The sequence below is a fragment of the Diospyros lotus genome, chromosome 7, assembly GCF_014633365.1.
Source record: "Diospyros lotus cultivar Yz01 chromosome 7, ASM1463336v1, whole genome shotgun sequence".
NCBI classification, from domain to species: Eukaryota; Viridiplantae; Streptophyta; class Magnoliopsida; order Ericales; family Ebenaceae; genus Diospyros; species Diospyros lotus.
Window position 1 is genome coordinate 24460151 of NC_068344.1, and position 72089 is coordinate 24532239.

At 36.2% G+C, this 72089-nt stretch overlaps 2 protein-coding genes across 8 annotated transcripts; one reads left to right on the forward strand and one right to left on the reverse strand.

The window, feature by feature from the left end:
• Positions 1 to 4327: 4327 nt before the first annotated feature.
• On the forward strand, positions 4328 to 6899 carry LOC127805731 (UDP-glycosyltransferase 74F2-like). The gene is made up of 2 exons (XM_052342485.1): positions 4328 to 5096; positions 6013 to 6899. The coding sequence occupies exons 1-2, from the start codon at positions 4398 to 4400 to the stop codon at positions 6733 to 6735; spliced, it is 1422 nt and encodes a 473-aa protein (XP_052198445.1). The 5' UTR covers positions 4328 to 4397; the 3' UTR covers positions 6736 to 6899.
• An 11593-nt stretch (positions 6900 to 18492) lies between these two features.
• Positions 18493 to 50489, reverse strand: LOC127806974 (uncharacterized). 7 transcript variants are annotated; one of them, XR_008024552.1, is made up of 4 exons: positions 45224 to 50163; positions 42899 to 42964; positions 23330 to 23475; positions 18493 to 19007 (listed from the first exon to the last, which is right to left on the reverse strand). XR_008024552.1 is itself a non-coding variant. In XM_052344614.1 (3 exons), the coding sequence occupies exon 2, from the start codon at positions 50135 to 50137 to the stop codon at positions 45248 to 45250; it is 4890 nt and encodes a 1629-aa protein (XP_052200574.1). In that variant the 5' UTR covers positions 50138 to 50148; positions 50357 to 50489; the 3' UTR covers positions 42651 to 42964; positions 45224 to 45247. The 7 variants fall into 7 exon arrangements, 3 of the variants coding, with proteins under 3 accessions (XP_052200574.1, XP_052200575.1, XP_052200577.1); XR_008024551.1 differs by lacking the exon at positions 23330 to 23475 and having other exon boundaries at positions 18495 to 19007; XR_008024553.1 differs by lacking the exons at positions 18493 to 19007; positions 23330 to 23475 and adding an exon at positions 27653 to 28518.
• Positions 50490 to 72089: the final 21600 nt, after the last annotated feature.

Here is a 72089-nt window from a genome sequence, read left to right on the forward strand (position 1 = left end):
TCCTACCACTAATATACCTCACTTGGATCATAAAAGGTAGCCACATTTGTCTCTTCATGATCTTTCTCCTTTTCGTTTTGTTTGCCCTTCTCGGCATAACAATCCTTAATAAAGTGTTCGGTTTTCCCACAACCGTAACACTTCTTACCCTTCCCTCGAGTCTTGGATTTTAACCTACCTTTCCCTTTCTTGCTACCTTCCTCCTGATTCTTAAATTCAGTTCTACCCCTCATCGTATGGACCTCACCATATTTTCTCTCACTCCTTAATTCCAATTCCTTACTCCTAAGAGAATCTATGACAATTTCAAGTGTTAACGTGCGCCTACCATACTTAATGACATTTTTAACTTCTTTATAAGTATCAGGAATGGCATTTAACAAAATAATTGCCTTATATTCCTCCGACACTGTTTCACCACAATTTATGATATCTTGAACTAACTTGTTAAAGACATCTAAGTTATCATCTAGGTCCCTAGAGGGGTCAATCTTAAAACTAAAGAAACTTTCAAGCAAATAAAGCTTATTAGGGGTAGATTTCTTAACGTATAATTTCTCCAATTTTTCTCAAAGTTCTTTAGTAGTGTCAAGTTTTCCTACTTTCCTTAAAAACTGAATCAGAGAGATACAAGATTATAAAAGTATAGGCAAGTTCATCTATTTCTAATTTTCATTCAGCTGATGTGTTTTCAGGATATTTTCCATCTATGACTTTTGATACTTTTTGTTGGACTAAAATCCCTTTCATTTTCTATTACCAAATAGAAAAACCACCCTTCCCATTGAAAACCCCCATTTCAAGATGTGTAGCCATGTTCACAAAGAATATGCTCAACACACACAAAAAATTCCAACCTATAAGATCACAAAAAACTAGGGTTTCACAATGGGTATTCACAAATCAGCTAGGGCATATTCCTAACACGGTTTTACCAGGCACAGATTTTTAAGCACTAAGCAAAAAATAGCCACAAATAAATCTCAAAAATATTTCTCAATATGGCAGCAGCAAAATAAACACATATGCGATGCTACCTAAGTGGACTTACAGAAACACAAAGTTTCAATTTAAAACCTAGGCAGCAGATTCACTTAGAATCAATTCCAACAAAAAACAGAACCAAAATAACATAGGTTTACTCAGCAATATCTAAAAGGCACTAAGCAGTTTAGACAACAGTAAATCAAAAAACAAACACTAGAACCCACAAAGGATCAGATTTGAGAGAATTTATTAGGCTATATAATGAAGCACTAGGCAATCAAAACAGCCACAAGTAAATGCAGATTTCACTGATATCACAAAGATATCACAAATTTACTTAACAATAATTAAAGGCATCAAGCAATTAAATAATCACAAGTAAATCACAGATAATCCTAGTTCTGGCAACAAGCAATGGTTACCACCACAGGGTAACCCCCAAACCTAATGGTCACCCCCACACGATGACTTGCTAGTTGCTGGAAATGAAAAATCACAGAATTTAAACCACAGAAGTTTTCAATACAAATCTCAGGATTGAGATCTGTGAATGATGCAAGATCAAATCTAGAACAGAAGAAGGGCACCCCGGCCTTTACGCTCCACCGTCTGCAAGTCCACGAGCCACTAGTCGGAAAACGAGTGACCAGCCACGTGCTGCTCGGGAAGATGACCCGCGACTTGCTGGATCTGGATCTGGGGTCCTTTCTACCTAACTCACAACCTTCAAAAAGTAATCGAACCAAAATTAGATCTGATATGGAAACCATTTACCAAGAAATCGGATCTAAAAACGATGGGGCCTTTCAAATCTAGTTCGAAATAAGGCACTACCTAGGAGCCTAACAAGGCTCTGATACCAATTGTTGGGGCAAAAGCGCTGCAAATGAAGGTTAGTGCATAATAACGATTGCACTAGAAAACTAAAAACAATACACAAAATACCGATAACAGCAACAAGAAGATGAACACGAAGTAAAACTCTCTATTTCGACAACAATGGTAGTCACTAAGACTGTATCAAGGCTCAGATCTGGGCTCATCCAATCACCACTTAGGCAACAACCAAGAATAGGGACACCAAGCCACATAGGAGCCCAAACCCACCCAAGAACCGACGCCCACAAACCCCTCAAGTCTCTCAACCGATCGACACCCCTCACCCAAACCACATAAGCTTCCACACATAATAGGATCCACCAAGGAACAGAGAGTAATTACAAAGATATGGGTTCAACAATGGCCAAGAACACTTACTTAAAAGAAAACAGCAACTCGGACTAAATAGGCATCGCAAATGCCATTAACGGACAGCCATAACGCATAAGGAAGGTGCGACATCCAACAAGGAAAGGAGCATGGACCAAGAAGGAAAAAAACTCGAGAAAGATCAGCCATACAAGGAATGAGCAATTGGCCACAACAAATGGCGCCCAATGAAGAAAATCGGCCATCGCACACCTAGGGCACAAAAATGGATGAAGGGAAAGAATTATCCCTTTAATATTGAGGGCCTAGGGCACAAGAGAAATGGGCTAATAGGCTTCATGGACTTGGGTTTCATGGGCTTCCTCCCTCTCTTGAGCAAATGGGCCAAGGCCCATTTCTTCTCCAAAGAGAAGGTTAAGGGCTTATGGCCCGACTTCTAATTTTGGGCTACCAATAAGGGTGTTGAACCGTCACTTCAATTCCGACCCGAAGCCTATGAAGCTAACCCAAACCATCGTTATCGTCTTGGCACTACAAAAAAATTGATTTTTCGCCGCGATTTTTTTGCGACGATTTCTTTAACATTTAGCGGCGATTTTTCAAAATTGCTGCAAAATTCATTAAAAAATTAATTTTACGACAGTTTTCAAAAAATCGCTGCTAAATTTAAAAAATAAATAATTAATTAAAAATAAAATTAAATTTTGCGGTGATTTTTGAAAAATCGTCGCTAAATTTAAATAAAATTAAATAATTAAATAAAATTTAATTAATATTTGCGACGATTTTTCAAAATCGTCACAAATATTTAAAAAATATTAAATAATTAAATAATTTAAAAATATTAAATAATTATATAAAAATTAATTTTCTTATTTAAAAAATAAAAATAATTAAATAAAATTTAATTAATATTTGCGACGGTTTTGAAAACAATATTTAAAAAATATTAAATAATTAAATAATTTAAAAATATTAAATAAATAAATAACAATTAAATTTTTTATTTAAAAAATAATTAAATAATTAAATAAAAATAATTAAAAAATTTAATTTAAAAAATAAAAAAACATGCAGCAAAATTTTAAAAAATATATATAATCTTTATTTTATTTTTTAATCAATTAATTTATTTAATTTAATCTAATTAATTTATTTAAAATTTATTCTGTTATCCCTTTAAAAAATAATCCATCAATTTATGTTTTTCAATTTATTTTAAAAAAATATAGAATATAATTTTAAAAAATGGGATTGATTTAGTATATAAATTATATGTACAAATAATAACTAAGGAGATTTCACTGATCAGCTGGTCTCGCGCGCGCGCGTACAGGAGGTTGAGGGTTTGAATCAAGGGAAATGAGAGGCTGAAAATTAAATTTCCAGTATGGCCACGTGGCGCACGCAGTGGGGGCCAGGCGCAGGCTCGAGCCTGCACTCGCGAGTGGGGCCCGTGCAAGCGAGCTGCCGGGCACCCAGCCTTGCTTTACCGCACTGGTGCGGTAAATAACGGCGGTTTTAAAACCGCCGCTAGAATTCAAATATTTTGAATTTTTTTAAAAATTCAATTTTTTGCAATTTTTTTGCGGCGGTTTCGAAACCGCCGCTAAATACTTAGTTTGCGGCGGTTTAAAAATCGTCGCAAAAAATAACATTTAGCAGCGGTTATTCCAGCGGTTGCTGAAAACTACCGCTAAATGCTTTATGACGCTTGATTTAGCGACGGTTTTCGCTAAATTACGTGAACCGCTGCAAAATACAAAAAACTGTGGTAAAATACAAAAACAATCGCCGCTAAATGCTAATTTTTTTGTAGTGTGGACTTCATTAGGAAATACAAAACAACAACTATCACTTTGTAAGTCTCCAACAAAGTACTAAAAAAAATTAAAGTATATAAGAGGTGAAATCACTGTAAAATGGGGGACTTAGCTTGTCCTTTAATACTCTTTCAGTTACATCAAAACAATAACGTAGACGAATCAAACCCCTTTAGCATTACAACTATGATGACTATTGAGTTTTTGTACTCTTCTGATAATTATGTGGTTCAGTGAAGAATGGACCACATAATTACATGTTATGTTGAAAAATGGGCAACAAATGATGCTACTTTTTTGTTATCCACATGTTTCGGTTGGACTTTCCTTGTTTCTTCCTTTTCTTTGTTTTACATAAGTTGTCGAATCTAGCCAAGCATGCCCATAGAAACAAATTCCGAGTTCATCTCTAATATTGGGATCAAATTTTTGGCAGAGATGGAGATGGAGAAGAGAAGCCATGTTTTGGCGGTTCCATATCCAACCCAAGGCCACATCAACCCCATGCTCCAATTCTGCAAACGCCTCTTCTCCAAAGGCCTCAAATCCACCTTCGCCATCACCGCCTTCATCTCCACCTCCTTCAAACCCCACTCCCACTTCCTCCACTTCGACACCTTCTCCGACGGCTTCGACGCCGGCGGCTTCACCGAGGCAGGCGACGTCCAGGTCTACCTCACCCGCTTGGAGCTTGTCGGATCCAAAACCCTCGCCGACCTGATTCGACGCCACCAAGCCTCCACTCACCCCATCACCTGCGTCGTCTATGATTCCTTCATGCCGTGGGCTTTGGATGTGGCCAAGCAATTCGGCTTGGCCGGCGCCCCCTTCTTCACGCAACCCTGCGCTGTCAATTACATCTACTATTGCGCTCATCATGGGTTGCTGCAGCTGCCCGTGAGGTCGCTGCCGGTTTCGATTCCGGGGCTGCCATTGTTGGAGCTCGCGGACATGCCGTCATTCATTTACATCCATGGATCATATCCGGCTTACTTTCATCTGGTTTTGCAGCAATTCTCCAATGTGGAGAAAGCAGATTACATTCTCGTCAACACATTCTACAAGCTGGAGGATAAGGTCAGTATCGCGCGCGCGCGTGTGTGTGTATAAGAAATGTAAAACCTTAAAGAATTTACTCCTCTATGCAACCAATTTATGTCAGTTACAAAGCATCAGTTGCACTAGGAATTAACACTTCCAATAGAAAAATAAAAAATAAAAATAGAAAACCTAGGGTGTGTAGTTATTCCGGGTTCTATATAAAATGGAATGTAACTCAATTTTTTTTCCTCTCAAATTTAATTTAATTCTGATCAGTTTATAATTTTAGATTTAGAATTAACTCAATATAAGACAAATTTAAATCAAACTCAGTTAAATGTGGGTGTTATAGTCACTAAAAATATGCCAATTTGGGTTTCTGTAGGGGTTGGGTCTTTTGGGTTCGTGTTTGGGTGTGTTGGTGCATCTGTCCCATGCGGGTTTGTGTTGCCTTTTAGGCTCAAATTTCCAGTAATAATAATAATAACAGTAACAATAAAACTAACAAAGCTATGCAACACATTTAGTTGTTTACAATTAAGCAATTAACAAACAAGTTACACTAAACAGCAATCCTTTTCGCTAAAAAAAAGAGGGGGGGGGGGGGGAATTTGAGAAATTTTTGTATTAGTTAAACATATATAGGATAAAGGGTCCGAAACTCACACTGAATTAAATAAAAAACAATGTTCATTTTGTTTTTAGAGAAAAGGCCAAATTGGGCGGTTAACTTTTAATTCTTCAAAATAGTTTACTTTGCCTGAAATGTTAGTTATAGTTCAGTTTGGCCTTGTAATTTCAAGTCTTTATTTTTGACCAATTTATCTCTCAATTAAATAATTCGAGAAAAGTTTAAAGACTGAATTTGGAAAGCTTTTTTTTTTTCTCATATAAAGGCCAGACGACCGACATATAGATTCAATTATTAAAGTTTACTGATGATACATACTAGGCATTGGATACAATGGGGAAGACCAGTCGATTAATGACAATCGGGCCTACAATCCCATCTTTCTTCTTGGACAAGCGTGTTCCAGATGACACTGATTATGGCCTCAACCTCTTCCATTCAAACCCGTCCTTTTGCTTAGAGTGGCTAAGCCACAAGCCGCCAAAATCCGTGGTTTACGTAACATTCGGCAGCTTGTCCAGTCTAACCCAGCACCAAATGGAAGAACTGGCCTGGGGCTTCATCAAAACCAACTTCTTCTTCCTCTGGGTAGTTAGAGCTTCTGAGAAAGCCAAGTTATCGCAAGATTTGGTGCTTGAAATTCAATCCCACAAAGGCTTGTTAGTCGACTGGAGTCCACAGCTGCAGGTGCTCGCGAGCGAGGCTGTCGGCTGCTTCTTCTCGCACTGTGGTTGGAACTCCACCATTGAAGGTCTGAGCTTGGGGGTGCCGATGGTGGTGATGCCGCAGTGGACCGATCAGACGACGAATGCCAAGCTTGTGCAGGACGTTTGGAAGGTGGGAATTAGGGTTAAGGTTGATGAGAATGGCATGGTTGGGAGAGAAGAGGTTGAAAGTTGTGTTAGGGAGGTGATGGAAGGAGAGGGTGGGAAGGAGATGAAAAAGAGGGTCATGGAATGGAGGGATTTGGCCAAGGAGGCAGTGACCGAAGGTGGTACTACTGATAAGAGCATTGATGAGTTTGTGTCCAAGTTATCTCCTTAGCTACCTCTTTAATTTGTGTTCAGAATATTTCATAATATTGTTACAATATGTAAACATCTTTTGTATATATGTTCTATATACCCAGTCTAGGAAATGCCAACAAAAGACTGCAAAATACAATATAATACACGAATTCGATTGACATTTCGTTACTATTTCAATAATATCGTTACATTTTAATGCTTATATTTTGGTTTGTTGTTTGAGTTTATCACATGTACATATGATGTCTATCTTGTGAAAAGAGATGGGAGTTACAAGGGTCATGTATGTTGTCTTAATCTTGATATTTCGTGTTAAATTAAGAGAACTAACTTAAAAACACATATATTTAATTGATGTCACCTAAGGTGACAACTCAACAGTTGACACATGTTAAACCTATCTATCACTTTGTAAGTTCAATATATTATGAGTTTGGGTCATATGTTGAGTTTTATAATCACTTCAATAGCCCCAATACCATACTCCACGAGTTTATATAATAAAAAAATGATTGATAGTTCTATTATGAAGAAAAAAAAGTCCCCAACAAAGCACTAAAATAAATTAAAGTATATAAGAAGTGAAATCACTGTAAAATGAGGGACTTAGCTTGTCCTTTAATAATCTTTCAGTTACATCAAGACAATAACGCAGATGAATCAAACCCCTTTAGCATTACAATTATGATGACTATTGAGTTTTTGTACTCTTCTGGTAATTATGTGGTCCAATGAAGAATGGACCACATAATTACATGCTGTGTTGAAAAATGGGCTACAAATGATGCTACATAATTGTCATCCACTCGTTTCAGTTGGAGTTTCCTTGTTTCTTCCTTTTCTTTGTTTACTGATACTACCTCAGTAATTATAATCCACAAGTTACGTGCACTTTCACTTCTCATAAAATATAAATTCTAATTGCAAGAAAGACTATATTATAGCCTCATAAGACTTGACACCAATCTAACCCTTAAAACTTCTCCATCAAGAGAAGCATTTTTTAAACTAAGAAAAGAGTATTTGAGTGAAAGAAAACAAAGTGAGTGTAATTCACAAAAAATCTATGAAAGATATTTAAGCCGCAAGAGATTTTGTTGTGAAAGAATGCCTCGGCAGCTGATAAGCTGAAACAGGTTCAAATAGATAGCTTTCAAAGCTATCTCTTAGCTAGTTTGTTAGAGAAAATTTAGCAAATAAGGATTAATTTAAAACTCCTAAAGTTTAGCCTATGTTTTTGAATTATTTGATTAGTCTTAGTTGCAGTTTGTTTTGATAATTATCTCCTATAGTGAGGAAGTATTTGAATAGATTGTTAGATAAGGATGACTTGTGTATTTAAACAATCTTTTGAACTCAATAAGAGATGAAATCTTCTTCCGTTCCATACTTTTAAGTTTCAGCTGAAATTCCTCTATCTTTTTCTTCTTCTTTTGCTATCTGTTCTGCTATTTTGTTCTTAGCTCAATTCTTTACGAAACCAACAAATTGGTATCAGAGCTAATATTCTTGAGGAGCTTGTGAGATTGAAAGAGAGTTTGATACTATCAAGCTGTTTTTCATTAGTTTTTCCTGTTCAGCCTAATCATCATGCAATCCGAAGCACCATTCACTACTATAGTACCGCCGGTGTTTCAAGGAACAAACTATCAGATTTGGGCTGTTAGGATGGAGGCTTTTCTAGATGCAAATGATCTCTGGGAGGTGATTGAGGAAGATTACGAAGTTCCTCCATTACCGGACAATCCTACAGTTGCACAACTTAGGAATCACAAGGAGAAAAGGCAGAGGAAATCAAAGGCAAAGTCATGCCTATTCTCTGCTGTTTCCCCAGCAGTTTTCACAAGAACCATGACTCTGAAGACAGCAAAAGAAATCTGGGATTTTCTCAAGGAGTATGAAGGAGATGAGAAGATCAAAGGGATGCAGATGCTGAATTTAATCAGAGACTTTGAGCTGCAACGAATGAAGGAATCAGAGGCCATTCAAGAGTATTCTGATAGACTTCTAGAGATTGCAAACAAAGTGAGATTACTGGGAGGAGAATTTGCAGACACAAGGCTTGTCCAAAAGTTGCTGGTTTCAGTCCCTGAAAGGTTTGAGACAACAATTTCAGCCTTAGAAAATACAAAGGATCTGTCAAAGTTAACCTTAGCAGAACTCTTGAGTGCTTTTCAAGCACAAGAGCAAAGAAGATCTATGAGGCAGGAAGGAACTATAGAGGGAGCATTGTATGTAAAGTCTCAACAAAAGCAAAGTGACAAAGGAAAGAAGCACTGGAAGAAAGAAGTTGATGCAGATAATGGGAAAGCAACTAGCAGTGGGAAGAAAGAGTATCCTCCATGCCAACACTGTGGAAAGAAGGGTCATCCGCCATATAGATGTTGGAAACGATCGGATGTGCAGTGCCACAAGTGTAAACAATTGGGGTATATTGCAAAGTTTTGCAAGAATAAGTCTCAACAAGTTGTAGAAGCAAAGGTAGCAGACCAACAACAAGAGGAGCAGCTATTTGTTGCAGCAGGTTTTGCAACAAAAAGTTCAGATGAAAGTTGGTTGATTGATAGTGCTTGTTCAAATCATATGACAAGCAACCGTGAGTTGTTCAAAGTGCTTGACAAATCTGAGTCTACTAAAGTCAAAATTGGGAATGGTGATTATATGGCAGTCAAGGGAGAAGGCACTATAGCCATAGACACTAGTGCAGGTACAAAAATGATCTCAAATGTTCTTTATGTACCTGATGTGAGCCATAATCTACTAAGTGTTGGTCAGCTACTTGAAAAAGGCTTTAAGGTTTTATTTGAAGACAAGATGTGCTTGATACTTGATGCTAAGGGGCATAAATTATTCAGAGTAAAGATGAATGCTTTCCTTTAAATCCAGTGAATGATGTGCAAGTGGCTCAAATAGCCACAATCAGCGCTACTGAATTGTGGCATAAAAGGTTGGGGCACTACCATCATGAAGCTGTGTTTCAAATGAGCAAAAAGAATTTAGTGCAAGGTCTGCCACTGCTAGATAAAGAGTTGACAGTTTGTAAGACTTGCCACTATGGGAAGCAAACAAGACTTCCATTCAAGGCAGCCTCGTGGAAAGCAAAACAGAGATTGCAACTCATCCACACTGATCTTAGTGGACCAAAACCAGAGGTATCTCTAAATGGAAGCAGGTATTACATTGTTTTCATAGATGATCTAACTAGATTTAGTTGGATTTATTTTATGAAATTCAAGTCTGAGGTAGCTGGTATTTTCTGGAGATTTAAGACATGGATAGAGAATCAAAGTGGGTGTAAAATGCAGATGCTAAGGTCTGATAATGGGACTGAGTATACCTCAGACCAGTTCAATAATTTTTGTGAAGCAGCTGGCATTGAACATCAGCTCACTATACCTTATTCTCCACAACATAATGGTGTAAGTGAGAGGAAGAATAGAACAATCATGAACATGGCTCGGTGTTTGATGCATGAGAAAGGATTACCAAAGAAATTTTGGGCTAAAGCAGCCAACACTTCAGTGTTTTTGCTGAATAGGCTTCCTACTAAGGTTGTGCAAGGGAGAACACCTTTTGAGGCCTGGTATGGTTATAAACCTTTTCTGCAAAACCTAAAAGTGTTTGGATGTGTTTGTTTCTCTTATGTTCAACAGGTTAAGAGGGACAAGCTTGATAGGAGGGCTGAACCAGGCATTCTCATTGGGTACAACAATGTTTCCAAAGCATATAGGGTGTACTATCCTCAAACAAACAAAATTGAGGTGACGAGAGATGTGTAATTTAAAGAGCATCAACACTGGAACTGGAATGAAGAAGAAGGAAAGAATTTTATAGCACCTCTATCAAGTGAACAACCATCAATGGAAGATGAAAACATTGATGATTTTCCTGTTAAAGGTACAAGAATGCTGTCAGATATTTATAACCGTTGCAATTTAACCTTGTTAGAGCCTGAAAGCTTTCATGAAGCCAAGAAAGATTCTCACTGGATGATTGCAATGGAGGAGGAGCTTAGCATGATTGAGAAAAACAACACTTGGGAGTTAGTTGACAGACCAAATGATAGGAAGATTATTGGAGTTAGATGGGTGTTTAGAACAAAGTTGAATCCTGATGGCTCGATCAACAAGCACAAGGCTAGATTGGTGGTGAAAGGCTATGCACAAGTGGATGGAATGGACTACTTTGAAACTTATGCACCAGTGGCTCGTTTAGATACAATCAGGTTGGTGTTTTCCATTGCAGCTCAAAAAAAATGAAAGATATTTCAGCTTGATGTCAAATCAGCCTTCTTAAATGGCTATCTAAAGGAGGAGATTTTTATTGAGCAACCGGAAGGATTTGTTGTTGAGGGACATGAGAATAAGGTGTACTTGCTTAAGAAAGCTTTATATGGATTGAAGCAGGCTCCAAGAGCCTGGAATGCAAGGATTGATAAGCATCTCCTAAGTTTGGGATTTAACAGAAGTTTGAGTGAACCTACTCTCTATACTAAGCATTCTACTACAAATTCCTTGATTGTCTCACTCTATGTAGATGATCTCCTGGTAACTGGAAGCAAACTCAATGAGATAGATCAGTTCAAGTTGGAGATGATGAAGGTATTTGAGATGACCGATTTAGGAGAGATGTCTTATTTCCTTGGCATGGAAATCCAGCAATTCCAGCATGGTATCTTCATTCATCAGCTGAAATATGCCAAGGAGATCCTCAAAAAATTTCAGATGGAGAACTGCAAACCTATGAGTACACCTATGGACCAAAAGGCCAAATTATGCAAAGAAGATGGGACTGAAAGAGTTGATGAAACCGTTTACAGGAGTCTTGTGGGCTGTCTAATGTACCTTACAGCTACAAGACCTGACATTCTTCAAGATGTAAGTATGCTTTCAAGATTTCTACATTGTGCTTCTTCAGAACACTATAAGATTGCAAAAAGAGTGCTGAGGTATATTAAAGGAACGCTTGATTATGGTGTTCTGTTTTATAAGACAAAGGAATGCAGGCTTTATGGTTTTTCTAACAGTGATTGGGGTGAATCATTGGATGATATGAAGAGTACTTCAGGCTATTGTTTTACAATTGGCTTGGGGGTACTCTCTTAGAGCTCTAAAAAGTAAGAAATCGTGGCTCAATCCACGGCAGAAGCAGAGTTCATTACTGCTACAGTAGCAGTGAATCAAGCATTGTGGCTAAAGAAATTGCTAACTGATTTAAACCTAGAGCAAGAAGGAAGTATAAATCTGTTTGTGGACAATCAAGCAGCCATAGCTATCTCGAATAACCCGGTATTTCACAACAAAACTAAGCACTTCAACATTAAATTATTTTTTCTCAGAGAAGTGCAGCAGAAAGGTGAAGTCAAGCTATTATATTGCAAAACAAAGGATCAACTGGCTGATTTATTCACCAAGGCTCTACCTAAGGCTAAGTTTGAACAGCTAAGATCAAGATTGGGAGTGTGTTCAGCAACCGATGCAAGGAGGAGTGTTGTGAAAGAATGCCTCGGCAGCTAATAAGCTATTGAAACATGTTCAAATAGATAGCTTTCAAAGCTATCTCTTAGCTGGTTTGTTAGAGAAAATTTAGCAAATAAGGATTAATTTAAAACTCCTAAAGTTTAGCCTATGTTTTTGAATTATTTGATTAGTCTTAGCTGCAGTTTGTTTTGATAATTATCTCCTATAGTTGAGGAAGTATTTGAATAGATTGTTAGATAAGGATGACTTGTGTATTTAAACAATCTTTTGAACTCAATAAGAGAGGAAATCTTCTTTCGTTCCATGCTTTTAAGTTTCAACTGAAATTCCTCTATCTTTTTCTTCTTCTTTTGCTATCTGTTCTGCTATTTTGTTCTTAGCTCAATTCTTTATGAAACCAACAGATTTTCATGTGAATAAAAATCATAAAAATCTAAGTATTAAACCATTGCAAAAATGGCATGCGTCTTTTTTGTCATTAATTGACAAAGCAAAATAACTATTTTACCCTTATATTTAAGATAATTTTTCCTTTCTCCCGTCTCTATCTTCTTTCTCTCTCCCCTTTCCTATCTCTCAAGTTGCCAACAACCACAAACCAACTATTCTTTTCTCTATCCTTTCTCTCTTCTCCCTCTTCCCACCACTCTCCTGTCATCAATTGTTAGTGTAAACTAAGCTCATCTTCGAATGAACCCAAGCTCAAACCTTGAAACCAATAATGGTGCAAAGACAAAACAATGTCTTGGTTGTAGAGACAAAAGGCAATGATGGTGTTGGCAATGAAGAAAAAAGATTTCCATAAGTAATTATCTCTCTCGAATCTGTTGTTGCTAAAATACAATAATAAATTTATAATTACATGAGAGTATTCATGTTTAACATCTAGTTTCTAGGTGATCTACAAAACAGAAGACAATCAAGGGCATGGGATGTCTCCCACACAGACTCTCCGATATTTAAGTTACTCTTAACCAAAAAACAGAGAAATATTCAAGTAATTTGTATAAAAGTTCTCGCATACCACAATTAGATGGATGATTCTCTATTTATAAAGATTAAGATTGATAGATAAAGGAGCATCCATGTCTTCCAAGGTTGTTTGTTCATGATCTCTAGGGAAAGATCTTAGAAGTGAGTTGACGCATTCTTGACAAGCCATGATTCGAAGGGTTTCTCAAAGACTATTTTTAGGATCTGAGAAAGACTCTCAAGAGGGTTTCCCAAGGGTACCCAAAAGAGGCTCCCAATTAGAAGGTCTCACAGGGGATTACTCTATTAGAAAGGTCTCCAAGGCCCTTTCTCTTTAGGCTTTTTCCTTTTGGGCTTATCTTAGACTTGGCCACACTTTCTTGGGCACAACAATTACTCACACTTTTTCCTTTAAATTTCCCAAAGGAAAGAGTAACTATCAACTTGCCCTCTTCGAGAAACTTTCCCAAGGGATCTTTCTTGATGTCAGTCATTTCTAATCTCATGGGTTTTTTGTTTCTCATCCACTTGAAGTTACATATTTTAGTGTTTCAAGTTGGTGGCATAATGACCCAGAGATTGAGAATCTAGAAGCTTATTGCCATCCTAATTGATGACTTGGAGAATCTCCCTTCTCATTTGAAGTCTTATTCAAGGGGATGAGGAAACCTTGAGGTGATGGCAAATTTAGATATTAAGGATCCAGGTCAGTTGATGAGAACTTGACCTTGATTACCTTTCAAGAGATAAGAGCCGTAATATTGATATGGTAATCTCATTTTTAGTGTTCTTGCCCATTCTTTCATGTGGAGGTTCCTCTAGCTTGGTTGAATATACTTTAGGGCTTTTTGTTTTTCCTTTACTATATATGTGTATTTTTTGTAGAAAAATGATTTTCTCTTTCATTGCTTCTTGTGTTATTCCCTTCTAGTGTTAGGGGTTACTCCCCCATCTTTTAAGAGGACTTCACTTTGTCATAGGATTCTTGTATTTTGTACTTTCAATGGGTATTTGTTTTTTATAACCATTGGTTCATAAGACCTCCGTTTGTCTTAGATGATAGTCCCTAGATCATATTCACGCATTTTCTCACTTTTGATTCTAGGTTTTCCCTAGATCATTCTTACACTTTTGAATTTCGTCTTTCTATGTTGTTCTCATGCTTTTTGTGCTTCTGATTCTAGGTTTGTGTTTGTTTTCTCTATATAACATGTTAGTAACTCACATAGCATATAAAATTTCATAGTTTAACTTTTGAACCATAAATCATTCAAAACTTTTGAAGTTTACTTACCTTAACACTTACACTTCGTTTTTTCTTGGAAGAGGGGCATTATGCTTACTCCCAAATCCTTTGTGGATGATAGACCCTAAACCATTCTCCCACTTTTGCATTTTCAATTTTAAATCGATATCATGCATTTTGTGCTTTCGACTCTAGGTCTTTCTAGATCATTCTTATGCATTTATCACTTTTGATTCTAGGTTATCTTAGATCGTTCTCGCACTATTACTTTTTTTATTTTTAATTCGTTCTCACGCATTTTACGCTTCTGATGTTAGGTTTTCCCTCTATCATTCTTACAATTTTTGCATTTTTAATATTTGGACTGTTCTCACATTTTCACGCTTTGATTTTAAGACAATGAACCCTAAATTGTTCTCACACATTCCACGCTTTGATACTAAGTTTTAGATAATAAGCCCTAGATCATTCTTGTGCATTATGTGCTTCAATGTTAGGCTTTAAACAACAAACCCTATTCCACACTTTGATGCCAGGTTCACTTGTTTACTAGAGTTTTAGCCCTTTTTGTGCATTTATTGTCCTAAAAAACAAAATACACAAAAAGGAAATTACAACAGGATAAAAATCACTTTCCTACTTTATTGAATGCTAAGCAAATATATATAATCTTTCCTTTTGTGGTTGTTAATAATGAAAGTCTTAATGAATTCTTCCCTAAATTAATCAAATGAGGAGATGGATACCTTAGCAAGGCCATTAAATGAGGCACGGGCATGATTTGTTAATGTCAAAGAAAAGGTCCAACACATGATTGCATTTACCATCCATGAAGTAGCATTAGGGACTCATAGCTCTAAGTGTAAACATGGGAATCCCCTTTCCCTGAATACATAGCTAATTGAGGCATTTTAAACTTCTTGGGAAGAGATTTCTCCATCATCTCTAAAACGAAAGGAATTTTCCTTCTCTAGTGCTCCTCCTAAGTCAGTACCAGTTGTTTCTACTCTAAAATTTCTTTTATCATCTTTTTCATGTTCATTGTCTCTTCAACATTGAATGTGGATGGGTTGTCTGTTTCCGGTACCCTACTAAGATGGCCTCTAAAGTGGTGTTCGGCTTCCTCCAACAATCTATTGTCTACCATTTCCAAACATTGCTCATTCCAAGAAGGTTCATCTTCAGTAGAAGGCCTCTAAGTGGCCTACTTGTTCTCCTGGAGCGAGGCTAACTCTGGGAGAGTTTTTCAATAGTTTTCTATCTAGGGGATCTTCGAGAGAATTGGATTTTCTTGTATCCCCTAGAGAGTAATTAGGACTGACCCTATTAGTTTCCTGATAAGGAGATTCTGCAAGGTATGTGGAAAGAGGCATCAGGTATAGTATTTTGGAACAAGCTCATCATCTCCCAGAGAGCTTATACACTTTTCTCATGTTGTTTCTAGAGAGCTTCATAAGCCAGCGAAAGGGATAGTGAGAGAAACCGACCCAAAGGTCCCTTGGAAACTTGGCAAAAGAGTCTCCCACGGCTTTGGTTATTTCCTGAAGATTGGATTTTAGGTCATTCTTGGCTTTGTAGGCTTTCGGCAACTTGCAACCTTGAAAGAACCATTGTCATGTTGTTTTAGCATTTATTTGTGGCGTTATGAGGTCAAAATCGATCATTGATGCCTATACTAAGTCTTTCTTGTTAGTTTAGGAGACTCTCTCACTTTTGGGAATAACCAGTCCTTCACTGTTAATCTAAGAGTTCTTTCCTCACTCTCCCGAAAACTTGTAGATAACTTTTTTACTTCCTTTGTTGGTCTCTCGAAGACTGTCCACTCTCCTAGAGACCTTCATTGACCTCTCCCAGTGTCTTGGACGATTCAAATTGTTTGAAAGTCTTTTAATTGGCTTCTTGATCGTTTTCCTCAAATGATGCCAATTATTATTACTAAACTACAATAATAAATTTATAGTTACAAAAAAGTGTTCATCTTTAATCTCTAGTCTCTGAGTAACCTATAAAACAGAAGATAGTTAAGGGCGCAGGGTGTCCCCCACTCTGCGTGAGCCCCCCGATGCCTGAGTTAGTCTCAAGTCTCAACCAAAAAAATAAAAAAGTACTCAAGTAATTGTTAGTGTTGTATGCCCTAATGCTAGATTTAGATGACATTTAATGAGCTTGTTTTATGAATTCATTGTATATTTGTATAAAATCAATAAAAGACAAGGTTTTCTCAATTCATATTTTCTCCAATCAATCATATAAATGAGTTCCCGATCTTTTATTTAAGAATCTTATTGAAACTATGTAATAGGATTCTCTGATAATAAAACTTCTTAAACATATAGTGTTGTGTTTGGTATCGATATCGTGTACCCAAAATATCTCTAGAAATGGTTGATCAAAAGTTAACTCTTAACTCTCTATCTACTAATAATTAGGCTGCCATGTGACATAAAATTGGAAAGGCTGGTGAGGGTGACAGATTTCAAATTGAAATTGGAATTAGAGGAGTAAGTTTAATAATTGAGGAGAATAGTTTAATAATAATTAAAAATATAATTTAATTATTGAAGGGAAAGAATTATTGAGAGAGGAGGGGTATTAATTAAAAGAAACAGAAGACCCTCGGCTTCAATTTAATTGAATCCTTCTTTTTTCACGTTCCTTCTTGAAAACATTCTCTATCAGAAAATTATGCGTGTGAAAGTCATACATATGATTTTGAGACGCGGGTGCTGATGATACACAAAATCTTTATATCTAGTACGGGAAGAGATGACCAAAATGGTACCTTAGTGCATATTAAGTGTCTACCAACTAAGACCACTACATCTTGAGGTGGATTCAATCTCAGTACAAAAATTATTTCTGTACTCTATCCCTTTATTAGACAACAGGTATGAATTTATTTATATTCTTTTATTAAAAGTTTGTTGCTTAAATATCTAAATAATAGATGTTAATGTATATTATATTCCGCTACGTGTATTTGATTCATAATAAAAATTTTATTTTTATCCATACCTCTATATTATCAATTCCCTTCAATAATTTGGGTAAAACTTCTCCTGTGCCTCAATTCGAATGATAACTCCTTATTTATAAAAGTTAAGATTGAAAAATAAAAGAATATTTACATCTTTTAAGATTATTTATTTCTTATCTCTAGGCAAAAATATTGAAGATAAATTTACTCATTCGAGTCATAACTTAGAGAATCTCCTCAAGTCTATATATTTCTTGGACTCGCAGGATAACTGAAAGAAGCCCTTAAAGAAGAAGGTCTCCCAAGTACTACTATTTTGTCAATTTTCCTCTTAAACCCATTTTAACCTTAAACTTGCTTTCTTGAGCATAACAGAATCCAAAAATAACTTTTAAGGAAACTTGATCTAGGTTCTAGGTGAAGCGACAACACTTGTGGTGATCAATCGACCATCACCTAATGTTTTTTTTTTTTTTATGCTTTTGATATTTCTATAATTATATTCAACGTGACGAGAACAAAATTTTAAAGATTAACAAAAATTAGTAACCATTTGTTAACAAGAGAAAAATTAACTTCTTGATTATAAAAACTGAGGGAAAGTGTGTTAATTTTAAAAACACAAAAACAATGAATACAATTTTAACAAATTCTAGTAGTAATATTTGAAATTACCCTAAAACTAACCTACTAACTTCAAAATTAATAATGCACATTGTCAATGACGAAGGCCCCAGGAAACCTTATATGACTTGTAATTTAAAGCTCTATTAATTAAATTTTATCAAGTGATTCATGTACTTAATTAATTTAAATGTACTTTATACTCGGAAAAAAAATTAAAATACAAATGTAATTGACAAATACTCTCGGCCGGATGAGCGAGATAAGTACAGGAATAAAGACGTGCTTCCACAAATGGTAACTTTAATTCGATTAAGTGGAACTTCGTCCATCTAATACATCAAATGTTCAAAAAACAAAAAAGAAAAAGAAGTTGTTTTCAAATGATAATGATAATAAGGGCGTCCCAGCCCTCTCCGCTTTGCAAATGTTATTTTTGCATGCAAGCTTATCTCATCTTGCAAAGAAATTATTTTCACTACTCAGCAAATTATGTCACCCAGAGTCATCATAAATAAGTGAGAAAACAATAATGTTTACAGGCTAAAGCCACCTGGCCAAGATTTACAAAAGCAAAGCTACAGCAAGCAGTGGAACTACAGAGATCAACATCAAGCATGCATATATATATATATATATATAGATACAGATTACAGATGAAAAAAGGTCACTCTGGGCATATAATGTCTCTATTATACCAAACAAACAAGAAACAACAACTAATAATCACATGCGAAGCCTTTACACTACTACATATGGTAGGGTAGGCCACATAAATTCTACCTTTCCCTTAATTAATGGGAAACCCACTGTGACAAAAGCTGCCGGAGGAATAATAACAGGAACACAAAGTCTTGAACTTACTAGGTGGACGTGGGCGCATGAATTTTACCTCAAAGCTTGCCAGAGGAATAGAAACAACAAGTACAATCCATTCAGAAAGCAAGATAACAGCTGATTTCTCATAATATAACTTCCCAGGAAAGAATCTGCAGATTTAATCATCCTTTTTATGAAGGTGAAGAGTGAAAACAAACAGGATAATCGACAGAATAGATAGATAGCTCTACATGAAAAGTTCATTATCTTCCAGCCCCAAGATGATGAATATTATGCATACTACTTCGTCATTCTCGCCCTTGGCTGGTGGGAAAAAGATGATTTGAAGATGGGGACTGTTGGACGATCTAACTACGTGTACAATACAAATGCACAAACATTATATATGCCGTCATCTTATCCAAATTTTACAGGGATCCGGACTCTAGTTATGGGTGGGTAAAACTATGGCACCCTTCCCTTCGAACCTTACATGAATATCAAATAGCAGAAAGACAACCTAATAACATATGTCTAAGACTCCCAACTCCTAGTGGCAAAAAGGAAAGAATGAAAGGCACTTATCCCAGGCAGCTTTCTGTTTCTCCAATTTGCCTCTCTCCCAACTACACATTGCTTGAAAAGAACAGATGGTAATATTTGAATTACCATGATATAGATATACAAAAAGGAAAAAAAAAAAGAAAAAGAAAAAACTGAAATCATTAGAGGAACTTATCAGTCTTTACCGTTTTGTCAACCTTGAAATTTGTACTGGAAAAGGTTTTTAATACTCAATAACTACATACGTTAATCATACTAAATAGTCCTAGGACAAAGACACTGTAGACTGGCTATTTCCAGGTAGTAGATTGTTTAGGGCATCTTAAATCCACAAGGACGGTGGTTTAGGTCCTATATATAGAACCATTATGCAGGACAGCAATGAAAAGTTGCAGAAAGTAGGAAAAAAGGCGGAGAAATTAAGAAGTTTGAAAAGAAAGAAGAGATTAGGAAGAAGAGAAGAATAGCCAAGAGAAATTCAATATCAATTCATTCAATATTCAGAAGTGCCTAAGACCAACGTTACATCAAAAGCCTATTTGTAGGCCAAAACTAAATCAAAATGGAAATAAATCATACAATAAATATGATTCCAATCCAAATCCTAAAATATCTATAATCACCTAATGGAAACAAATCAAATCTAAGATAACAAAATAAATCTTAATTCAAATCCAATCTTTCAAATCAAAATAGGAAGCATATGAAAATAGTCTTATTATTATCCCTATCATTTTCCCCCAGCAGGAGAAAACTTGTCCTCAAGTTGCTCGGAAGGTCTTCTGGTGCCACCTGTGATATAACCGTGTTACTAGAGGCCAGACAATGTGATCAACATGGACTTGCCAAAAGTGGGAAGGGCCCGTTGCTGGCACATCTATATCTTGTTGTCTCCTATATTGTTCCAGTGGGACGAGGCTAACCAATGGTGATGGTTGGTTAGAAATCCCAGTGTCGGCAAAATCTGGAGGATTTACCCAACGAACAAGAAAGGAATGAAACTGTTCATTCCTGGCAAAAAAAATTTGTTTACATAAAATAATGTCCAATTTATACTTGTGTGCAAACAGAAAGGTAATGGCAATGAGACTTCACTTGGCTGGGGATGACAGAATTGTGAGACCATCAATTGAAGACCGACGAATTGGCAAAGGACAACAAGGTTTTGAGACTTCCTCAAGGATAACATTATGAGATCCTTCAATCACCTTATGCGTCTTTTTGATCATCCAGGGTAACTTCCTAATTGCTATAACCATCTCTGTTGGTATCTCATTTGAGCCTCTTCATGGTTACCAATCTCACTTTCCTTTTCTTCTACTGCCTGTGTGATTTCTTGATCACAATCTTCTTTTATGTCACCCAATTCATCAATGTTGGTTTTAGGAGCTTGATCTTCTGGATGTTCTTCCTCATCAATTCTTCTTTTTGAGCATTTTTTCCAATAGCATGAATGAATAAAGCCACAGTAAGAGCACTTTGGTTGTGACTGAACAATTGAGGATGACATGCTAGGCCAAAGATGACCTAGCATAGACTTGTTCACAGTGGAGCTGGAGTTCAGAGAAGAATAGTTAAGTTATCCCTATACCAATATGATCTGTGTGGTCAACCTATCATTTCTCCCATGGTAATTGATATGCCCACAAAAATCAATAAAGAGCCTATGGGTCGGGTCAGTAAATAAGAATAAAAAAATGCCCCACAAAATCACCCAAAAAAGTAAAATGAAGGAAGCAAAAAATTGGAGCACAAGTGTAGGCCGCTACTCAACCAAGTGGATTTCAGTTTATAACCGAGAGACTCTCAGTTTGTTTGCTCGAAGGGGTGGCCACATTAAGTGGCCACCACCAAGAGCCTCTCGGTTTCGAACCAAGAGCCTCTCGGTTCTTTTAAACTAAGAGTCTCTCAATTTAGAACTGAGAGTTTCTCGGTTCATTTCCTAAGAGGTGGCCACCACCGAGAGTCTCTCGGTTTTAGGTTTAGAGTTTAGAGTTTTTAGTTCAAGGGGTGGCGAAGGTGGCCACCACCGAGAGGCACTTGGTTCTACCAAGATCCTCTCGATTTAAGTCTTCTTCAAACTTCCAAGCGGAATATTCTGAGAATATGCCATTCGAAAAATCTGGGATGGCTACCACGTGTTCTTTAGGGCTTGCCTCTTCACTTAGGGGGTTTTCTGGGGGGACAAGGACTCTATTTTTCTCTCAAGCATTCCAAGGGCTAGTCAGTTCTTAGGAGCTAGTCGATTCTTTAGGGCACGTCGGTTCTTTAGGGCCAGTCGATTCTTGGGACCAGTCGATTCTTCAAGGCCAATAGATTCTTAGGGGTCAGTCAATTATTTGGGGTCAATTGGTTCTTCAGGGTCAATCAGTTCTCAAGGGCTAATCGGTTATTTGAGGCCAGTCGATTCTCAAGGGCCAGTCTGTTATTTGGGGCCAATCGATTTTTTGGACCCAGTCGATTCTTGGAGGCACCCGATTCTCAAGACCCACTCGATTCTTGGAGGCACTTGGTTCTCAGAACCCACTCAGCTATTTGGACCGACTCAGTTATTTCAACAATATTATTCATCTGGGAGTTATTATTCACTAGCATAAACATGAGCATCTATGCACATATTGATAGTCATGCATATTATCTGCAACATGCATTAGACATCTTTCTTAGAACACTGTCTAACTTGGTCGTCAAAGGGCCAGCACGGAGAACTCTCCCAAGTGGCCTTCTAACTGTTGTTGTGCCTCGAAGCTAAATCCTGGACGACTTGCCCTTAGCCTTGGAATACAAACCTATTGAAGACCCCCTCAGGGTCCCACATCGCTTGTCACTCGAAGACTCTTCCAGGCACCTCGCATTGGAGATTCCAGAGACTATTCTGGGCCCATGCCTTGTTGAATTCCAACTCCGACCTTATCCACATCCATCGAAACTTCGCCAATGATATCCTAGACCCTTGATAGCAGTCGATGCTTCTGCTCAAGCCGATCCTGAGACAAATAAATTTTATTGTTGTAACTTGGCAATAACAATTAGCACCGTCTGTGGGAACACTCAACAAAAAGTCAAATCATTGTCAATGGCAGGTACTAGAGGCAATTGAACTCTCTCTCAAGGCGTGGAAATTTTCCCTCCTTCACGAGACTTGCAAAATCCAATGGGAGAGCATCAACCTTCCCCCAATCTTCAACAACAAGTCTGTCTTCAATAAACTTTGTCTAATCCTCAGCATCTAGTGGGGACCCAGCCGCAGCCACCAAATTTCCAACACTTGGTTAATCAGCACAAATGCCACAATCAGCCTGGCTCTTCACAGCAGGCTACTCTTACCGTCCCATGGACAAATTATGAAGCATTGCGGTAGCAACATATTAAAGGAATGCAGGCCTTACGAGACATGGAGGGGATACTACAAAGTTTGGTCCCCAATACGGCATTACATGCAACGCTAAGGAGACTTGTGCCGAAAACTACGCCACTAAAGAGAATTCATCATAAGGATGAAGAGATCAGTTCTTATCGAGAAGCCACACCCAACTCTCACTCTTGTCCCTCTCCTCGCAAAGGAAATCAACCTAAACTCCCACCACGAGAAGCTAATGCCTCTCTACTACAAAATCAGGAGCGGAAGCGAAATTATCAAAGAGATTAAGGGAGCCCGAGAAGGAGAAGACATCAGAAAACTATGACAAATATGCCTACAAAAGAAGGCAAAGCCCCACCAAGGACTCGACTCGACACCAAGGAATAGAGGAACTAATAATAACACTGCAACGTGTATATGAGATGACATGAAAAGGGTAATAGAAGAAGTACTCAAACAAAAGAAATTGGTTCCGACCACTGAGGAACAACCAAGAAAGAAATCCACGTTCACTAAAAACATATTGAAGAAACCACTGCCACAAAAATTTAAGATGCCATAGATTACCTCTTATGCTGGCAATGATGACCCTGATGATCATATTCAGGATTATGAATCATTGATGATACTTCATGGATGGGGTGACGAAGTTATGTGTCGGGCATTTTCGTTGACTTTGACAAGGCATGCTCGAACCTGGTTCAATGGGTTACCTGAAGCATCCATTTCATCATTCGAGCAGTTAAGAACAAAATCCATTAAAACATTCATAATTAATAATCAAAAAAAGGACGCAACATATCTCCTCAGTATCCGACAAGGAGTTAAAAAAGCCCTACGGCAATATGTGGATAGATTCCAGAATGCCACTCTTGAAATTCATGATTTGCCGCTTGAAGTAGTAGTATCTGCTATGATGCAAGGGCATGACCCTTCTAAGACTCATTATCATTGGAACCCCCAAAGTCCTTGGCAAATTTATTTGTCAGAGCAAACAGATACATACTCCACACTAAAATAATGAGAACAGTGGGAGGAGGTGAAGACAGAGAACGAAATAGAAAAGATTGGGAAGGTGAAGAGAACTTCAACAGACGACAGGAAATGGTACAGAGGCCAAATCAACCTAGGCATCAATTCAATCATTACACCTAGTTCACTAAGCCATAGTCTTCCATATTAGCAACTATGGAAAGGTCAAGCCATATCAGACTCCCGAAGCGAACTGATTATCCTATGGGAAGGAATCAAGATGAATACTGCAAATATCATAGAACTTGTGGCAACTCCACTAACCGATGCTAGGAACTGAAAAATCAAATTGAGATGTTAATCCGGAAAGGACACTTGCAACAATATGTACAAGAAGAAGATGGGAGTGACTAGGAGCCACAAAAAAGGGAAGAAGAGTGAAGGAATCCTACTCAACACCAAGCAAACTGTGTAAGGCCAATCCAGAGTTGTATTGTTTCTTTTTCATGTGAATTTGTAAGCCCAAAGCTAGGTTGTGGACATAATCACATCAGAAATGCTAGTACTCCCTCGTGCAAACGCATTATTATTATTGTGTCCATTATTATTTGCTTGTCTCATTTCTCAAGACAAAAGGAAAGATCAATCAAAAGTCTCGTTGCCCTACCTAATAGCCCAGCCACGAGGAAGATAGCAAGTTCGTTGCCCAACACATGGCTCGGCAACAAAGAGAAAACAAAGCCTATAGCCTTACTTACAGCCCGGTAATGTGGTAAACACGATTGGCCCATTGTCCTGTCTAACAACTCGACAATGCGATTCTCACAATCGCTCTGTTAGCGTGGTTAGACCGTTGTCCCGCTTACAGCAACAACACGACGTACAATATTGGTCCATGTCCCGCTTAACAACTCAGCAATGTGATTCACACAATCTCTCCATCTAGAATACTAGCCCATTGTCCCGCCTAACGGCCCAGCAATGCGGTTCGCACAATCTCTCCATTTGCATGCTTGGCCCATTGTCCCTCCTAACAGCACGGCAATGTGGTTCGCACAACCTCTCCATCTAAAAGATCGACCCATTGTCTCGCCTAACGGCTCGGCAATGTGGTTCGCACAATCGCCCCGTCTGAACGATTGGCCCATTGTCTCACCTGACGGCCCGGCAACATGGTTCGAAGAATCACTCCATCAACATGGTTATTTTCTCTGAGCACGAACATAGGGATGCGCCGAACCGCGTGAACAAAATATGATTGTTTCCCCCTATCACAGAAATAGGATTATGCAGAACCGCATGAACAAAATATGGGTATTTTCTATGATTCTTAGATTATTTAAAATACATAAGTAGTTAATCTTGATTAAGATTTAAAACATGTAAATTGTTTTAAGATTTAATTTAAGTTGACTTAAAAACTTTTAAATTGCATTTTTTGGCATTTTTTTATTGTTTTTTTCATTAGAATATGTTAAATTTTTTAATTTCGTTGATAACATGCTTGTGAATATATTATTAGGAGTTATGATCTATTTTATACCATATTTTTCAACTAAGATATATTTTTCTTTTTTTTTTTTAGTTAGCATTCACCCCGTTCCATCAGGCACGCGCCTTACATGCGCCTTAACTCCAACACCCTTTTGTGCCTTAGTATGCATTGGGCGTTTAATACACTAGTTTTGTCCATATACAACATTAAAAGTTTGCCTTATTTCTGTTCCATCCAATCACCAAAATTGGGAGGAGACAAAAAGTGGAGCTTTTAAAGAGATTGAATGGAAACTCTTTCCATCCAATCCCATTGCATTATTAATGTTCCTTCCTAACAACTTTGATAGATGATGTTGAATTTCTACTGTTGTGAGCCACCAAAGTTTCAACCCACGAATCCTCAGCCATCTAAAAGCATTGTCGAACACCTCCCTCTCCTCAGCCAATTGAAAAGGGCTAGATCTACTCTACTTTACCAGCAACAACCACAACAAGACTAGTCCACAGGTGTAAAAGGCAAAACCTGACCAGTGTAAAAAAGCATCTTAAGCATGCTTTAAGTGAGCATGCTTTAAGTGCAAAAAGAAAAGCACAGCATGCTTGGGGCTTTTTTGTGTGAAGCTCAGTGACTTTAGCCGAGCACGATTAAAGTGCACTTAGGTTGCGCTCTTACCTAAGCTCCAAAGCACAAAAAAGCGAGTTTCAGAAATAAACTTGGTTTTTTCTTTTTATCAAACAATATGAATGGTTGGATTTATTTAAACTTTTGTAATAGTGTCGTTGCTTGTATAAAATCCTTACCCAAAAAAGTTATTATCAGATCTTAGAAAGATCTAAATAAAACCATATATAAATTTGCTTTAAAAAAAAAAAAAAAGACCCAATTATATTTACTAAGCAAAAAATATTGAAGGAAGCATGTAACTAGCTATAAATTAGGGACTGCTAATTTTTTCCTAATTGTTGTAAATTAGGGATTGTTTTGATTGCATATTAGGAATTGATTGATTAGAGAGTGTTGTAAATTTGGGAGTTGATTAATAGGTGATTGATGTAAAATGGGGATGATTTGTTTCCTTCTTCTATTTGAACCTCCGCATAAATCCGTGTTAATGAAATAGAGAATTTAGTTTTTTTGCCAAACTTTTATAAAAAACAAAAGAAGACTCACCAAAATAAGAACATACAAATTTAAAAAAGAAGCCTTAGCACATTGAGATCCTTTCAATCGAGAGTTCAGACTGTTTGTCTTTCAAGTTCCATCAGGACCAGCAACTGGCCAAACTGTATCCTTTTTTATGTTCCCTATGTGTTTTGCTATGTTGTATGAACTTGTAAACTGATATAAAATATAAATGAAAAATGATATCTCGTCTTTTATTAAATTTTTAGCCCTCGTTCTTATTTAGGCTTTTTTAATGATTGTTTTTTAATAGTTTATATTTTTCATGCTTACAAAAATTCATACTCTATTTTATTTATATGCGCTTCACTTTGCTTGTGCGTGTGTTTTTCTTTGCACTTAAGTTTTGTCAACCTTCTGCACTTAAAGCGCGCTTAGTGCTTTTCAAAACACTGGATGGCCCATTACCACTCTAACAAACTATGACCTGCAGCAAGATCATTGAGGACCTCCACCGCAGATGGCAAATGTGTAGACTCCGCTGTACACAGATCAACCACCATCAATTATTGTGGACCACCATCACTGACCATTTTTCATAGCAAAAATTAGCCTCTCCTCAACCAGTGAACTGAGTGAAGGCCCCTATTTCGAAGACATTGTGAGAGGAGCACCCACTGCCACCCCTGGAAATCAGAAGCAAGCACTGGGACCTGCTTCTGGAATCAATAAGAAGCATCTGCTGGCTGCAAATCCAAGTTCACCAGCCTTCCATCATCAACGATCAGCCACAGCCACCAGAAACACTGCATGACAGACAGCCAGTAACTTCATACACGCCAGAGAGGAGGAACTTCTTTGTTTCATCAAGCAGAGGAGAACCCAGAATTATTGGTGAAGCCCTATCAGATGTCATTCACTTTTGATGTTCTGTTTTGTTCAGACCCAGATTGAGCAGAAAGAATAAGGTGCACAAAAAGAATGTTTTTGATCATTCAGGTACAAGCAGCATAGTTGTCAGAATCGCATGATTTGCTATTTGTATCAGTTGATCTGATACAAATCTGAACAAAACCAATATGAATTTATGGGGGAATTGAAAATCAGAAAGAATCGGATGTGAATTGCGAATTGAAAGTGAACCAATCAATTCTTATCCAACCCAAATTTACAAATAAAATCAGAAAAATCTAAACCCCCATCCATCTTCTCATGTAATTTATACTTTATGTAGGTCCAGGGAATTTAAGGATTGATAGAAAAAGAAATAGTAAAGCTGTTCAAGGTGAAGAAGTTGAACTGATTATAGTGAGGAGAAAAAAGATGAGGACGGTCAAGAATAAGAAGAGGATATGCTTGTATTCAATGATGATGATGGAGGAAAAGATGACATTGATGACTTTGACTTTGACAATGATTAGGTAGAACTTAGAAGAGAGATTATAATCTTAGTAATTGATTATTGATTTTTTGGGGGGATAGAAACTATTGATATCTTTTGTTTTATTTATGTAGTACTTTGAGATATACTTTTAACATATTAGATATTCTATATGAATATTATTAGTTTTTGGTTGAGTAATATGAGATTTATGCTTGGATTTCATATATTTATTGATTTAAAAAATGTATACAGAACCTTACAATTTGATTTGATTCACAATTCTTGATTAGAAAAATGAATACACTGATTCACAATTCAAATCTCAGTTTAACAACTATGACCAGAAATTCCTAATTAATCCAATTTCTGCAAACAACCACTGACCCATTTTCTGCAGGTTTAGATAGGAGAAGAAGACAGCAAAATCATCCTAGTCAATTTTAGTCTCCGAGATTGGTTGGATTAAAAGACAGTGACAGAGAACCTTTTCTGATGTGACTCAGTTCTGAGTTCTAAACTTGAACAGATTTGACCCATTGTGTAATTTTCTGGCCCAATTAATTATGATAGAAGTAGGTAAACTCTAATGGCACCACGTCAGTTTGTTGAAGTACAAGGTGCCACTGTTCGACAGAGAGAGCAATTTCTCTCTGCATTCAAGATTTTTTTGGTGCAACAAAGTCTTAACATGGCTTTGGATGAGAAAAGGCCCAATGATATGAATGATAGCAAGTGGAAGTCCATTCCAAGATAGGCAGTAACATCACTTTAACCCTTGCCCTACAAAATAAGCACACCATATTGAAGGAGTCAACATCAAAGGTGCTTTTTGACAAGCTAAATAGCATTTATGCTTTGAAATTTTTGACTAACTGATTGCGTCTAAAAATGGATCTATACTCACTAAAATTGAGGCATGCATGAACATCCCAATGCTTTAACCAACTAGAAATGTGTAACTTGTTGAAACTTGAGGACAAAGAGCAGGCATTTGCTCTTATTGGCATCTTTTACTCATTCTTACAAACCATTGTTATAGACAATATTGGTTAGAAAAAAAAATACACTTCATATAGATGATGAGATCAATTTTGAGAGGGAAATGAGAGGGATGACAAGATCCAAGCACACCTCAAGTTGAGAGTATGTACTAGCTATGGATAATTTTGATCAGGGGAGAAACCAAGATATAAAAGAAGTGATCGTTATAGATGATCAAAATCTAGCAAAAATTTCAATAATTCAAATGCCATTACTATATGAAGATTGGTCACATGCAGTCATTGCTCAACGCTCAAGGAAGACTTGGAGAGTCTGTAACAGCTGTAAGAGAAGATGAAGGACAAGATGATGATTGATAACAATTCAGATAATTCTTCTTCAAACTTGGCAAACTCGAACAAGATCTCTAATTGGCAAATAGTGCATGAGCCACTCATGTGATTATGTTCATAGCCCATGATGAATTCAATTACATCCATGCACATGTGCAAAGACCAAGCTATGTCTGATACTTTGCAAGCTGATGAAGATTTGGGCAATATTAACTTGAAAAATAAATCCAAGTTAAAGATTGAAGGTGTTTGAAAAGTTTGCTTGAAATTTTACAATGGAGTTGTAACTTGTCAGAAACATTCCAAATGTGAGATATTTGTCTACATCAGTGCAAACATAATTTTGCTAGTAGTGCTAGTGTCTCAAGAGTACAAATATGTTGGAGTTGGGAAATGGAGCAGTATACAAAGGAAACACCTTGGTTACAAAAGGAAAGAACATCTACTGTTTAGATGGCATTCCTTGCCTAGAAAGACTAGATGAAACAAAGCAAATAAGGCTCAAAAAACTATGAAAAGAGTCAAGTTTTCGTATTAAGTTGGGGAATTTGAGTCAAATGAAAAACTTATTAGATATTAGAAATGAAATCTCTTAGAAAATCCTATATCATATTGATAAGGATAGTAGCAAGAATAAGAAACCCAATCCTACCAGTGTAATTGCCTATAAGTAAACCCCTCCCCCCTCTCTCCCAAGTATAGTTTTGTGTTATCTGAATGAAAGAATAGCTAAATTATTTGGAATTGTGAGGATTGCAAGAATAATTTGGCCTATCCAAAAACTGTATCTTGAGAGCGTTTTTAGCATTATCCATCCAAACACTGTATTGTAAAAGAGTTTGTAGGTTTTTGGTTCAAAAGTTGCATTATTATTGATTAATGGGGTCACAATTTTTTGGATTTTGTATGTAGATCAACGTTAAAGTTTTTCTCCTCATTCTCTAATTTCCAAGTACAACTTTACATTCCAAAATAATGTAAAATCCCCACCTAAATTTAATACCAAGTATCTAATTCCATTCTCAAAATATCTCCAGAATGCACTGCTCATGATCTGAATTTATACCTGGTATCAAGAATATTTAAGCAATACATGTAGGTTGTCATCAAGGCTAACAGTTCTCAAATAACCTTCAAGCACCCCAAAAAGGCATTTTGCTCTACTTTTTAACTAAGCATGTAGGAAAACCATAAATGCATACAGTAAAGATATTACAATGCACAGTAGAAGTAGTGAAATTTGAGTGAGAACATGGAATCAGAATATTTTAAAGTAGACAGATAGACAGACGAACATTGAATCAGAATATTTTAAAGTACACAGATAGACAGACAGAGAGATAGATAGATAGATAAGTATGATTTAAAAAATTAAAAAGCACAACATATCAAAATTTCCGATCTTAAAGTTATCTAATTCCTCCCATCAAAAAGAGTTATCTAATTCCTAGTTTAGCCCTGGAAACTGGCATTAAGTAAATTATATGTGCACATGCATTAGCCAATTCTATTAGATGAAGTGTGTCACTAGTAATGGAACCAATAGATTGTCCTCGCCTACAAATCTACAAAACAAAATGTCACGTACCTAGGGTTAAGAGATAATTGGAAGGAATTTGGGGAAGATAGATAGGAGAAATGGGAGGGAATTAGGGAAGAACAGAAACAGTGAGAGAGAGAGAGAGAGATTAGGGAGAATTGAGGAAGAGAGGGAAATTTGAGAGAGTGTGGGAAATCAGATTTTCTTTCAATAAGCCCAGATAAAGGAGGAGGGTTATGTTAGGTAGCCGACAGCCAATGTAAAACCTAGTCGGATCCAAAACATAAACTCTAGACAAACTATGAAAAACCATTGAGGCGTAACCCTTCATAGCGACGCGCTACACTACCCGCGTGTAGTGTCAAGTGAATTAGGGCTGCTGCATCGACGCCTGAATGTAATGACAAATGAACAAGGGTCCCCGCATTTGCTTGGACAGATGTGGGTAAAGAATCAAAACCAAAATAAAAAACAAAATCAAATTCAAAGTCAAAGCCAAAACTAAAATCATAGATTAAGGATTGAGTCATGGAACATAGGAACATAAACAGGCAAAGCTATGGAAGTGGTAGATGTGATGATTAGGAGAAAGATTAATATTATGTGCCCTCAAGAGACAAGATGGACAGGGAAAAAAAGCAAAAATTTTATCAGAAACTGAATATAAAATATGATACACAAGAAATGATCGAGCGAAAAATTGAGTGGGGATTATTATGGATAAAAGCTTAGTAGATGAGGTAGTGGATATAAAGAGAATAGGGGATAGGATTATTATGGTGAAGGTTGGTCTAGGAAGAATGACTATGAATATCTTTAGTACATATGCACCACAAGCCGGGTTAAGTGAGGAGATAAAAGCGAAATTCTGGGAGGACCTAGAGGGACTCGTACAAATGATACCAAGAAGAGAGAGAGTGATTATAGGAGATGACTTAAATGGTCACGTGGGTAGAGACGGAAACGATTATAGAGAGGTCCATGGAGGGTATGGATTCAGGAAAATTAATAATGAGGGTAAGTCTATTTTAAATTTTGCTATAGCATATGGGCTCATCATAACCAATACTAGGTTCAAAAAACAGAATGAACACTTAAATCACATATAAAAATGTTGCATCAAGCACCCAAATAGATTACTTCCTCATGAAACGAGGACCGGTTATGTTGAAAGGGTTGTAAGGTGATACCGGGAGAGTGCTTGACTACTCAACATAGACTTTTGATACTTGACCTCCAAGTAAGAAATTGGAAGAGAAAAAATCACATAAAACAAAATCCAAGAATTAGGTGGTGGAATTTAAAAAGGGAGAAACAACTAATCTTCAAAGAAAAATTAAGGGGTAGAAGGGAATGAAATGGAGAATGACAGGCAAACCAAATGTGGAGGGAAATGGCTACTGCCCTAAGAAGCACAGCAAAGGTAGTTCTTGGAGAGACAAATGGTAGAGCCCCAAACCTTAAGAAGTCTTGGTGGTGGAATGAAGAAGTACAATTGAAAATTAGAAATAAGAAAACTTGCTATAATGTTGTATATCAATGCAACAATGAAGAAAATCTAAAAAATTATAAATAAGCGAAAAAGACAACAAAAAGAACCGTTAGTGAAGCAAAATCAAAAACATATGAGAATCTATATAAACGACTTTGTTGAGATGTGATACCCAACAAGTCCAAGGCGATGATGTGTTTGGTCGGGTAAGTTATCTATCATAGGCCTCGGCCCAAGATTGATAGTTTTTTGAGAGGTCCAATCCCACAAAGAGGTGGCCTAACAAGAAGATGGCCCAAGCACATTTACCTTGTGTTTGAGGAAAGCCCAGCTGCTCAAACCAAGGACCAAGCCCATTTATCTAAAGCCCACAATGCCTTATCTCAAAGCCCACATATATATACCTTAGTTTGACCTAGCTTCTCCATATCTGTTCACTGGCCGATTCCAAAGCAGGTTTGTTTCTTCTTCAGCCGATTCCAACGCAGGTATGGTTCTCTTCCCTTATCTTTTCTCAACCTATCAGATAACCCAATGGTTATCCTCATCCTTGGAGATATCGATCTGGTTCTTGGGAGGTTATTTTGATCCATATATTGGGAAAATAGGGGGCGCCGAATGGGGATGAATGCGAGGAGAGAGAGAGAGAGAGCCGAGAGTGAGAAAGAGTGTTCTCCTTGGTGGGGTTTACTTCGTCCTTATGTGGGTGTGCTATTCTCGATTGTGGGTTTAGTGATTGAGGCTGTTTTGGGTGTCGATTGAATGCAGTTCTTGGGCTGTGCTTGGAACTGATTCTAGGGTACCTTTTGTGGGTGTCAGACCGATCAACGCTGAGCCTTGCAAATCCACCTTCTTCTTCTCCATTGCCGAGCATCAACAAGGAGTGTGTTGTTTCTTTTGTTTCAGTTTGTTGTTCTTATTTTTCCAGCTTCTGTTCTTTGGTTTTTACTTATTGTTTTTGCTATTTCTTCACCCTAACGATTAGATCTTATGGTTGCTTTGTGAGGTATTATCTCTACAGACTTGATACAAAAGATAGAGAAAGGAATATATATAAATTAGCTAAGACAAAAGAAAGAAAAATAAAGGATCTAAACCATGTGAAATGCATAAAAGATGAAAACCAAAAATGTATTAGAAAATGAGGGAGCGATTAAGGAGAGATGGAATGAGTATTTCACAAAATTATTCAATGGTGGTAGGGACACAAGAGTTAGGTTGGGACATCTTAGTAACTCTAAAGGGAACGTGAGCTATACATTTTATCGACGCATAAGTTCAAATGAAATAAGACAAGCATTAAAAAAGATGAAAAATCATAAGGCAGTGGGACCAGATAATATACCAATAGAAGCATGGAAATGCATGGGAAAATAGGGTATCTCCTGGCTAACAAAATTATTGAACGCGATCCTTAAATCAAAAAAATGCCAGAAAAGTGGAGGAAGAGTACTTTGGTTCCTATATACAAGAACAAATGAGATGTTCAAAATTGTGAAAATTACAGAGGAATTAAATTAATAAACCATATCATGAAACTCTGAGATAGAGTAATAGAGCAGAGGCTCAGAAAAGAAACAGATGTCTCGAAAAATCAATTTGGTTTCATGATTGGTAAGTCAACAATGGAAACTATATACCTATTGAGACGCCTAATGGAAAGCTATTGGGATCATCAGAAGACCTGCATATGGTGTTTATAGATCTAGAAAAGGCCTATGATATGGTCCCTAAAGAAGTATTATGGAGAGTTTTAGAGAAGAAATGAGTGCAAATAGCCTATATACAAGCTCTTAAGGACATGTATCACGGTTCAGAAACAATGGTCAGAATATGTGGAAGGGATACTGAACCATTTAAAATTACAATGGGGCTGCATCAAAGTTCTGCACTAAGTCCATACTTATTTGCTTTAGTAATGGATGAACTAACTAAACACATTCAGTCAGAGGTGCCATGGTGTATGCTATTTGCAGATGACATAGTGTCGATGGATGAAATAAAAGAGGGAGTGAACACTAAGCTTGAGTTGTGGAGAAACAATTTAGAATCTAAGGGATTTAAATTAAGTATAAAAAAAACATAATATATGAAATGTAAATTTAGTAAGAATGCAAGAGTGGGGGATGTTATAATAAAATTAGAAGACCAAATCTTACAAAGAAAATATCATTTTCGATATTTTGGATCAGTAATTCAAAAAGATGGAGAAATTCACGAGGATGTCACGCATAGAATTAAGGCAGGTTGGCTAAAATGGAGAAATGCATCAGAGATGTTATGTGATGGTAAAATCCCATTAAAACTGAAAGAAAAATTTTATAGGACAACTATAAGACCAATCTTGTTGTATGGCTCAGAATGTTGGGCAATCAAATACCAGCTTGAGCAAAAGACGAGAGTAGCGGAGATGAGGATGCTAAGATGGATGTGCGGTCATACAAGAAAAAATAAAATTAGAAATGAGGTTATTCGTAATAAGGTAGGAATAGTGTAAATCGAGGAGAATATGAGAGACTAAACTAAGATAGTTTGGTCATGTGAAAAGAAGACCACGAGACGTTCCTGTGAAGAAAGTTGATGAAATGGAACAATTAGTCAAAAAAAGAGGTAGAGGTAGACCCAAGAAAACTTTGGGAGGGACATTAAAGTTTGATATAAAGTATATGAACCTAAATGAAGATGTGACAAAAGACAGAAATACATGGAAGTCTAGAATTCATGTAGCCGACCCCACATAGTGAAATAAAGGCTGGATATGTTGTTATAATATTGTTGTATCTTGAATCAGATTAGATCGGCCTTATATACTAATCCGGTTGTTGGGTTTGGCGCCAATACAATACAATTGAAAGCTACTACAATACAACTAAAAGAAATTCATTTATTACCTAATTACTATTATGTCCTTGAATCATGACACAAAAGCACTACAGTAACTTTCATAATGCAACCAACCAAATTTTCGCAACCAAATATTGACATCACACCACAAGAAGAGAAGAAACACACAGATAATTGTCAAAATCTAATTCTGACAAGGGGAATTCTCCTGTAATTCAATGGAGAATTCCCCTTGTTAGAATTGAGACTTCCCCTTGTCTGATCGAAGAAAACGGTAGGAAAGAGAGAGAAGGATTGAGAGAATAGAAAGGGAGAAAGAGAGAATAAGAGAGGTGGAAATTGGATCAAAATGTATTCCTCGATGCCTCAACTGGCCAAAGGGGTTTGACTTATATATCGATCTTGAGAGGATTGGTGCCCAAAATTCAAATTACACATCCCACTTCCGCATAACTACCTCTTTTCCCTTATTACAATAGTACCCCTGATACAATCCATATTACCTTTCTCACCTAATGGATTTCCCGCGGGTTACATAATAATTCACCCCCCCCCCCCAGACGGGGGCGCTTGAGAAGGGACACATGGAACACTTGATGGATGTTGGATCCTTCTGGAAGTTTTAGACTGTAGACAGCCTTTCCCACTTGAGCAATCACTTCATAGGGGCCATAAAATTTGGGACTGAGCTTAGTAACTAGTGTTGGGGATAGGGCCTTCAGTTGGACTTGCCTTACCCTCAAATAGAGCTTGTATCCCACTGAAAAAGTCTTTTCACTCCGTTTTCTGTCTACAAATTGTTTCATTCGATTATGTGCATTGGCCAACTCCTTTAAAGTTTTGCACCATCTACTGCCTCTTATGCAAGTAAGTGTCCATGGTGGCCACAAAAGTGATTTCCCCTCCCATTGGTAATAGGGGCGGTTTGTACCCATAAAGGGCCTCAAATGGGCACATATTTAGGGCAATATGGTGGTTGGAATTGTGCCACCATTGGGTGAAGGTAGCTACTTGTGCCACCCAATAAGGTGCACAAAACACAAACACCTTAAATATGTTTCTAAACTCTGATTAACTCACTCAGTCTGCCTATCTGTTTACGAATGGCAGGCCGAGGACGTGAAGGTGTGTTCCCAGGGACTTCATTAGGTTCTTCCACAATAAACTTGTAAAAATCTTATCCTTGTCTAAGACAATCGTCTAAGGTAGTCCATGTAATTTCCCCACTTGGTCTAAAAATACCCTAGCCACCTCTTGGGTCGTGAAGGGATGGGATAAGCTCAGAAAGTGGGCATACTTCGTCAGTCTATCAATTACCACTAGTATACAATCATTTCCCTCGGACTTAAGCAAGCCTTCCACAAAATCCATACTGATACGAGTCCACACCTGTTATGGTATGGGCAATGGTTGCAATAGGCTGGGGGGTGTATATTTTCATGCTTGCATCTGTTGCAAATATCACATGTCCTCACATACTCCGTAACTATCTTCTTTAACTCCGACCAATAGAAAAATTGTTTGATCCTGCAATAGGTATTTTGAATCCCTGAATGTCCCCCAACAGGGGAGCCGTGTAGGGCCTTCAATATCTTCTTCTTAATGGAGTCACTATCTCCAATCACCATCCTTCCCTTCTACCTAATCAAACCATTGCCCAATATGTATCCTTGTCTACTCAAGGGGTCAAGGATTAACTGTTCCATGAGCTCCTTAGTCCATTTCCCTTTATCATAATTGGATGCCACTTCTAAGTACCAATCAGGAGTGAGGGAAGTTACGACTACAAAAGTCCCTTCTTCAAAACATCGAGAGAGGGCATCTGCTACCTTGTTATCATATCCCTTCCTATATTGAATCACATAGTCAAGTCCCATTAATTTTGTCATACCTTTCCTCTATAGATGAGTGTGAAGTTTCTGCTACAGTAGAAACTTCAAGCTTTCATGGTTTGTCCTTATAATGAATTTTCCCCCTTCTAGATGTCTCTACTTCTCCACAACTATTAGAATGGCCACACACTGAGGCCCAAATGTTTAGGAGCCAACGCTTGGCTAATGAAAGTTAAGGGCTTGCTTTCTTGCATCAATACTGCCCCCATCCCATTATTGCACGCATAGGTCTCCCACACAAATGGATGATTAAAGTCCGGGAGACTTAGTGTAGGAACTTCAATCATAGCCTTTTTAAGTAGCTTGAAGGCCTCCTATGCCTCTTCTTCAATAATTTTGTCAATGGCTTGCTTATAATGTCATAATTCTACAAAAATTTTCAATAGTAACCTTTGAGGGCCAAGAATCCCCTTAGAGCTCTCACATTAGCTGGTCAGGGCCATGCAGTCATGGCTACTATCTTCTAGGGATCAGTGCTCACTCTTACACCCGAAATTATAAGGCCCAAGTACTCAACTTGGGTCTATGCAAATGCAAAATTAGACTTCTTGATAAACAACTTATTGAGCCAAAGAACTTGTAAGGTGATCCTTAAGTGCTCTTAAGTGTTGGGAGAAGATAGAACTGTAAACTAGGATGTCATCAAAGAATACCAAAATGAATTGGCGAAGGTATGGTTCAAATATTTGATTCATGAGAGCTTAAAGGGTTGTTGGGGCGTTGTTTAAACCAAAGGACATTACCAAGAATTCGTAATGTCCTTATTGGGTTTTGAATGTTGTTTTATGAATGTCTTTAGGGGGCATTCGTATCTAATGGTACCCCGAGCGAAGATCAAGTTTGGTGAAAACTTTGGCTCCGTGTAATTCATCCAGTAAATCCTCGATGATAGGTATAGGGAATTTATTTTTTGATAGTAAGGGAATTGAATTGGTGATAATCGATGCAGAAATGCCAACTGCCATCTTTCTTTTTGACTAAAAGTAGAGGAGAGGCATAAGGGCTGAAACTTGGTCTAATGATGGGCATTTGCAACATGTCTTAGATCATTCTTTCTATTTCGGCTTTCTATTTTGGGGGGGTATCGATAAGAACGAAAGTTAACAAGTTCAGTGTTTGGTTTTAGGTTGATGGTATGATCTAGGGGTCTTTTAGGTGGTAGAGCCTTAGGTTCCTCAAACAAGTCCCCAAACTTTGTTAAGAGTAAATCAAGAGAGTCTAGCTAGTTTACCTCCCAAGGAGTTGGGGCAGAGCCCCCAGTGATCAACTTTAGCTCCCCTTCTTTGTCTGATTCTTCTTGCTCCTACTCCAAAGCATGTATAGAGAATAATTGGGCCACCTGCACCCATTTGTTTTTTAACATTTTCTGCAACCTCTTCCCTATGATCAATTTACACATTCCCATCTCTGCATTGCCTGTTATAGTCATCCTTCTACCCCTTTTTTCAAAAGTGACTTCCATCTTGTTGAAATCAAAATAGATGGGACTTACATCTTTCATCCAATCCACTCCGCGGACAATATCACATCCTCCCAATTTAAGTAATCCTAGGTCAGCTTTAAAGTCTTATCCCTACATGCACTTTATTTGCATAACACCTTCTACCCATTAGCTACTGTGACTAATAGGGGTGAGTCCCCATGAGGCTGTACTTCAACTTCTTAGCCATCCCTTCATCTAGGAAGTTATGGGTGCTCCCATTGTCGATTAGTATCATCAAGTTGTTGTCCCTGGCCCTTCCTTCCACCTTTATAATCTTGTTGTTAGTAAGTCCCCTTAAAGCATGTAGTGAGATCTCCACCTTCTCTTCTTCTTCTTCCTCACCTTGACTGCCTTCCTCCTCTCCTTTTTCCTCTTCTTCATTTCCCTCTAGCAATAACAGTTGACGTTTACATTGATGTCCCGAGAAGTATTTGTCTCTACATCTGAAACAGAGGCATGCCTGCCCCCTTTGTTCCAACAACTTACTGGCTATTTGTTGTGGGGGTGCCGGGAGAGCCAACCCCTTACCCCCCGAACTAATTTGTCCTCCACTTCTACTCCACCCCTTGTTCCCTTGTTATATTGATCCACTCTGCCAACCCTTACTGATGCCCCCTCTGCTTCTTCATAAGTGCCTCTACAATCAGTTCTTGTAGCTTGGCACACTCTGCAATTTGTTTTATAAACTTAGGTTGAAACATCTTGACTGTAGAATGTAATTCTTCCTTCAACACGCTAATGAAGCTTGATACGAAATAACCTTCGATAAGGGCGGGATTCAAGATCAGCGTTAGAGCTTTCAACTCCACAAATTTTTGCTGATAGGTCTGGATTGTTCCCTCTTGTCTTAATTTGTTAAACTCCTCTACAACATCCAACATTCCTCTTTCCCCAAATTGATCATAGAGATCCTCCACAAACTCTGCCCATGAACAATTCCCCTTCACCACACTCTATCCTTGGAACCACACGTCTCCCACATCATTCAAATAGGTAGCCGCTAAGGTCACCTATTGGTCACCCACATTGTAGAGACTGGACATCCGTTCACAGCGACTCACCCACCACCTTGGGTTATGGCCGTCAAATAAGGGGATCTCCATCTTAGGCATTGGAAATCCAATCTAATTAGAACCAGTCACATTTCCATGCCTCCTTCCTCCTTCATTCTCCCCTACTCCCTGAGACTCTTATCTCAATTGCAGTCGATCCCTCAAATCAGGAATTCACTCCCTAACCAGGTAAGATTAGCTCAAATCTCTCCCTACGGGGAAATTCACGCAAGAGTCTTACTTGGGTTTGGCTAGTGAACATCATCATAAACTGTTACATTTGATCCTGTAGAATTTGGCATCTGATCTTGCAGATCCTATTCCCACATCTGATCTTGCAGCCTCGCATTATGCTCCCTTCTTTCTTCGTGCCACATATTCATCGCCCCTTCGATCCTCCTCTCCACCACCGACTCTACTAAATTCTCAAGTGTTCCCATTCAAATCTGCATGTCTACTACAGTCGCTATCACCTGTTGAAGTTGTGCCTCCATCTGCCTCATTCGTGTCCCATCCGCCATGATCCAATCCAGAGGATCTCTCATAACGCCCGAGACCTTGCTCTAATACCAAATTGTCAAAATCTAATTCTGATAAGGGGAATTCTCCCGTAATTCAATGGAGAATTGCGTCTAATCGGAGAAAATGGTAGGAAAGAGAGAGAAGGGTTGAGAGAATAGAGAGGGAGAGAGAAAGAGAGAATAATAAAGGCGGAAATTGGATCAAAATGTATTCATCGATGCCTCAATTGGCCGAGGGGGTTCGACTTATATACCAATCATAAGAGGATTAGCGCCCAAAATTCAAATTACACATCTTCTACACACTTCCACATAACTACCTCTTTTCCCTTATTACAATAGTACCCCTAATACAATCCATATTACCCTTCTCACCTAATGGATTTCTCGTTGGTTACATGACAATAATGTGGTTTGATTTTTTGATAGACTTTATGTCCATGGTCCAAAAAAGGGGGGTAATTCATTAATTAATAAAATCACACTTTTTGAACCCAAAAAAATTGTAAACCCTCTCCCTCGCTATCAGATCCTTGATCCAACTGGTGGATTCTTCCATAATTGGAGAAGAATCGAAATAGGTGGGAAAAATTGAATAAAGGAAAGAGAGGAAAACAAAGAGAGAGAGAGAATTAAGAGAGGAGGAGGGAAAAGATTAGTGGTAAATTCCTCACATGATCCTCATCCTCGTGGTGTTCTCTTATTTATAGGAGAGGCAGTTATTTACATCTTCTAGAGTAGTCAAGTGGCCATGTGCACTTGGTTCTAATCCCCTGCATTCAGCCTCTATACATCCGAGTAACTACCCAACTAACCATGGCCCAATTACAAGATTACCCTCTCGGGCTGTGACACTCGCCATGCTAGTAACCTGGTTACCATACTAAGAGGTCTACTTATAAGCAACAACCCCTTAATATTCTCTATCCCTACCCAACATGGGATTAGGTTTACTTGCAAGTTCCATTCCTATATGATGTGGGATTTGAGGAGTTATCCAACAAACTTCATCCCTTAAAGGTTCCCATCCAACACAATTCCCAAGGGCATTGAGCCCATTTTTGACACATGGCATTGAAACTCTATTTTTTGCCCCCTTTTTTTTGGTTTTCCAGTCAAATCAGAGTTCATGTTGGAGTAACTGTTGAAGATTGTGGCTCCTTTCCTAATGTCTCCTTTCCTAAATATGTTATCTTCCTATTATTGTAGATTTCTTGTTTTATCTTTCTTTTCCTGTTATATATTTCCTAAGATATTGGGATATAATCTCCCAATCTCTAGTATATATTGTAAAGGACATATTCAATTCAATACAAGAGAAGAATTATTTCTTTCTTCAGTAACACCCAGCACAAGGGGTGACCTACTCAAATGCCTCCACTGCACCCTTGCACCACATAGAAAAAATAAGGAATCAGGTCTATTTTCAACCAATTAATTATCATTGGGGTTAATTCCTAAGAAACTAGCCCAGCTCCCAAATATAAAGGCTGCATCTAGAGGTTATTCCTAATGCGCAAGATTGAGAGTGATATTTCCCCTTTAACACCATATGAAATTATCCCAGGGATTGGTATCTCAAGAAGTGCTTCAGAGTCCTATGAAAAAGAAGAAAAATGTCCAAGCACTCCACCATTGAATCAATGCATCTCACCACTGGTTGGAATCTCCACTATTTGGGCCATTTTGCTAAAAATACATACTAAGGTTAGTGAGTGTATCTTCATTTGGTGTCAAGATAACTCAAATGTTTGTCATAAGGTACATTTTGCAAACTTGCCTGTTCAGAGTTGGCAAATGGCTCATTTTAAAATTATTTGTCAACTGAAAATTCAGAAAGTATAGAGGGAGCATCATCTCTGGTTGCTGTTTTTCCAAATCAGATACCTTTCAAAGAGATCATGGGACTTGTTGAAATAGGAACCTTCTTCCAGATCACAGAGATTGTTAACTTTACCTCTAGCCCTCTTCTCCTTTTGTTTCATCTTTTGCTTCTTAGCCTTGGTCAGCCTAATCTAAAAAGATCTAGCCAGCCCATAATCCTAAAGCAATGACCTTGATTAAGCTATGGAAGAGACTCAAAAACCTCACTTCCCCCCTTGTCAAAAGTTTTGGTCTTTCCTTTTATGAAAAAATCAGACAGGCATCCAACCAATTTTAACATTAATTTCTTTGCACTAGGCTTTACCTTATACAAAAAGTACACCCAAGTTTCTCCTTTCCCGAATGGAGTCCTACTCTACATCTTACCATTCCAGTTGGAGTCTTAAAATATTAAAAGATTCAACCAGTCACCAGTTACCTTGGCCTGCTACCAAACACTTCAAATACATTACCCCCAATATTGGGGGCATCTTTAGCTCCTATGAACATTAAAAGATATATGAACATTGATCAACTTCTCAAGGAAAATACTTGCATATCTGGTTTCATCCTTATGTTGCACTTCCCGGCAAGCCACCACAAATCCTACAGAAACTAAAATGCCTACCATCCTTCCTGGAAATGGGTGGGGCCACTGGCCAAGGGGAGGAGTAATGGCATTATGAATAATGAAATGAATGAATGACTAATGCAACATGAAAAACTGATATTCCTAACCTGAAAGAAGCAGTGTAATACAAGGTAAAACTCAGAATACAGTATGACGATTAACTATGAATCAGAAATAGCCCCGATACTCTTGAACTTATGAATCTAAATAGCAAATATTTTCAATTATGAAACGAAGGAAAGAAGCATAAACCTCTGACATGCAAACAATATGGAGCATAACACCATTCACCTGACATATACAACTACAATGCTTAAGCATCAAAAGCAGGAACGATGGTTCAGTCAATATTGATAAGAACCAGATGGTACTCATTGCCAGAAATCATGGGACAGCTACAATATCAGACAGCTAAGCCTGTGAAATCGTGTATCTTAGTTAAGTTACAAAATATGTGGAGCACTAAACAAAGAAATTTAGATAACCAGATATGTTGGAGTCTGGTTACCTTCTTCAGCAATCCATTTGAAAAGCATGTTGACCTTGGTTCATTATACAGCATTCCAACCAATACCTGTCCATTGCAGTGTAAAACAATCATTACATAGACATCGTAGAACAGCAACATAATAGGTAGGGCCCAATTGCTTGCACATCATACACATAAAGAAATTAATCAACAACCAGAAAAGAAAAGGGAATAACAGCATATACAAGATTTACAGGATGACTTGACTCTAACCAAGTCACTGTCTCTTTGATGTCACTCTTTGTATCTTCTCTGTCACAGCTATCATAATAGTCCATAATATTGAATATTGTGATCAAAAAATAAGGTTAATGTCTAGCCTTGAAAGAGTGCAATCTAGACTGTTGAAACCAATCCTCATAAGGTAAATAAACATCAGAGCAACCATTGAGTCAATCGTGCAAAGAAAAATGCAAAGGAGCAGTTTATCTAGTAAACAAAACTTTTATGCCTCTCTACTAAGAAACAAGGATGCAAAAAAATATGGCGAGATGTGAACATGCAATGCAATTTTCAAAAATATCAGGACATGAATTAGAAAGGAGACAATAATGAAAAAATAAATTTTGTAAATATCCATGAAAGGAGCAATAATTGGGTAAATTGCCAAAAACAAAAAAGAAAAAAAAAACAACTTTCACCTTTGTTATAATATTTGACCAAACTTTTAATTTTTTAAATAGTAGCAATCAACTTTAATTTTATTTCAATTTTGAACCACCATTTCTCTTCAGTTAGTAAAAACTATCAAATGCCGGTAATTTTTGCCACATTATTCTATATTTACAAAAAATATATTTATATAAACTAAAATATATAAATATAAACCATATATATAAACATTTGTATATGTATAAATAAAATATATAATTTTAAATAATTAAAAAAAAACGGTGCCCAGGGTTGTGCTGCTGCCAGTGTCTTTTTTTTTCAGTTTTTGAAAAATTATATATATTGTTTATATATATATGCAAATGTTTATATAGATATAGTTTATATTTTTATTTTAGCTAATATTTACACATATTTAGTTTATATAAATATATTTTCTGTAAATATAGGCTGATGTGAAACCGGCTAATGTAGCAAAAATTTCTGAGGTGGCAACCATGTCAGCTGTCTTAGTATGTCACATCAGCATTTAACAGTTTTTACTAACGGAAGAGAAACAATGGTCCAAAATTGAAACAACATTAAAATTGGCTGCAACTATTGAAAAAAATTGAAAGTTTGATCCCAAAAAACCATGGTCATGGGTGAAAGGCACCCTTAAGGCACTATGACAATATTTTCCCGAGGCACTAGGCACCTAAAAAAGTGCTTGCTTGAGTGAAAGTGCTAGATTGACCCAAAAAAACCAATAAACATATTTAACATTAACATAATCAAATAATGTACATAATACTGAAAAAAATATGGCAAATACAAATTCTTTAGTAATGTTCAAAGAAATAATTTGAGGTCTTGCAAAAAGTGGACAATGTTCAAACAAACACCTTTGGAATTTTGCAAGAATAGCAACATCTCTACAGTGCCTCTATCTTGCTTCTATTTTCCTCATTTTCAGCTTGTAAGTGCCTCTATGTATGCCTCCTTTGATTTTTTAGGATCAATTCCTCTTTACCTTCATTTTATGCCTAGGCAAGCATCTTCAATGCCTGTTGCCTCATTTGAGGCACTCAACTAAGCATCACCAGATTTAAGTCGCCTCGCCTAGAGGTAGACGAGGGGCTTCCATGGAACCTTGAGGAGCCCAAGCACCTACAAGTGAGGCACTTACCTTTGACTACACTGATTGAAACAAAGGAAAATGTTACAAGTTTTATTTATGGCAGTTTGCCCATAATCATTTTTATGCATTCTACATACAGGAAAAAATGCTCTAATCATAAATAACTTGGAAGTTTCAAGTTTTAGAATAAAAAGTTAAAGAGGAAAAGGCATCATTGGAGCACACTCTAGGCTTCAAGCATACAACATATTTTGTATGATGTTTACCCTATGAGTCTGGAACATATTTGGTTCAAATGATGTTACCAAAAAGGAAATAATAATGAGACATGCTTGAATTTGTGCCTAACATATGTCGGGGAATGTCTGCTAAGCGCTAGCATATGACAGACATGGTGCATTCTTCAAAATGTCACATCTTAGCCTCCAAACCTGCCTCCCCAACCCCCTTTCCCCAACAAACAAAAATGATGGAAAGACAGCTCTTTTACTTTCCTGTTAACAAAGTTATATGAGAGTGAAAAGCTGAATTTCAAGATAAATTTTGCATAAAAATGGGGGAGGTAATGTTACCAGGAAATTTCTGAAAGAGAGATATCAGGTTGCATCCTCCAGGCCATGCGATGTCTCCATTGGCCAGGTTTTGATTGAGACTGATGGCAAATAGCTGAGTTGGTAATGAACCGCCATTTCCCCAAAAATGTTGAATTTTTCAGCACTGCTCAAAGCAACTTCTGCATCAGAACACCTTTTGAAAACCACTCTGGCACGGCTAGTCTCCAGATCAACTTCTGTTTCATCTTCCCTTAATGGCCCAAACCGCTTAAATATTTTATTTAGATTTATTTCAGAAGGAATAGATTCTCCCTCAGAGAAGTTCAATATAAGTTCTGTTGGTGAATTATCTTGCTTCCTCTCACCAATATGCCTGATTGGTTCCTCCATGGCCATTTGATGGTTCCCATTAGAAAACCGCTTTCTAGAGTAAGACCTACGACTTGATTTGAGGGATTTATCTGGATCAAAAGTCACGAGTTGATATTTCACTTCTCTATTGTGACCATCACCTGATGGTTGCTCTTCAGAACAGTTCTGAATAATCCTGTCAGTCCAATAGGAATCATTAATATCATCAAATTCAAATTCTTCAGGAGAACCAATGATGGCATGAGATGCTCTTTTCTTTCTACCACCACCTAGTTTTCCCACAGAGGAATTCTGACGAATCAAACTAACTGAGTTCCTAAAACCAGAAAAGAAAGGGGAAATCGTAGTCAAAAAGCCATATTCTCGGATAGGTTCCTGGGCAGCAAAGAGAAGTTGTGATAACATCTCATCCAAGGATGAGTCTTCCATGAAGAAAGTCATCCTTCCTCTTTGGGAGTTATCAGGAGTCTGCAAAGAATCATCAAATACAGTGGGTTCTTCACTGTTTCCTAGTTTGTGAAATTTTTCATTGCTAGATTTGAGAATTGACGATGGGCTGCCAGTCAGTTGGCTTGCTGCTCTACGAATGCATTCGCCAATCTTAAAGGATGGTTTGGGAATTGGAGATGCAGTGGTGGACACTTTTGCAGCATAAATGCTGATTCTCCTATCTTGCACCTCTGAGTCATCAGAAATGAAATCAACAACCTTTCTTTTCCTGCCAGAGGATGATGCAACTGACTTACTTGTTTCATCTTCACAATCATCAGGAGACGATGGCATATCACTCATTAATTCTGACAGACTTCTCTCTTTCTTCTTAGGGTACATACTATCCTTTAGATTGTGTTTACGTTTAAGGGAAGAGCTACTTTCAGTTTTTGGCCTTCCCTTGATGGAAAAGGGTTGCTCATCACCAGGTGGATGGTCAATCACTTCACCCAACTGTGAACTGTCAACATTGTTCTCCAGTAGCCCTCCACAAAACTGAAACTCAGGCAACTCATAATAACCCTTTAACCGAAGGAAGGCCAACAACTGAGCCTTTGCAATAACAACTCCCAGTCGATCAGCCCCAGCAGAAGGGGACCCTGCTAATGCTCTTACAAATTCTACAAGTTTTTCAGGCTCAAAGGAACTCACTCCTACAGATTTATCAACACCGCATCTTTTACTTGATTCTTGACGGATGCCAGTGTTCTCAACAACCTGAGACTCAATCTTGTCATAAGCATCATTTTGGATGCAAGAGCAAGCAAGACCCAACTCAATCCGTCTTGAAACCTCTTCCAAGGCACATCTGACAGCATTTTGGAATGATTCTGAACTGCTCTGCTTCTCTATTTGGGAGAAGTTTGCCCAAAACGGCTTTAAGAGAGATGCCTCATTCCAAGCAAAAGTCCGATCACCAAAGTACGCTACAAGAAAGCAGTCCTTTCTATAATATTTCATTGCCTTTTCTGATGCATCTGAAGGATCGAATACCTGCCCAGGCCACCAGGGATGGCTCCTGACTTTACCCCAGACTAGGTCAGACACAGAAAATTCACCTTCATTTTCTGGTGGTAGCAGAAAGTTACATTGATGCACCTTTGCAAAGCTTCCAGGGTCCAGAGTCATTTCTTTTGAGCTTTTATCCTCAAGATGTTTTGCCTGTTCATGACCAGGAGCCTGATCTCCCATTTCTATTTCTAGACCTCCATACAGGTCTACCTGCTCAGCATCACTATTTTGTTCTTGAACTTCAAATTCCTGCCCAACATGAGAATTATCCAAACAAAAATCAGTAGCTGTACTCCCATCTAAGCACTCAGAAAATTCAATTCCTACTTTGCCTCCCAGCATTTGAACATCATCTCTTATGAATTGACACTCATCTGGTAATGAAACATTTTCATTAAGAGATTCATCTTGAGGCTTCACTTTCCCATCTTTGTTGGCACAGATATCCAAATCCACAACTAGGCTGCCTCCCATAGATTCTTGCCCTTGGGGAACCTGTTCATCAGATTTGTAAGGTTCACATTTTGCTTCAGTAGTCATCACTTCATTAGAATTTAGTGCACTAGGAACAGAAATCTCACGGCTTACCATATGAACTTCCAATTTTTTATGTTTATCTAGTAAGGGGCCCGTAGAGTCACTAACAGAAGAAGAGACAGGGTCACCACCATTATGAGTAGGCAGGCAGTTGAGTGCAACTTCACATGCAGCAGCCGCAGCTGTGTTTGAATGTTCCTCCCCACAAGACCCCTTTACCACTGTGTCATCAACAATCACATTCATGCTCTGATCACCATCTACCTCATGGGAATGTAAATCAGCTAGTTGGGCTACTGTCTCTTGTTGCTCATCATGCAAGCATGTATTATCATCCAGACATGTTGGAATAGCACTATTATGCTCCCCAACTGGAATGGAACTGGCAACTACAGAAGAATCTTCTACCAAACTCTTGCCCAGGGTCTCAACCTTCAACTCTACAGTTTCAGTCACCTTGGACTCAAGAACTGAATACTCCACTTGGTTTTCAGTTTCAATCTGTTTGCCTGATGCCTCAGTGCTTCCCTGAGCAATAGCCTCTTTTCCTGTGGTTTCACCAACAGTCAGGGTGTTTAACTCTTCAACTTTCTGTGAAAATGAATCACAATCCAAAACTGCAGCATTGGAATTCAAGACTTTATTCTCATCTTTCATCAAATCTACATCTTCAAGCTTGGGAACCTCCCTTTGGGTTTGTTTCCCAGATGCTTCCAGGCCTGTATGCACCACACACTTTTGACAGCTTGCATCAACTTTCTCAACCTCCAAATACTGATCTTTTCCTGTAGAACTACAATTGCCTGCCACATCTGCTTCATGGTTCAATGCCTTTTCAACATCCATGGCTGCAACTCCCTCTGTATGAAAAACATAATCTTGATCCTTTGAGGATTCTGGATCTGCAAGCACACGACCATGCTCCGGCATGATAGCCTGTTTTTTCTCAAACTTCATATTTGGATCATCTTCAGAACAAGCTGGAGTCCCACTCAAATCATCAGTTGTCAGAGTTTCCACTTTGGAACTTGCAACCTCACTGTCCACCACTGAAACTTCATTTATGTTGACAATTTTGCTTTTTTCATTAGAAAACTGTGGCTCATCAGATAGACTAGCATTCCTTTCAGGGTCTCCAATTCCCCCACCCACATCCTTCACATCCAACTCTTGATCTTTTACATAATCTCGGTGATCATCAGAAACACCAATCACCCTGTTTTCAGTTGTCAATGGCTCCTGTCCATCACCCACAATGACAACACTCTCGGGAGCTTCAACATTGGGGTTCAAAGAAATCTTTTCATCCACAACTGTAACTTCACCATCAGCTACAACAAAAGTTGGCTCCAAGTGGGATACTGAATCAGCACCAAAATCACCTTGACTTTCAGTGTTCTTCTCAACCATCTCAAGCTTCTCAAGCTTTAAAGGGTGACCCTCTACTGAACAATATATACTGCCTTCTTGCTGCAAAACCTCTTCCTTGTTCATAACGCCAACTTCCCCACTAACAGCAACTTCAACTTTTTGTTTCAAACATTCAGCATCTGAATGGATTGTATTATCTCTGTCCCTCACTGCACTAACTGTCCCGGCCAATGAACTGACATTGTTTTCTTTCCCAATCTTAGCACCACTACATGATATTTCATCTTTATTGTTCACAAACTCATCATTGACTACAGCAGCAGCTTCCTCTGTGACAACTGTGGTTTGCATACTAGTGGACGGTGAAACCATTGAATAACATACAACTGGATCATCAATTCCAGGATTTAATAAACCATCACCCCGAATATCTTTTTGTTGCAGCCCAAGTGCATCACCCCCTCCCTCAACAGATGTTGTCCCTTTCTCTGCACCCTCCTCAACCAACCCTTGATCTGAACTCGTAACAGCAACTTCCTCCCCAACAACCTCAGTCACTTGACATGATGATCCTGAAGCTGCTGCTAAGACATCAGCCACCCCAGTCCTGATACCAGGATCCCGAGCTTCATCATCCAAACCACTTGTTCCATCAGCAACCAAAACATCACCAGCATCATCCCCTCCTCCAATCAACTGCTCACTTTTCTCCAAGCCCTCCTCACCCCTCACAGGAACTTCATCTGCATTAACATGCACTTGTTCAACCAACAGGCCAGCAATTTCCTGGCAACCTTCAACCTGAGACTCAGTTCCATCTTCACAGGCCTGACCACCACCCAAGTCCCCAACTTCCCGTGGTTCCAAATCACCGACTGCACCATCTCCACCGTCAGCGGATTCAATTTCCCTATCCAACCCCTCTCTCACCACCGCAACGCCACCCTCCTCTGCATTCCAATCCCCTCCACCCCCTTCACCCCCAACCCCATCAACGAACACATCAGAACCCACCACCTCCACCATTATCTCACCTCCATCTTCCCCACCCTCGGAAGCCATAGTCTCAGCTAGGGTTTCACCAGCAGCTACAGCCACACTGGATTCTGAAACATTAGCCACCGAACCTACGTCATCATCCTCGGCCATAGTTAAAGTATCTGATTGAATTGCAATCCAAAGTCATGAACAACTTCGTTTTCAAAACAAATACACAACAGATACAGATCTACATAAACCCCCGCAACGCAACTACAGAAAACCTAACCACTGATAAATACAGACATATATATACAAACACAAGCAATAGAACTGTTAATCAAACCCAGACCCAAACTATATACAGAGAGAGATTGGATTATGGCATACCTTTGTCTGAGATTTTTCGTCAGAAATAAGAGCTGGGTAAAAGGGGGCTTTTAGAGAGAGAGAGAGACGGTGGGGTTAAAGTGAGACGTCCAAGAGAGCAGAGGTTTTTCTGCTGTGACCTGTGAAATGATCGTAGAGAGAAGGAAAAAAATAAATAAATAAATTTTGGTATAATAAAGCAAAGAAAGGCGATAACGATGGGGGCTGGCTATCTGTCCTGTTGGGTGATTCGTCAGCGGCTTATTAACTCTGGAATTTTGATGAAACGCCATCGGGTTTAGCCGAGCTGCAATCACTTTTCTTATTTTATTTTTATTATATATTATAAATAATTTTATTTTATTTTTATCTCAAAAACTATATTTACTTTAAGGATACTCCTGATTTGACTTTTAATTTTATTTATTTATTAATAAATTTTAATTTTAATTTTTTCATCTTTCTTATAATTTTTACTATTATAAAATTTTAATATTTATTTTATAAATTAATAATAAATATTATTATATTAAATTTTAATATTTTTTAAATCATTTTATTAATATTTTTTAAATAAAATTATTTAACAAAAATTTCAAAATAATTCTATAATAATAAACAAGAGCTTCTTCAGTGTCGTCTCTTCTATAAAGTTTCTTCTATAAAGGAATTTTCACCTCACATGTGCTCAATTAGAACTTAAATTTAATTAAGTTGAATCTCTTTCATTTTCATTTTCAGATATAAGGTCAACAAAAATGTAATGCCTTGAACCACGTAATAACACCTTAAAAAATATTTTATGCTCACAAACAACCAATAATTATGAAAATACATTATTATAATAAGTTTATTATCACTAACTAGAAGATGATCATCAAACGTATGTATAAAGTGAAACCATGCCATGGTTTGAAATGAAGACACTAATCACCTCCTCGTTTCTCGTTAAGTTATATGGAAATTGATGTATAAATGTCATGACACAAGGGTTCTCAAGTAATAATTTAAAATTTAAGAAAACACACATTTCATGTCCAAAATGCATTTTATGCAAATTAAATGGGCATAATTGCAATAATAAATAACTTTCAAGGTGCTCATGAAATTTCATCGAAAATGGAAGTATAATGCATAATTTCATAAATTATTGACTCTAAGTGGAATAACCTAAAAAGTATGGGTAAAAGGGTCACCTTAACAAAATTTAATGTTTTCCAAAAATACATGTCATCAACATTTTTAGGTAGTTCGTTTTTCTTCGACAGCCCATTCGATGCATTCTAGTCGTTAGAAACGTTGGGTCTCTTTACAACAGATCTTTTGAGTTGTCGGCAACCACTACCACAGGACTGTTGCAAACTACCCTTACCACTCATTGTCATTAGAACTAGAAAGAACACTAGGCGGGCTTGCTATTGCTCCTATATACTATTGCCTTATTATAAAATTACTAATTTGACCACCAAAACCCACCCTAGTATCTCTTTTTCGTCCTCTCATGCTTTTGGTTCCAATTATGTCTCTAAATTGAGAAATTATGTGGCTTTAATAGACCATTGTTTCAATCTTTATCTTAGTATAGTTTATGGAAATGTATTCAATTCCATCGAAATTTTCAATCCAAATTCTAGCAAATTTATAGTCAAATTTACTAAAATCTGCAAATCCATCGTCTCGTGATTGAATTGATGGAATCCCATCAATTAATTGGAAAACCCAACCATTCACGCGCCTAAATCATAGGTCTTACCTTCTATTTTTTTTTTTTTTTGTTAAATCTAACTTTTCACGATTGTTAATTCGATAAAATACAAATTTTGTTTTATTGTATTTGCACATTTTTTTTTAATTTAAACATTCAAACTTTTTATTATTTTAATTATATCCTTAAACTATGCATTTTTAGTCAATTGCACTCTTAAATTTTTATTATTTTAATTATATCTTGAACTATGCTTAAGTTATTGTCCTTAACAAATTTATCGAAGTGTGCAATTGACTCGAAATTACATAGTTTAAGAGTGTAATTAAAACAACAAAAAATTCAAAGGTGCAATCAACTTAAAATTGCATAGTTCAGAAGTATAATTGGAATAATAAAAAATAGAATGTTTAAATAAGAAAAATGTAAAAGTATAAGGGTTAAAATATGTATTTTACTTTTTTAATTCTTTTGATGATTTACATCCAATTTTGAGTCTAAATAACTTTTAATTCTTTTAATGATTTTTAACAAAAATGAATCATATGAGTTCATCTTCATGTTGTCTATGGAGCCCAATATTCTCATGAGCCAATTTGATTTTATTTGCCTTAATTTCGAACTTAAAATTGGCTCTCTATTTTATTAAATATTAGCCTATTTATAATTTTATGTAAATTATACTTGATCCCAAATCCCTTGAAATGTTTGATTATATTTTGATGGGGATTCCTTCCCAGGGCCACTAATTTTTCTAAATTACTATTAGATCTTATTTTTATTTAATTCTTATTATTTCTCAAATTTTAATTTAATATCCAAAAATCTTTCCAAAATTTTCATATATTTTATTAAATACCCATTAAAACAAATTTAGTCTCAAATTTTCTAGGAGTAAGTCTCAGAAACTATCATTCTAAAGAAAACTCGATTCTTATTTGAATGTATGGAAAGTAATACATCATTCAATCATATCATTAAACAAGTTTGGGTAACTTGTCTTGATTTTCTTATCGCGCTCCCATGTAACTTCTTCCTTGATAGGATTTCCTTATTGTATGTTAAATAGAGGGATTACTTTGTTGTGTATGACTTGATCTCTTTAGTATAAGATTTTCAGTGGAAACAAGTTAGGGTAAGCCAAATCTTTTCATATTTCTATGGTCTCATTAAAAAATTCGTGTGTTAATTTAGCTCATGCTTTCGAAGATGAGATACGTGGAACATGTTGTGTAACTAAGATAATCGAGTAGGTAATATTAGTTTATAGGTTATCAACCTGACCCTTTTCGCTATCACATAAGGGCTAATACATAACAAACCTAACTTTCCTCTCTTCTTTTCTTGGGTAACCATTCATAACAAAGATACTTTAAAACGCACATTGTTGCCCTCTTTGAATTTAATATCCAATCTTTGCTTGTTTGCATAAGAATTTTGACAACTTTAAGTACTACAAATCCTATATTGAATAACCTGTATTTTGTTGGTCCTTATTTGTATTAATTTAGGACTTAGCATTTTTTGTTCCCTAACTTTGGCCCCAACACACAGGAAAGCACACTTCTTGCCATATAATGTTTCAAAAAGAGTCATTCCAATGCTAATTTGATAGTTGTTGTTGTATGTAAACTCCACCAAGAGTATATGATCTTCCTAACTACTAGAGAAATCTAAGATGCAAGACCATAACATATCTTCTAAAGTTTGTATGACGCGTTTGGATTGTTTATCGTTTGTGGGTAATAAGTGGTACCAAACTTTAGTTGGGTTCCCAAACATACTTGCATACTTCTCCAAAACCTTGAGGTGAATTGTGGGTCTAAGTTCGAGACTATATATATTTATCGATGATTCATGAAGTAAAACAATTTCTTTAACGTATTATTCGACCAACTTGTTGAAAGGGTTGCCAACTATCATAGCTAAGAAATGTACTAATTTCATCAATCGATCCACAACTACCCATATCACAATAGTTGTTGCTTGATCCTGAAGGAAGACTTATCATAAAATCCATCATGACGTGATCCCACTTCCATTTAGTAATGCCCAATAGCTGTGAATTTTTTTGCTAGTCTTTGATGTTTGATCTTAACTCTCTAGCAAACGTCACACTTTGCCACGTATCTAACCACACTATTCTCCATTCTCTACCCACTAGTATATTTTTTTAAGGTCCGTATACATCTTTGTAGCTCAGGGTGCACCGTATATTTGGCTTGATGTGCCTTGTATAAAATTTTTCATCTCAAATCCCCTATGTTCGGCATGTGCACTCTGTTATGGAACCAAAGTATTTTATCCCAAAATTTGAAATAAGATTTCTTTACTTGACCATGCTCATAAACCCATTTGTGGTATCTCATATTTTCTATAAAAACCTATCTACTTTGTTTCATCAAATCTAACTAAATTTTTATGCTAGCGAAAGCTTGTAATGCCTTGAATTTTAGCATGTTGTTGTTGGAAAATTTTTGAAAATATTTTTCATTTAAAATATAAGATTGCCCATACTTTCCATAATTTATTGAACATACCTTATATCTAAATAAGGTAACCAAATTGAAAACTTGGTAAAGATCGAACCTAAATTATACATCATCATAAAATAAAGCAATAATGACATTCATTTAGATCACCCTTAAATACATGACTCATAAGGTTTTATTCAATCACATAAAAGGGTTAAAGTTATAACAATAAAAATTTAAATACATACATCCCTCGTATCCACTTATCTTATTTTTTTCATTTTCCCTTTGAAGGATCTCAATTCAATTGTTTGACATATGGGAATATGTTGATTACGTGATAAACCACCAAATGACAATTGAAAAAAAAATATTTTATGCTTATGAACAACCAATAACCATGAAAATGCATTATTACAATAAACCCACTATGACTAACGATGAGATAATTTCCAAGTGTTGGTATAACAAGTTGTTGCCCAAAGAAATACTCAAGAGAAGGTGAATTGGGTTTTTAAAAATTAATTAATAATTTTAACTTTTTTAAAAACTCTTAAATTTGTGATTTTAATAGTGGTGATTGCAGTAGAATTAATAACAATAAAATCACACAACCACAAGGAACAAGAGAAATTTATAAAGATTCGGCTCTAAAGAGCCTAATCCTCTATCTCAAGACTTAGTTTGAGGTTCCATTGGGGAGAATCAACACTAACTTTTAATTGGAGCTAAAACCAACATACAATCTCTTGCCTAAGTAAGAACCACTAGCATACTACTAGCAAATATAATCCATTGACACAACATATGAGTAAAATAATCCTTTCACATAACAAGAGAGTAAAAATAACAAACTTACAACCAAAGCCAATTACAAACAAGTCACCAACGGTTAAGAATTTCACCAGCCAGCACATTTCCAGTATTTTGAATCTTCTCACTCTTGTTTGAATGCTCTATCAAGTTTGTTCTACCTTGAGCCTCCATATTTACCCTATATATATATACATCTTTCAAACACACTAACCATTAAAAAAGGGGTTAATATGAAGTTTGAAATTCAAAAAATATTTAGTCTTTCTCAAACAATAAGAAAACATATATCACTTTTAATTCAAAATAAATTTATTTTTTACATGAGAAATCAATATTTGAAAATTCAAAAATAAGCTTTTAAGACATAAATTATTAAAATAAGAAAACATGTCTAAAAGCAATCTCTTTTAATTCAAAATAAATTTACTTTTTGTATGAGTAAGAAAAACATGTCTAAAAATAATTTTCCTTTAATTCAAAATTTAAAAATTCAATATAGCTTTTGAGACATAAATGATTAAAACAAGAAAACATGTCTAAAAGTAATTCTCTTTTAATTCAAAATAAATTTACTTTCTGCATGAGTAAAAGAAAACATTTATATCATAAAAATATTTTTGTTAATCATCAGAACTTAATTAATATGAGCAAGTTGGCTCAACAGAAGTGAACCCATGCTATGATTGAAGATAAAGATACCAATCGCCCCTCTTTGTCCACTAAGTCATATGGGAGTTTGATACATACATGTCTTGACACACAGGTTCTCAAGCCTCTTTGGACCGTTACACCTTATTCTTGGCCTTCTTGATTTCTTTACTAACTACATGCCCTCTAAAAAGCCATGATTTGTATAAAATTTGGTCTGCTATTAGGAAATTGAAGAACTATAAGTGAAGCACAATAGAAGATAAAAGATAAGGAAAAAAAAGAAAAGAAAATGATAACCTAATGATGACCCTAGTTCTAAGCAAGTATGAAGAAAAATGTTACTTAGTCTTAGTCTTAAGGAGTTATTGCTCATGAGCTTCCAAGCACTAACATGCTTTACACAAACAAACTTCTTGAGGGCAAACTTTTTCCTCCTCGATTAGGTTGATGGATGGAGTGCAAACCTTCCTTTTCCTCCACAAAGTCAAGCAGATGAAATAACCCTCTTGAGATTAGACATATAATAATTGACCTTTCCATCCTTTGATGGAAGAAGGGTTGTCAACTATGAAATGCTGGTAGGTGACAACAATAAAAGAATACTACCTTTATCCATAAGTAGCATCTTTGAACAAAGAAAATAAGATTTGAACTATAGAACGAACATGTTTAGCTATGTAACAAATGAAAAAAAAAAAATTAGAGATGATCTTACACCTATTAAGAACTAGTTACAAGGGGTTCATCTCCAAAATGGAAAAGATCTCGATAGCTAATGGGTTGAAGGGAATGTAAGGATCAGCTTCTAAGGTGTTTGCGTGGATCACCAATGAGCCCTCAAGGGCCTCATGGAATACTAAGGCTGCGTTCTCTTTACTGTTTTCAAGTCATTTTTAGTTTTTGATTTTTTCTAAAATAATGAAAACGCGTTCTCTTTACTATTTTTAAAAATACATTTTTGAAAAAAAAAAATTGTAAAAAAAACTCAAAACAACAAAAGGTTGTTCTGAGTGTTTTCATCTAAAACAAATTCTAAACTCAAAATATATTTATTTATTTATTCATATATTTATTTTTGTAATGGGAAAAATATTACAAAATTCATTAAGTTTAAAAATATATATATATTTTAATAATATATTAACATTAAATATTTCTAATTTATTGAATAATCAAATTTATTGAATAAAATATCGTTAAAAAATTATTTTTAAAATTTCAAAAAGAATCCGTTTTCTAATTTTATATTTTGAAAAATAGTTTTCAAAATGACAAAGAGAATGCGTTTTCAATTTGCAAAAAACAGACTATCAAAATAAAAAATTGAAAATAAATTCAAAACTCAAAACTAAAAATTGAGAAACAAAGAGAACACAGCCTAATCTTCTAACAATTTGAACTAACCCATAAGTGCCTCGATTGCTTCCCTACTAAGATGAATAACCTCCTGGGTAAAGGAAACATCTGAATTAGAGTCAAAGTCCTCAATATCCTCGTTATCTACCCGAGAAGACAACATAACGCCCTCATGAATCCTAATTAATATTTAGCCTACCCTTAAAGCTTGATGAGTTAGGGCTAAAGGAAAAGCTCGAGTCACCCCATTACTTGAGCTTATTTTTGTAATATCCTAGTATTTTGAGAATAATAGTAATTAATTTTTTGTGTTATTTTTGACATCAATTAGAGATTATAATTGAAAAAAACTAATGAATTTAGAGTTAGTGGCCTAAGTTGAAAAAGAAAATACTAAGTAAATGGGCTTAAAGTTAATGGACTAGGCTAAGTAAATGGGCTTAGAGTTAGTAGGCTAAGAAAATGGGCTTAAAATTAATGAATTAAAAAAAAGAATAATCTATTTAAAAGAAGATTTAGTGAAAAATAATTAAGGAGACAAATGTGGGAGACAAAGTAGGATGTGGATAAATAATTAAATATTATGGGTGAGATTTAGTGGGAAATAATTAAAAAAAGTGACAAAATAATTAAAGATAATATGTGAAATAATTGAGAAATATGGGAGACAAAGTAGGGTATGGACAAATAATCAAAGATAATGGGTGAAATAATTAAGAAATGTGAGAGGCAAAGTAAAGTGTGGACAAATAATTAAATATTTTGTGTGAGATTTAGTGAAAAATAATTAGGAAATGTGACAAAATAATTAAAGATAATGGGTGAAATAATTGAGAAATATGGGAGACAAAGTAGGCTGTGGACAAATAATCAAAAATAATGGTGAAATAATTAAGAAATGTGGAAGATAAAGTAGGGTGTGGACAAATAATTAAATATTATAAGTGAGATTTAGTGAAAAATAATTAAGAAATGTGATAAAATAATTAAAGATAGTTGGTCACTATAATTATGCTAAACTTAATTCAACCTCCTATAAATAGAGGAAATTTGAAAGCTTTGAGGAGTTAAATTAGAAGGAGAAATGTTGAAAGAAAGATTTGAGAGTGAGAGAGAGATTTGAAAAAAAGAAAAAAAATATATATATATATATATAAAGAAAAATATCAAAAAATTTCTAGAAAAATCTTATAGGCTGGTTTAGTAGTTCGTTTGAAAATTTGTAGTAGAAGGCGTTGTTGGATACGCAAATCGCGACTTTATCGCAGTATAGAAGAATACTGAATCGCTTCGCGGGAAGATGAGTTATCATTGAAAATTTCTTCAAAAATTTCAAAAATATGAGAATGATATTTTAGAATTTTTGGTGATGAAATTGGAAGAGAAATGCATGATTGGTATTTATTATGGATTTTTTTTAAGGTAATAGATGCTTGAAAATCAAAGAGAAAATGAGAATAAATGGAACATGGATTCTGAAAATTATGAGAAAATTTTTGGGGTTTAGGAATATTGTTTTAGAAATTATTGTAAAGAAAAATTGAGAAAATTTTATGAGAAAGTATTTATTTCATAATCTTAAGAAAATAATAGGAGTAAAAGGGAGAAATTAAGAAAATTAAAGAAAATTAGAAATCTGATTTTCTTAAGTAATTATGATGCCCAGGGTACGTTAAGGTTCATAATTGAGTACAATTGGAAGTTTGACATGAATTTGAGGCAAAATTATGCTAGGGGCAAAATTATCTTTTTATAAGGTAAGTGGTACTTCCCAACTATATTTAGTTTTATGAAAAGGCTTGGTTTGTAAGTGATTTTCCCAAAACCCAATTTTATGTAAATGGTTTTATCATGTTGCCATGTCTTTGATGTGAATATGTTCATATAGATTACATTTACATGTATTGATGATGAGAAATGCATATGAACACGATGATATTATTGATCATGCATCGCATAAGGGTTTGAGAGTACGAGCCGGGACTGCTGCTCTACCAAGGGTGCACCCATACACCTCGGCCTGGTAAGCAGGCTGTGAAAATATAGAGTAGCAATAAGGTATGGTTGGTTCAAACCAAAAGGAAATGGAAAATGACATTTTACATTTTACATTTATGCACGAAATATGTTTATTATTCCCTTACTTAGATGATTCATTATCTAACTTAGGTTTTGCCCCTGAAATATTCAAACGTTCCAGATGGAGATTATAGCACTTAACAAAGTGCATGATGAGTTGAATGTTAGAACAGTAGGTTTTATGGCACACATCAAGAGGGGGGTGAATTGGTTATTTTAAAAACTTGATTTAAAACTTTGAAATCCTTTTGATTGAAAGTAAAAATTCAATGCAAGTGAGGATAATGAAATGCTAGCAATGATAAATATATCAAAGTACACAAGCATAAGAAAACACAAGGATTTATAGTGGTTCGGCTTAACCAAACCTAATCCACTACCTTAGCTTCTCACTAAGGATTTTTCAAACCATCCACTAAAACCCCCTACTTAAACCAAGTAGGTCCTCTAGTTCAAGACTAGGAAATACAACTTCTTGCTCATACAAGCAAGCCCTCTAGCACCTAGCTAGAAAAAACAGCCACTTGCTTCAACGAGCAAGTCTTCTAGCACAAAACTAGGAAAAATTTAGAAATATAGAATATGAGAGAATCTAAGAGATGAATCTCTTAGTTACAATGTCTCTCAAGATTAAACAAGGCTTAATTGAATGAATTTACAATGATAGAACAAAGCCTTGGAGAGAAAATACAACAGTGAAAGCGCAAAGATTGTAAGCTTCGAGTAAAAATGATTTGAACTCTTTAGATCAACTCGTTCTCATCCATTAGCCTTCTCTTGATCATCCATGACTTGTATTTATAAGCTTCCCAAGAGATTGAAGAGAAATGTAGCCGTTTGTGACCGTTGGAGTTGAAAAACTAGCCGTTGGAAGCTTTCTGTAAAAGATATAGTAGACAGAAGAAAATGCATAGTTGACTATTTTTACAAATAAAACAAAACATAGTCGACAGACAAAAACGCATAGTCGACTATCTTATAACACAAAAATCCCATAATCGACAGATACATATGCATAGTCGATTATTGCAAAAATGTGAAGAAAATTTTGAATTTTATGAACAAAAATAGTCGACAGATGAAAAGCCATAATCGACTATCCTTACTTGATAGTCGACAGATACAAAAATAGTCGACAGGAGCCTTAAATAGTCGACAGATCAAATTAGCATAGTCGACTATCCTCATTTTGTTTAATTTATATTTTACCTTCCATTTACTTTAATACATAAATGTAAATAAGAAAGTACCCCTCATTTGGATTCAATAAAAATATCTAAAAAATCAAAATCCATAAGAATAAAAAAGTAGAATTTGGATTTTAGTAGGAACTTAGGATTTTGCGATTTTACCACCTCCAAAATATACACTTTCTATTTCTTGAAAAATTTGTTAAAAATCATTTTATCACTAATGAATGTTAGCTATTGAATTACCGGGAGTTAGTTTTCTAAAAAGGAAACATTTTCATATATGTCTCCTTATAAGGTGCTAGTCTTCCAGACTTAAAAAAAAATATTGAAACGTTATCAAAATGAGTTTCAAGATATGATGCATGAACTAAAGGATTTTTCATACGATTAAGTTTCAAGCCAAAACCTTTCATGCACGTTTCAAAATATGAAAGCTTATTTTGAAGTATGAGATTAGCATAAATGATTTTTCATACTTAAGATTGGATTTTCATCAAACACATATATGTTAAAGATAGTCTTTTGCCTTATAACAATTTTAGCTCTATGTTGACCAACGACTTCAAAACTAATTTGAAAATCATTTTAGGAGATTCTATTAAGACTAAATACTTGACTTTGCAAATCTCCAACTAATATAGAAAATGATAAATCTTTTTGGTTTTCATTTTAACAAAGCATTTGAAATTGATTTTTGTTGAAAACCATAGACTTGACTCATGACTTAGGGATAAAACAAGGTATTGTTTTTCATCATCAAAACTAAACACAAGGGTAGAACATCATTGAATGTATGTTATGTAGCCCATGAGTTTAAGTTCTGCTACTTTGAATTCTGAATGTTTTCAGGAATGATGATATATAGTCTTATTTATAGTTAATGATGATGTATATGTTAGATATAAACCCTTAAGACCAGTTTTAGTGACACAATAGGGCTTGATCTTGTAATTCCTTAAACATTATTCAATGACAAGTTTTATGTTTAATTTAAATTGTAATATGGTTTGAATTGAACATACAAATATCCTTTAGTATAATAAGAAGTGGATACCATTCTTAATTGTTAAGAATAATTGAGACGGATAACCCACAATACGTTATACTATAAATATGTTCATGGCTATAGAGTTCCTAACCTGGATAATTAGTAACTCGTAAAGGCCGGCACATCATCTTCCTCCTTGTTCGGTATAAGATACTGAAAGACAAGATTGGTGGGTCTCGTACCACTCTGTATAAGATATAAAAGGAAGACGAGTGGGTGTTCGTTATAGGAACGAGTTCACTGAACGATTTCGGGTGGACCGACTTGGCATCTCACGCGTGGGAGATATCAGGCGGGTTATCGACTACGAAATCAGATTTCATTTCGAGGTAACTTTTCGTTTTGTGTCTTCGATTTAACCGTAAGATTTGAAAAACAAGATTGATGTTCTACCCTTGTGTTTAGTTTTGATGATGAAAAAAAATACTTTATTTTTATCCCCAAGTCATGTGTCAAGTTTATGGTTTTCAACAAAAATCAATGTCAAGTGCTTTGTTAAAATGAAAACTAAAATGATTTATGATTTTCTATATCAGTTGGAGATTTGCAAAGTCAAGTATTTAGTCTTAAAAGAATCTTCTAAAATGATTTTCAAAATAACTTTGAAGTCATTGGTCAAGATAGAGCTAAAATTATTTTACGGCAAAAGACCAACTTGAACATAAATGTGTTTGATGAAAATCCAATCTTAAGTATGAAAAATCATTTATGTTAATCTCATATTTCAAAATAAGATTTCATATTTTAAAGAGTGCATGAAAGGTTTTGGCTTGAAATTTAAACGTATGAAAAATCTTTTAGTTCATGCATCATGTCTTGAAACTCGTTTTGATAACGTTTCAAAATTTTTCTAAGTTTGGAAGACTAGCACCTTATAAGGAGACATATAAGAAAATGATTTCATTTTGGAAAACTATCTCCCGATATTTTGATATCTTCTATCCATTAGTGGTAAAACGATTTTTAATAAATTTTTCAAGAAATAGAAAGTGTATATCTTGGAGGTGGTAAAATTGCAAAATCCTAAGTTTGTACTAAAACCCAAATTCTACTTCTTATTTTTATGGATTTTGATTTTCTAGATATTTTTATTGAATTCAAATGGGGGGTACTTTCTTATTTACATTTATGTATTAAAGTAAATGGAATGTAAAATATAAATAAAATAAAATGAGGACATTTACTTATGTAAATAAGTTGTAGTGTATACATGTCTTGAAGGTTACCTTCATCTGTCAACAGATTCTTCATCATCTGTCGACCAGCCTCTTATTTTTAGTCCATCTGTCGACTGATGCTCTTGCATCTGTCGACCGACAGAATGCCATTTCGTGGTGCTTCAATAGTGTGCACCATTTGTCGACCGATGCCTATGCATCTGTCGACCGACAAAATGCTTGCACAAGGAACTATCGACCGGCTCAAATGATCTGTCAACTGGATTTTGAATTCTCGCTAATCTGTCGACCGATGCCTTGCATCTGTCGACCGTTTGTGTCGCAGAAACCCCCAACGGCTAGTTTTTCCACTCACTCAAAATGGCTTTCCCACTTCCAACGGCTAATTTTTCCACTCACTCAAAGTGGCTTTCCCACTTCCAACGGCAAGATTCATGTATGGGCTCTCAAGGGACTATAAATACAAGTCAAATGGGTGATTCAAACCAACCAAGAGATTACATTACAAGCTCTCAAGTGCCAAGATTATTGTTGTCCTTCATTGGTAAATTCATTCTCTTTTCAAGGCTTTGTATCATTGTGTTAAATTCATTATCAAGCCTTGTATTTATATTTGAGAGAATTTGTAACTGAGAATATTGTTTCTCAGATCCTCTCATATCTTATATCTCTTTGTAATTTTCCTAGCTTGTTTTGCTAGAGGGCCTACATTACTCGTAGGAGGATTTTGATTCCTAGCTTGTCGTGCTAGAAGATTTGCTTATTGAAGCAAGGGGTTGATTACCTAGCTTGTTGCTAGAGGGCTTGCTTGTATAAGTAAGAGGTTGTAATTTCCTAGCTTGTTGCTAGAGGGCCTATCCAGAGAGATAGGAGGTTTTAGTGAATTGATTGAAAAATCCTTAGTGAGAAGCTAAGGTAGTGGAGTAGGCTTGGTTTAAGCTGAACCACTATATATCGTTGTGATGCTTGTGCTCTTTCTTTCATTTATTATTTCAAGCATTTCAATAATCCTCACTTACTCTAAAATCTCGATTTTCATCAAAAGGATTTTCAAGTTCAATCAAAATTTTAAAACAACCCAATTCACCCCCCTCTTGGTGTTGGTGCCATTGCTATTCAAATCTAACATGTGATACCAATAAAATCAAATTTTATTTTCTGCTACGTATGATCAGATCATGTTTTCTAACAATATAACCTTAATCAGGGATAATGAGAATGTAAGAACTGATTTATGATTAATGTTAAGATGTTAGGTTTGATTCTAGCTTCCGCATTTAATGTTTATGATGATTCTCTTTCAAGAAAATATATGAAAATTTTGGGATGGATAAGAGCAATGATATGATTTAGTTTTAGTAGTATTAAAAAAAAAAATTGTCCCAAAATTGTCCTAAGTTATAGCACGCCTAAGAAAACGAGGTATTACAATTCTCTTTATATCTATCTGCTCAAAAGAAGAATACATACTAATGAACACTGGGGGTTGGAAAAAACAAGCTTTAAGGAAAACTAGAGCAAGGACTCTAAAGCTGAGGATGAGAGAAAAAGTAGAAGGCTCAAATGCAAAGTGTGGGAAGGTTTAGACTAGGGCCCCATTTCCTAACCCTTGAGGAAATGCTAACCAAAGCCTATTTGTACACATGGGTGACTCTAATTTGTTTATGTATAACCATGAAGCGGCAGGAATAATATCGCTACCCACTGATTGGAAATGTCTAGGTAATAGTTAAGCAAGGCATTAAATACTAAGGGTGCAATGAACAAAAGTTGAAAAGACCTCATGTTACTCCCAAGCTTAACATTTGGGAATTAACCCAAGGAGTAGAGGGTAAGTAATGATAAGGCATCCTAACTCCTTGGAAAAATATGGAAATGCCCCCTATTAGGATTTGATTTGAGCCCAAAGCCCAAATCTATCTAGAAGGCCTATTAGGCCCAAATGATATATATGGCCAATGGGTTGGGCTCGGACCCAAACTTGCCCCCAAGCCCACGTTGACTCGTGGGTTTAAATCCAACCTTCCATATGGTACAATCATAGTCATATGCATTAGGACAACTTCTCGACCGTTTGTGTGGCACAATTGTGGCTCTTCATTGTCTCCACAATGCGCCTATATAAGGGTGTTATTTCCAAAAAGTTAGGTACATCATTAATTGTATATCCATTGCATCATTATTGTGTTACTTAGCCTCAGGTCTTATGACTGATTTAATTGTCGAAAGACATATTAAGGGACTAAGCCTTGCCATTTCTTGGGTAGGTTGAGCAGATCTCAAACAAGTTCAAAGTCAAGAATAGCTGAAACATCTCAAGATCGAGGAAAACTAATCATGAGCACAACTCTTGGACAAATGGTGTGGTGATCAACTTCAAGACATCGTTGTTGTCGAAAGAAAATTAAAATATTTAAATAGATGGTATGGAGCTTGTAAAATTTATTAACATAAATAAATTCATGTAGTAATGAGTTGTCATTTCATTTTTTTTTCATTTTCATTATTGTATGGAATTTGTATAGCTTAAATAAATTGAATGAATTCTGTAAAATATGTTTTTTTATTAACTAGTTTTTTTACAAACATTTTGAAAAAATTAAAGATATTAAATGGTGCCCAATTTATACACCAAAGAATGGAAAAAGAAAAATAATTATTTGACTGTTCAAATTCTTAAATCTTAATAGATATTAAAGTAGCAGAGTTGCTCCACAAAACTTTCCCACCCAAAATTAGTTTTTATTTTTTTTAAGAAATAAATTAATATTTAAATTTTCTACTATTATTATTTAAAATAACACTTCATTTAAAAGGTATATGCATATTTTTTGGGATAATCACTAATTAGCTGCAACTTCTATGCTATTATATTAATTATTCAAATAATTAATATTTTAAATTTATACTGTTATTAAAATGAGATATTATTTAGTTTTTAATGTGACCTTTACACTTCCTAACAGTCACACAATTTGGGACAATCAGATGTGACAGTTTCTATGCAATTAAATTAATTAGTCACTATCATTATTAATCAAATAATTAATATTTAAATTTCTATTATTATTAAAATGAAAACAAAACAAAAGTATGCTCCATATGAAGCTAAAGCACTAGGAAATAACTTTGATGTCCAGTAGCTTCACGGTTTTTTTTTTTTTTTAGTTTTTCTTTTATTTTTTTATTAGCTTAATTTTTTTCTGTTTTAAGAAATAAATTAATATTTAAATTTTCTACTATTCTTATTTAAAATAACACTTCATTTAAAAGGTATATGCAATTTTTTTGGAATAATCATTAATCAGCTAGATGCAGCTTCTATGCTATTAAATTAATTATTCACTACATTATTAATCAGCTGGAATAATCAAACAATTAATATTTTAAGTTTATACTATTATTAAAACGAGACATCATTTAGTTTCAATATGACATTCAAACTTCCTAACATTCACACATTTTGAGATAATTAGTTGTGGCAACTTCTATGCAATTATATTAATTATTTACTATTGTTATCAATCAGATAATTAATGATTAATATTTTAAATTCCTACAGTTATTAAAATGAAAACATAACAAAAGTATGCTCCATATGAAGCTAAAGCAATAGAAAAGTAAACACAACCATAACTCTGACGTCCAGTAGCTTCACGGTTTTTTTGGCTCTTCAATGTGACCTTCACACTTCCTAGCAGCCACACATTTTGGGTTAATCTGATAAGAGCAAGTTCTATGCATTTACATTAATCATTCACACTTCCTAGTAGCCACACATTTACATTAATTATTCACACGTTTTGGGATAATCAGCTGGTATAAAAAGCCACACATCCTGAGATAAGCACCCTATTCTTACCCTTATTTCATCTCACCTAATTTGATATTGTATCCGGTCTTGAAATGGCTCATTTGTTTCAAATATTGAAGTTTGTGGATTCTACTCGAGCTAACTGGGCAATCAAAGCACGAGTGGTGCGTAAGTGGGATCAGCCAAGGTTCGAAGATAAGTCTTATATTAACTCCGTGAAAATGGTCGTAATAGATCATGAGGTAAGTTTTTTACTCATTGTTGTGTGTAAAAATGCAGAAACAAGTAAGTTCTTTTAATTACTTATGTAATGACCCGCCTCCTGGAGCCCCTCGCTAGCATAGAGGATCTGTGAGAGGGTCATTACTTAAATGATACTGAACAATAACACAACTACACTCTTACTAAAATCACAATCTTTTTATCACAACACATCTCATAATCATCTTTACAAAACCATTCATCACTTGGGCCTACTTGGGCTTACATAACCTACACCTACCTCAAAAGCATAAAAGCATTATTCTGACCAAACAGTCGACACCCAGGACATAAAGTTAACTGAACATAAAGGAACTAGGGGCCCACATAAGTCACACATTGGCACCCAAGTCCCGTATACAAACCTGTTGCAGCCTAAAATAAGTTACCATTTCATTATTCAATAGGACCCGCCTTTTCCTGACATTTAACGTTTGTCTTTTCCTGTCTTCCCTTGGGTTTCCCCCGAGCTAATTTCTAAGGTCTTATCATGGGCCATGCTGCCGTGGGTCTCACTCCCAAGGTCTTACCGTGGGCCACATCGCCACCTATACTCATTGCTTAAAACTGCACATTCTCACCATGCAGTGCAACAATTAGGAAATGCAACGGCTTTTGCAGCATAAACGTGATAACAAAGCTCCCATAAACCAAGTATCAGGCCATGCTACACCCACATAGGAATTCACACATGCGATATGCTCTAAAGGCACCGGGTCACATAAAGAACCCAAATCGGCTCTTTGACCAATTGGGTCATGCAATTGCTCACACATCCCATATATATAAACATAAAGCTAGCTCGGCAGTTGCTCACGCCTCCCATGTTGCTTCACCATTTTATTTCCTTAATTTTTGACTTTTCTTCAAACATATCCCTTCCTCAATTGCCATCATTATACACATTTAATTTCTCTGATTTCCCCTTCTCCAATGCTAATTCGAGCTTCCACATTTATGGCTGGAATTACATTAAAATTGGAGAGTAATTACTTGGCCCAAAATCAAATTGAAATTGGTGAGGAGGTAAGGCTATATTAACATATATATATATATATATTATGCCATTGATATAATATATGATAATATTATATATATGTATATAGTTTACTTATTCATAATGAGAACAAATCATGCACAACATCATGCTCCAATTTACAATCTCTTATTTTATTTAATTATTTAGTTATTTTATTTTATATATATATATACATATTAATTTTTTATAGTATTTGATTTACCTTAAACGCTTAATAATCTAAGTTCTAGGAATTCTACAAACTTTCGATCACTTTCTCATTTAAAAATACAATAACTTTAATATCCTCTTTTAAATTTCTTTAACTCACAAGTATTCCATAAGTCACCAATCACTCTAAATGTTAGAATTAATAGTTATTATTTATCTCCAAAATTTCGGATGTTACAATTCTCCCCCTCTTAACAGAATTTCGTCCTCAAAATTCTCATTGGAACACTTGACTAATGGGGATAACTGCCTGTTATAGCTACTTAACCCTTTTTTGCGACAATCCTCAAACGTCACACAGATTTCCATCACTTACTAAAATTAGGAACTTAGGAAATCGGGCTTAGTTAGGATAGTCGATAAACTAAAGGATACGGGCAACCGTTCGTGACCGACCGACAGTTCCTTACTGTCACTCGACAACCCATTGTGCCTTCTTACCCCCGTTTTCCTTTCTATCCTTAGTTCCGTTCTTGAATTATTGGCGAATATTTTGGAGCTCTTTTTTTTTTTCTTTAAATCCCCATTCATTAAAATAAAGCTACCCTCGTATTCCTTCACATATCATTTGGAAGCTGACTTGGCAACATCCATCATTTATATACAAACTCACATTTTATTCCTCATTCCTAATTTACATACGTTTACCATTAGCTAACCACATATATTACACACATGCTCCTTTACTTAGCCCCTATTTTACAATACTTCCCTCCTATCTAAGGCATCGCCTCCTTATGCAGCACTCCCTTCGTCCTCTTTGGCTCGGGACGTTGCTTCATTCTCAAGGTCATCAAGGTTTTCGTTGTCTCCTACACTGGAACGGGCTGATTCCGCGTCCCGATCCTCAAACTCCAAAAATACTTGATACTTGATTAACCCAAGAAATCATTCATAAATTTCTTGGTAAAGATGACATGTTTCTGAGAGAGACCCCCAAACTGCTCATACACTATGGATCTAAATACTTGATTAACCCGGCACAGGTAACTGATTACCATTTCATCTTGGTGCTGGGCACCTCCCATGCGAGTGAGCAGCTCGTGCTCCCAGTAGTGCCACAACGAATCCAGAGCTCCTAAGCCAACGTTCGACACTCTACGACTCAGCTTACCGGGTTCCATATTAGTCTCCAATTTGCACACCAAGTCATTTAACACATCATTAGAGAAAGAATCCATTCTTCCAACCCTGAGGGTTCCTATACTTCTTAGCCAAGACTAGCGCCTAATAGCTAGATATCCCCTAATCATTACCCGATATCTATGTGTACAGAATCTTATTATTTCCCAATCTACGCATAAGGATAAGATCCTAACCACTCAACCGAGGACACGCTCCTAACTCTATTCGACCGTCCTACGTGTGCAGAGCCACCTCCCTTAAACTTGCTCTGATACCAAACTGTAATGGCCCGCCTCCCGGAGCCCCCGCTAGCATAGAGGATCCGTAAGAGGGTCATTACTTAAATTATATTAAACAATAACACAACTACACTCTTACTAAAATCACAATCTTTTTATCACAGCACATCTCTAATCATCTTTACAAAACCATTCATCACTTGGGCCCACCTGGGCTTACATAACCTGCACCTACCTCAAAAGCATAAAAGCATTATTCTAACCAAACAGTCGACACCCAGAACCTAGGTTCGGGAGAGCTCTGCATTTGCTATCATGACTCGACGACCTAGACCCAACTCCGTCGAACAGACCTGATACGTCGGACAATACTCTTACCTGGAATGATGGAAAACAAATGTGAGTCACAAGACTCAGCAAGCTCATGAAAAGAAAGGTTGCAGGGTACAGACAAAACTCTTCCCATAACACCCCATGCAATTCATGCCAACGCAACTACACCATCTCATGATCCATATGTGCCTTACTTCCATATGCATAACATAAAGTTAACTGCACATAAAGGAACTAGGGCCCCAGATAAGTCACACATTGGCACCCAAGTCCCGCGTACAAACCTGTTGCAGCCTAAAATAGGCTACCATTTCATTATTCAATAGGACCTGCCTTTTCTTGACCATGGTTGGCTTTTCTTGACATTCAACGTTTGGCTTTTCCTGTCTTCCCTCGGGCTTCCCCCGAGCTAATTTCTAAGGTCTTACCGTGGGCCATGCCGCCGTGGGTCTCACTCCCAAGGTCTTACCGTGGGCCACGTCGCCACCCATACTCATTACTTAAAAACCGCACATTCTCACCATGCAATACAACAATTAGGAAATGTAATGGCTTTTGTAGCATAAACGTGATGACAAGGCCCCCATAAACCAAGTATCAGGCCATGTTACGTCCACATAGGAATTCACACATGCGATATGCTCTAAATGCACCAGCTCACCTAAAGAACCCAAATCAGCTCTTGGACCAACCGAGTCATGCAATTGCTCACACATCCCATATATATAAACATAAAGCTAGCTCGGCAGCTGCTCACGCCTCCCATGTTGCTTCACCATTTTATTTCCTTAATTTTTGACTTTTCTACAAACATATCCCTTCCTCAATTGCCATCATTATACACATTTAATTTCTCTGATTTCCCCTTCTCCAATGCTAATTCGGGCTTCCACGTTTATGGTTGGAATTACATTAAAATTGGAGAGTAATTACTTGGCCCAAAATCAAATTGAAATTGGTGAGGAGGTAAGGCTATATTAACATATATATATTATGCCATTGATATAATATATGATAATATTATATATATGTATATAGTTTAATTATTCATAATGAGAACAAATCACGCACAACATCATGCTCCAATTTACAATCTCTTATTTTATTTAATTATTTAGTTATTTTATTATATATATATACATATTAATTTTTTATAATATTTGATTTACCTTAAACGCTTAATAATCTAAGTCCTAGGAATTCTACAAACTTCTGATCACTTTCTCATTTAAAAATACAATAACTTTAATATCCTCTTTTAAATTTCTTTAACTCACAAGTATTCCATAAGTCACCAATCACTCTAAATGTTAGAATTAATAGTTATTATTTATCTTCAAAATTTTGGATGTTACAACTTACCTCATGTGATTGAAGTAGATTGAAGATTTGCACATTTCTCCCCGTGAGTGTTATCTTTTTTTAGCAGATGGTGTTGTCCTCATTTTCAAATTAAGACAACAGTTAGTATCGAACAATGAAGATTCTATATAGATTAAAATAACCGTATATACAAAAGGGCTTAAATATAGACAAGTTTATAATGAATTTGTGAGACACCTATAACAATGATCCATATCCCTGTTGATCCTTCCCCCTGTTATCCTTAGAATGACATAGTCCTCATTGTCTAATTTGTGAGAGACTGGTAATAGTGAGAGACCAATAACAAAGATCGATAACATTACTTTTTGCCCCTGTTGATCCTTATTTACAACATTAATCAAGCATACAATATTTTTGTAAACATTTTATTTACAACATTAATTTGTTCATATGGAAAAAAAATTAAAAAAAAAATCCCTTTCAAACAGTGAGTAATGCAGGGTCGTATGGTAGTGAGTGCTTATATAATATTTTTGTAAGGCAGTGAGTAAGCAGCAAGCTAAGCTAGGGATTACTCACTATCAGTGAGTAAAAAAAAAAAAAAAAAAATCCCTTACAAACATGGGATTAAGGCAGTGACTAAGCATACAATTTTTTTGTAAAAAAAAATTGTTTACAAAAATCTTTCACACTTTCAGATCCGATACCAACCCAAGTAAATTAGACAGTGAGGGTGAGGTAACTTTTCAATTTTAAGATCTTTTGAGCAACAAGCTAAGCTAGGGTTTCGCTTTTCTTTGTTTTCAACTTCAAATCTTCACTCTTCAATTGTTCAAGCAATGCAGGGCCGTATGGCTTTCTACCCTAGGGTTCTCATAGGGAGGTTAGAATAGCCTACAAGATCTAT

Coding starts and splice junctions, on each gene's coding strand:
- LOC127806974 (XM_052344614.1), bottom strand. CDS start 50,137: ATGGCCGAGGATGATGACGTAGGTTCGGTGGCTAATGTTTCAGAATCC.
- LOC127805731 (XM_052342485.1), top strand. CDS start 4,398: ATGCCCATAGAAACAAATTCCGAGTTCATCTCTAATATTGGGATCAAA. Junction 5,097..6,012: donor TCTACAAGCTGGAGGATAAG/GTCAGTATCGCG, acceptor GATACATACTAG/GCATTGGATACAATGGGGAA.